General features: G+C 32.9%; 4 protein-coding genes across 9 annotated transcripts in view; 3 read left to right on the top strand and 1 right to left on the bottom strand.

Annotated features, from left to right (window-relative positions):
* LOC146908319 (CBL-interacting protein kinase 2-like) overlaps nucleotides 1-1376 on the top strand; it is a 3378-nt gene extending 2002 nt beyond the window's left edge. For both annotated transcript variants that reach the window (XM_085730923.1, XM_085730922.1), the window contains exon 2: nucleotides 1-1376. This exon is cut by the window's left edge. In XM_085730923.1, the coding sequence (XP_085587049.1) occupies nucleotides 1-1181 (1181 nt within the window). In that variant the 3' untranslated portion in view covers nucleotides 1182-1376.
* A 3427-nt stretch (nucleotides 1377-4803) lies between these two features.
* On the top strand, nucleotides 4804-20854 carry LOC146908320 (TATA-box-binding protein). Of its 5 annotated transcripts, none has more exons than XM_085730928.1 (10): nucleotides 4804-5051; nucleotides 5310-5421; nucleotides 6256-6343; nucleotides 6682-6753; nucleotides 7444-7494; nucleotides 7737-7781; nucleotides 7911-8003; nucleotides 8560-8661; nucleotides 20091-20164; nucleotides 20589-20854. In XM_085730928.1, coding segments are annotated over exons 2-10 (603 nt in total). In that variant the 5' UTR covers nucleotides 4804-5051; nucleotides 5310-5344; the 3' UTR covers nucleotides 20590-20854. The 5 variants fall into 5 exon arrangements, with proteins under 5 accessions (XP_085587054.1, XP_085587055.1, XP_085587053.1 ...); XM_085730929.1 differs by having other exon boundaries at nucleotides 5315-5421; XM_085730927.1 differs by lacking the exons at nucleotides 20091-20164; nucleotides 20589-20854 and adding exons at nucleotides 8750-8823; nucleotides 9244-9555 and having other exon boundaries at nucleotides 4804-5119; nucleotides 5315-5421.
* Nucleotides 20855-30186: 9332 nt separating this feature from the next.
* Nucleotides 30187-36803, bottom strand: LOC146908321 (uncharacterized). The gene is made up of 4 exons (XM_085730924.1): nucleotides 36643-36803; nucleotides 34777-36419; nucleotides 33460-34463; nucleotides 30187-30696 (listed from the first exon to the last, which is right to left on the bottom strand). The coding sequence occupies exons 2-4, from the start codon at nucleotides 36259-36261 to the stop codon at nucleotides 30576-30578; spliced, it is 2610 nt and encodes an 869-aa protein (XP_085587050.1). The 5' UTR covers nucleotides 36262-36419; nucleotides 36643-36803; the 3' UTR covers nucleotides 30187-30575.
* Nucleotides 36804-45008: 8205 nt separating this feature from the next.
* On the top strand, nucleotides 45009-47817 carry LOC146908322 (adenine/guanine permease AZG1-like). The gene is made up of 2 exons (XM_085730932.1): nucleotides 45009-46056; nucleotides 46457-47817. The coding sequence occupies exons 1-2, from the start codon at nucleotides 45282-45284 to the stop codon at nucleotides 47374-47376; spliced, it is 1695 nt and encodes a 564-aa protein (XP_085587058.1). The 5' UTR covers nucleotides 45009-45281; the 3' UTR covers nucleotides 47377-47817.
* The last annotated feature ends 10421 nt before the right edge of the window (nucleotides 47818-58238 follow it).

Genomic DNA, 58238 nt, shown 5'->3' on the forward strand with positions numbered 1-58238 from the left:
CGAATGTGGTTGCACTTTACGAGGTGATGGCTAGTAAAACCAAAATTTTCATTGTGATGGAGTATGCAAGAGGTGGCGAGCTTTTCCACAAGATAGCAAAAGGGAAGCTCAAGACGGATGTTGCTAGGAGATATTTCCAGCAGCTGGTTAGCGCAGTTGACTACTGCCACAGCAGGGGTGTGTATCATCGAGATTTGAAACCCGAAAATCTACTATTGGATGAAAATGAAAATTTGAAGGTTTCGGATTTTGGTTTGAGTACACTTTCTGAATCTAAGAGCCAAGATGGATTACTCCACACTACATGTGGTACGCCTGCGTATGTTGCTCCGGAAGTGATAAACCGAAAGGGTTACGATGGAAGCAAAGCTGATATATGGTCTTGCGGAGTAATCTTGTACGTTCTATTGGCCGGTTATCTACCATTCCATGATCAAAATCTGATGGAGATGTACAAGAAAATCGGTAAAGGGGAATTCAAATTTCCTAAATGGTTTGCACCAGAGGTTCGTCGGTTGTTGTCCAAAATATTGGATCCAAGTTTAAAGACTCGGATATCAATGGCCAAGATCATGGAAAATTCTTGGTTTAAAAAAGGATTAGAGAAGCCTGTTGTCATCGAGACCGAAAACAACGAACTAACTTCTCTGAATGGTGATGGAGTGTTTGAAGTATCCGAGAACGGTGGTGATTCTAATACGGAGACAAAACAACAACAGGCGAAGCCTTGCAACAACTTAAACGCCTTTGATATCATCTCCTTCTCATCTGGTTTTGATCTATCCGGTTTGTTCGAAGACACAATTCAAAAGAAAGAGATGCGGTTTACGTCTAACAAGCCTGCATCAACTATAATCTCTAAGCTGGAAGAGATTTGCAAGTGTCTTCAATTGAAAGTAAAGAAAAAAGACGGAGGTTTGTTAAAGTTGGAAGGATCAAAGGAAGGAAGGAAAGGGATTCTGAACATTGATGCCGAGATTTTCGAGATTACTCCTCTCTTCCATCTTGTGGAACTTAAGAAGTCTGATGGTGATACAGTGGAGTATGAGAAGCTTTTGCAACAGGAGATTAGACCAGCACTTAAGGACATTGTGTGGAACTGGCAAGGAGAACAACCTCAGCAACTCCAACATGAAGTAGTGCAGGAGGAGCAACAAACATCTATTACAGCTCAAATTTGAGGCTAATTTTCAGAATCAATGTTGCATCACTAGGTTGTTTTATGTTCTGTGTTTCTTTTGTGTGATCTTGATCAAGTGTTTAATTTAACAATACTTATAGAATAAGGTTCATAGTTTAAACTTTATGTTTGTGTGGATACTTCAAAAATACTTGTATGGCTAAAGTGAAAATTGGACCATTTGGGCCTTTTGTTCCTTCCCTCATGATTATTCTTTACAAAGGTGAAAGTGAATCAATCTAGTTAAAATTCTGCTTATTGGATTAACTGAAAAATGCAAGTCAATTTTTTCAACTAGCCTTATTTGATTGGGTTGGCTCACGTGTCACACTTCTTTGCAGCAATGTGGTAGCATAGCTAATTTAATCATTCATCACAATTCACAGGAAGATAGAAACCCTAGTTTTGAAACTGTTCTGGTTTATATTATGGTTACCATTTTGTCTGACAGGAGAGATTAGAGATGAAATTGGGTCAATTTTGTTTCTTTATGTTAACATGTGAAGTACACATAATCACTTGTATTGATGTTGCATTTTCATTTAAGTAATTTTACTAATTCAAATTATGCAATTAACTTATGATAAAAGTTGATTTTCGTTTACTTAACTAAGAATCAAATTGGTTGATTCTACTTTTAGGTTGGTAATACCAACAGTGATGTGATCCGAGGCCATGGTTTGATGATTAAATAATGAAACTGGAAGCACCCACTCGGATTGAGATTCCATGCTGTAAAAAAGCACGCTGTTTTGCCGTTGTTTTGCATCTCAGCCGTTGATTATAGATCATGCAGTTTAAATTAACTGAGTTGTCAAATCATTTCAAATCATTTTAACCGCACGATCTAAATCGGACGGTCCTGTGCTGTTACAGCGTCCTGCTGTAACAGCAGGAAATCCCAATCCCACTCGTGTTATAATGGAATTTCAACCTTTATTTTCTTTTGAGAATTGAAATGGATGTTTCTGCAAGTTATGGCGCGATTTTAAAATGTAATTCTTTACTGGTAAAACAATGTAGAATTCTTAGATTGTGTTTTAGTGGGCTTCATACCATGTCATGACTCATGTCATATCACTTATAACTAACTTTAACAACTTTTACTTCAAATCTTCGATGATAACTACTAATGAAACATACCCCGCACAACAAAACTGAGACAAGTTGTTGATATATTTGCAATTGCAACTTCATATACAAAACTGAGACAAGTTGTTGATATATTTGCAATTGCAACTTCATATACAGGGAGAAATGCTAACAACACTCTTTTAAACACTCACTCAAACACTCATTCTTTAATTGAATGAAACATATGTGTGTCTCACCACTTTATGTGGATTCCATTTCTAAAGTGTGAGATCCACATTGATTTCACTCAGTAAAGAGAAAGTGTTTGAATGACGATTGAAAAGAAGGTGTTGCTAACATGCTTCAACGGACAGATATTTGTGTTTAGCTCACTTTTTACTTTTTTTTCTCTCTCTACGAAATAAAACAAATATATTGAAGAAAACTACTCGAGGCTGAAGATGTGTCAATGATACAAAAAACAAATACTAAAGGAATGAAGCCTATCAAAACAAACAAACTATCAAAAGGAATGAAGCATATGAAACACATAATATATATGATGTGACTACTATTGATGAAGCTCGACTTAATATCTTTTAAGATTTATTTTGATCCATCGCTATGACAACAATTTAATAGATTTTAAATTATTTAAACCAAACAATTGAGTTCAAGTGGTTAATGATCTTTACTAAGGATATATTATTCAAGAGAACCTAAGTTTGATTCATAATGAAAAGATTCCTGACTAGACTTTACTTATCTCCCTCATAAACTCCGGATTACCAAGGTCTTTTTTACACTGAGAACCGAAATGTTAACACAAAAAAAAAAAAAAACCTAATACCAGCTCTTCTTGTATAAAGATATTGGCATTTCGAGCTTTTCAAATAACTCACACTCAAGTCCTCCAAATATAAAGGAGGAAAACCCACTATCAAATAATATTGACATCTAATTGAATAGTAAAGTGTATAACGATAGTGCATGTAGTGTGAATAACGATGGTGCATGTAGTGTGAATAACTCGGATACAATTCATCCAAATAATGTTGGCATTTCAAGATGCACTTTACTATTCAAACATGGGATTGTATGTACTCTGCATTTCATGATGCACTCTACTATTCAAATATAAGCCAATCGAATTAAGTGTGCGCCAATACAATACTTGGTATGATACTACTAATGCACAACCAATACAAAACTAAAATCTAAATATTACCAAAAGAGGGCACATCCACTAGGACAATGCAATTCCATAGAAGTTTTTCCCCAACCGTCAATATTATTCTTTGTAGGAAGTCTATTTTGTAATAACATCCACACAAATAGAGTCCTTCACTAGAGTAATTTTATTTCACATAAGATCGCTCATAAGAGACTTTTAAATGCTTGTGCCCGACATCAACATCTCGTAAGCTCCTTTGACTATAAACTTGCCACCAAGTATATTTCTGCAAGTCCGTTGTTCTCTTGGAAAATAAGATTATCAACATACAAAAAAACACCCTTGACTAACTCTTCTTCGCATTGAAACAACATACACATAAACCCGCCCCTTCCTCACCATTCAACACCAAATTAGCAACATTGACCCCTTTTTTATGAATAGTCAAACCGTATAATCTACTATATTAATCCCTTAACACCTCGTCTCCACCCAAGGATCATGTAAGACACTGAGTTCCTCCCATAACCAATCACATTTTCCAATTTTGTTAAAACCAATTAACTTGGTCATTGTGAAACTCATACCTTACTATTTAAAATATCTCTCCACCACACTAAATCTCTACTCGAACTCGTAATCACACCACCATTTAACAACCCATATTTTTGTTTTGTTAAAACTTTAAACCACATATCATTCTCGTCTCCTTACTTATCACAATGACCACATGAACTGCAGTCCTAAAAGGGTCATGATTTCTCTACTCTAAAGAAACCCCACTGTTTCACATAATTTTCAATTGCAACTCTTGGATCATTATTTGATGATATATATTAAAACTTTATCAAATCATCCAATGGTTGTGATCAAAACAGATCTAGGTTCCTTGCTGTAAAGTTATCACGCGGTTTTATGCAATAACCGTTCCTAGCCGTTGTTTTGAGATCAGATGGTTCATATATCAAATTCAATTTAATACAGTTAAACAATCTTGAATATTGATTTTGATCCGACGGCTAAAAGTTGTAATTGCGTCACAAAGTTAGAACAAGGAATCCAAATCCGATCAAAACCTTGTTCTTTTTTACACCTCCAAAACCTTGAGTTTATTTAACAAGATCGTTGTTTTTATTTTTGGACGGACAAGATCACTCGATTGAAAACATTACATACTCCAAATAAATCGCATTTTGAAACGACACACAACATTGCCGTTTAATCTTCACACATACATATATACCATTCCCATCATACCCCTATAAAACGTACTCTATTTCTGACCAATACAAGGGGCAAAACAGTCATATTCAAAAAAGTAGGTGGCAAATCAACCCCAACCTGTTTTTACCTTCATTCTCTCTCCTCTATCTTCATAATCCAACAGATCCATCATTTCTTCTCTTCCAATCGCATTCACAATCTCTCTTACATATATAAACTCTCTCCCTTTTTATACCCCTTATTACAAATTCTCACTTCAATCTCTTCCCGCTCTCTCCAAACACACTCTTCTTCATTCAATTCCCTTCATTTCAACTCCAATTTCTCTCAGATCCCTCAAAAAATTCATACAAAAAACATCCAAAACAAAAAAAAAAAATCTTAATTTTCACTTTTAAGGTCTGATTTCCGTAATACTTCTTTAAAATCACTAGATCTAAATACCCTTTTGAAATTTACATCTAATTGTGAGAAAAAAATTGTTTTTTTTTAAGATTTTTTTCTTAAAGATTATGTTTTTATAACCTAATTGGTTTTTTTCCTTTGTTTTTGATGATTATTGGATAATTAGAGATCTGGGCTATTTTGATTTTTTAATTAAGTTAAGGTTTTGGTACTGATTAATGTGGAATATGGTGGTTTTTGTTGATTTTGAAGAATAGGATATACAAATTAAGAGTGAATAGGAGCTTATGGCTGACCAAGGATTGGAAGGGAGCCAACCTGTGGATCTATCAAAGCATCCTTCTGGAATTGTGCCTACTCTTCAGTGAGTTTCTTTCAATTAAGTGTTTCATTGTGATTGCAAGCATGAGAAGATAAGTTGAGAAATGAGTAATATGAGAGTTTGTGTTATGGTTTTCTATAAAGCACTGACACGGACACTGACACCTACATGTCGTCAACATCGGTCATAATTTTAGAAAAAGAATTAATTAAATGTAATCAAATGTGTTCGTGTCGGACACTAGACATGCCTTCGATAAGAGGTGTCTGTGCTACATAGTAAATTAGTGGCCTTATTTAGTTATCCAAACCAACACTTAGTGATGCCCCATGTATGATATTTGAGAGTACTGCGTGCAAAAATTAATGATAAAATTAACGCTTTTCTGATGGGGTTTACTGCTACCAACATTTACCTTGTGTCTTTAGCTTGGTTCATATGAGTTATTGATAATTTGGCTGAACAAACAATCTTGCATGTGACTTTCCTATACATGGTCAGCCCTGTTTTCCGTATTTGTCAATTGTTGGAGCATACAGTTTGATTGGTTTTACTGATAACTGCTCTTTTTAAGGGGCTTAGCCCAATAAAATTTTATGCCAACGAAGCTTTAGTGAATGAGATATAGTAAAATTAAAATGTTCATAATGGAGAGTAATTATATTCCAGTTGGAATGACTTGTGTTGTGGTGTATTCTTTTCCAGGTTTATGTTCTTGTGTGTGTGTGCGTGTCTGTTTCTTCTATGATAAACTCAAAACATATGCTCAATATGCTTGACGCTGAAATATTGAGATTGTTTATTGATTGCATATGTGTGCATATTATAATATCTAAAAATTATAATATCTAAAAATGTGCTATTTATATTTGCCAGAAATATTGTATCAACTGTCAATTTGGACTGTAAGTTGGAGCTGAAATCAATTGCGCTTCAAGCTCGTAATGCAGAGTACAATCCCAAGGCAAGTTTTGTTTTTCAATTGAGTTTCAGCTACATATACTGATATACATCGCATATTTTGTTGTTTTGCACCCCAATTCCAATGAAGGTTGACTTGGTTTTTGTTTACTTGTGGAGTTTGGTTTCCTTGGCAGTCTTTCTATCTGGTCCTTAAGAGTCTTGGTTGATCTATAAGACATTCTACCAGTATTACTATTGATGCAAACCACTTATGCACTACACTTTTATTATCTGAATCAATGATGAATAGTTAAACAACAAACTTCTGTGCTTGATATGTTGTCATGCTAGTTAGTCTTTTTTCAGCAGTGCTGATTTCTGTGATTTGAACCTTTGCAGCGTTTTGCTGCTGTGATTATGAGGATCCGGGAACCAAAAACAACAGCACTTATTTTTGCATCTGGCAAGATGGTATGTTATTTTTGTTGTATGTAGTACTTTTGTCTAACTTAGTTGCAATAGCTTGATACAATTTCACAACCGACTTGTACTTGGTTGTTTGTTTTGGTGGCCCAATCAAGGCCTGTATCACAAGAGTTGTCCTAGAATTTTGGAGTCATTTAACCACTGTGGGGTGACTAGCTGAGAAGGTGATGTGATGGCTGGGGTGGTTGGAATTTAATTTTGTTGAGAGGACTGTAATGATTGTGGTCAGAGATGGGTTCAAATGAGCTGCCACGTGCTTCCCGAATGGAGATTTAGTCGACGCATGTGGTTGCGTTGCTCTAGTGAGGCGAGCCTCATAGTGCTAGACGGTCAATGAGGGTGGTGTGGTTGGTAGGAGGTGAAATGAACCTCAGATCTGTAGTCTGTAGATATGTGATGCACAAATGCAAAGGGGAGAGAAACAGAATGGACGGAAAAAAAAAAAAAAGGTTTCTCTTGCCAGGCATAGATACTATGTTAAGAGGGTATAATGGAAAAACCCCAATATATTCTGTGCATAAAAATAAAAATGAGGAAGATATTCTATTTATATTTGAACCAAATTGTTTACTGCTTTTTCTGAGGGCCTCTATCACTACTTGTGCAATGACAAATTATTTAAGCATGTTGCTTGTTATGGGTTTCTTTTAATGCTTTTTTAATTGCCATTGGTAGGTCTGCACTGGAGCTAAGAGTGAGGTGCAATCAAAATTGGCAGCAAGGAAGGTAAATTAATGTTTTTTTCTTCTCTAAGCTCATTCTTCCTTTGTACTATTGAAGTTTCTCAAGTCGAGGTTCAGTAGACTGGAGAACCTTGCCATTAATCTTAGCTTGTTTTTGTGTAGATTATTTTTTTTAAAACCAAGCTTCTTAAACCAACAATGATATTTGGCTAAACATGATAAACACATTTTCGAAAATTTATATAGTATACAATATTTTCTAATTTTTGTTTTCTCCTTGTTCAGTATGCTAGAATTATCCAGAAACTGGGTTTCCCCGCTAAGTTTAAGGTACTGCTTCTACTCTTTCTCATTATCTCTACAAAAGTTGCTTTATGCAAAATTGTTTATCATTTTCCCACCCAACGCTACATGAGTGGTGCTTGATAATTGATTTATTCCTTTTGTATTGTGCTTTAGGATTTTAAGATTCAGAACATTGTCGGCTCTTGTGATGTCAAGTTCCCCATACGGCTGGAGGGTCTTGCATATTCCCACGGTGCTTTCTCAAGTGTAAGTATGATACAAAGCTGTTGCTTTCTATTTCCCCTGGCGAATTTGAGGAAATAATGTATCACTATTATCAATCTCACATGACTCTTAACGCTGTTCCCTTGGATTATATACCTGAAGTCTAGTATTTTACAGAAGACTGGAACTTCATTAGACACTAGTATCTAAAGTGTGCACTATGGAAAACAAAACAGATGCAAAGCCAATCCTGATTTCCATGACAGCCAAACAATCACAAATCCAGATTTATTTTATATTTATCAAGTAGAAGTTGCTTTGTCCTTAAAAATAGCCACTACAAAATGTTTTTTTTTTTTTTTTTTCTGTTATTACTTATATCTTTTTAAGGGTTGAGTTTTTAAAATTCAAACTGGAGAGCACTTAGTGGGGAGTATTTTCAGTCACAATGCTTGTGTACGGTACAAGTATAGATATTAATGGAGAGGGCCATTTTAAGTTGTGTTTGAGCATGTGTATTTGATTTCCTAATTTCTTTATATAGTAGAAATTTAATGTATGATAAACATATGTTGAACTTGCTTGTTCCTGGTGATAGTATGAACCAGAGTTGTTTCCAGGACTAATCTATCGAATGAAGCAACCCAAGATAGTATTGCTTATATTCGTATCTGGGAAAATTGTTCTGACAGGAGCCAAGGTATTGGTTTTGAGATACTCCCATGTAGTTTTATGTTTTTACCATTTTTCTGCCTCATTGGACTCATGTTCTAATTTCAATTGTTTAGGTGAGAGATGAGACTTACACAGCCTTTGAGAACATATATCCAGTGCTTACTGAGTTCAGGAAAAATCAACAATGGTACGCACATGGCTCTATCCACTACCTTTTCAATTGGCATTGGATATTCATATCCGAATCACTGGACTAGGGTTATAATCAAATATTCCATTTTGTCTTTTGTTTTGCTTTCTTCCATCAACATCAACTGTCAGCTTATAATTGCATATCAGATGAAATTTTTAAATTTTGCATAATCACTGAACTAGTCAGCATTTTCTTGGTTTTGTATTATGGAGTCATCCTTGCAGCTCAGTCCAATCAAATGTTGGCTGTTGGATTAGCGGTTTTGAGAGAATAACACCCTCAGTCGTAGATTAATCCAGCAGTTAGCATTTGGCTAGACCGATCTGTTAAGCCTCAAAGGATCCATTTTGGTGTGACTATGGGTATTTCCCCAAGATATTTGCTAATGTAATGGGATACTCCTATTATTGGCAGATTATCGTCATGAGCAAGAGCAAGGTTTTCTGGCAGAGAAGAACGTGGATTGTAGGCTTGATTGAGCTGTAAATATTGAGACAGAAGATATTTGGAATGAGATAAACTAAGCTGATTTTGTTCTGCTTGTGATGGATCTTGATCTAGTATAGTGAAAAAAAATTGTGTATTGAGTTCGAAATTTTCAGAAAATATATTTTAAAGAGGCTGAAAAGGAAGGAAAAAAAAAATGTAGAAGAACTTAATGATAAATAGTTGAGTCCTTTTACTGTTGTTGGCTACCTTAATTTTAAGTAGGGTTCTTAAATTTCATTTATGGCATCAATAAATTTGCTGATATAACTGCTACTAATATTTGCTTATAAACATTAACCATAAGTTTCTAAAATTTGGAGAGTTGTTAGATTTGGTAAACATTAACCTAACTTTATTAGACTTGTTGGATTAAGAGAATTATTCTTAGTTTGCAATGACTAACCATTAAAAGGTGTACAAACCCTTAGCTTTAGTCAAGATGCAAAGCTAGGCCAATGCTTGCTCCATGTAAAAGTTGTTTTCACCATTAGATTTTTAAGTTCCACCATTTGTAATGGTACACATACAATACCAAATTTACTCCCTCTTCTTCCCCTTCTCCTACCGGAAAATGTTTGGATGACATTGCGGTTGGTGATATTGGCGAACCACAACGTCATGTGGATTGTGTTCAGGAATCCAACCTGATGAGTTTTTCTTTTTTGTTTGTTTGAGTAAAGCTCTCAAAAAATCCTTTGAAATTTCACCTAGAATATTTTAAAATCGTAAAGAAGCATATAATTTAAGAAATTAATTTCAATGGTCAAGTGGGTGGGGTGGCAAAATCTCTCATGATCGGATGAGATTTGCACTTGAGAAGTTAAATTCCCTGAATAAATCCCATTTCTTTTTTTTTTTTGATGAAAAGAGATTTATTATAATAATACCAAAAATTGGACAAGGGGTTGTTGTTGGACCACCGATGTTCAACACTTACGAGATGTTAAAACACTTACAAATGTATCACATCAATGCAAAATTAAATATTTTTTTCGTAGTTTTGTTACACCCTAATTTTGTCCGCTTTTTTCTTATAATAATATATATTATTTTCTTTTTCTTAGAAAAATATATATTATTTTCTTAAAAAATTGATAAATAATAATATTAATTAGACTAATTTTATTTTACTTAGTTTCTTATTTTGATTCAACATAAGTCTAACAAAAATACAGGATTTGGGATTACAATCCCAATGTTACAAAATTAAAATCCAAAAAATACTTATTTTCTTGTATTAATAATGTTTAATAATACTTCTTCAAAAAGGATCTTTAATAATAATATAGAATTATAATCTAAAAATAAAAATGACAAAAATAGGAAAAATACAAAAGGCCTCTCAAAAAATTCATAAAGACAAGAAAACAGAACCCCAAAAAAGTAAAACAAACAATGGCAATACATGCACCAAAAATTGGAGTAGGAGTTAATTATTGGACCGTCAATGTGTGATGTAAAAACACTTACGAATGAATGAATTCACTAAACTCTTTCTGTTATAATATATATTATGGTTAAATATTTTTTTGTCTCTATAAATATATTAAAAGAAAAATACTCTTTTTCTTGTATTAATAAACTTTAATAATACTTCTTAAAAAATTCTAATAATAAAATAGAATTATAATCTAAAAATAAAAATGACGAAAATAAGAAAAATACAAAAAGCCTCTCAAAAAATTCATAAAAACAAGAAAACAGAACCAAAAAAAAAAATAAAAAATCATGGCAATACATGCAACATATCATTTCTCTTGAGGTTCATTCAACTTCATCTTTATCATTTCCTTTTTGCCTTTTTCCATTTATCATAGTCTTTGCTGCAAATCACCAACCTTGCATTTATGTAACAATTGCATCAAAGCAATTTGTGTAATGTATCTAATCTGAATTGTACTACAATGATTGAATGACTAATCTTTTTTTACAGGAATTGAATAACTAATTACTGCTCTCTGGAAGTGTCGCTTTTCCTCTTTCCTCTTGATTAGTCCTCACTTAACCTTTTCTATTCCGACTACAAATAAACATATACAACTTCTTCCTTACACTCATGCTTCCTCGTTTCATTTCCCACTCAAAGTTCTTCCACTCTTCTTTTCTCTCCCATTTTTTCCCTCTACATTAGGAAAGATAAAATTTCTCTCAAATCAGGGTTTCTTTGTTCTGCAATTTTTTTTTTCTCTTCTGCATATTCTTGTTTTCATATTCTGCATTTTTTTCTCTCTCTTTAGCCTTGTATTTATTGACGGTGAGACGTTTGTCACTTTCTCTCTAATTACTTCAATCAATATTTTTTTTTGTTGATTTTCCCCTAAAATGTCCTTTTTCAAAAATAAAGTAGGCTATAATAATAACAGCAACAATAATATATTTACCTAGAAAAAGGTGACAAAGTAAAAAAAAAAATTGTCAAGTAGTTTAATAATTAATAGGTGGAATATCCGAAATTCGAACCACAACCCCTACATATATTATGCAATTCCCTACTAACCGAGCTAAATTCAAAAGGAATTTACAAGTAAATTCAAATAAGACGGTATAATTGAATTGAAATTGTTGTCCCTTTTAACTATACATTCTTGTTTCCTATTCATATTTTTTCGTTTTTATCTACTGTGTTCTTGATTTATTAAAAAAAATAATAATTTGTTATTAGATTTTAATTGCCAATTGAAGGGAATATGTTTGATTAGGCTGTGATTCTGCTAACAACCTTGATTGAATACGTTTAGGGAATATTGTATATTATTATTTTATTTTTTTTAGAAAATATTATTATTTCTTGATGCATGTTGATTTTCATTTAATTTTTTTTCCTTAATTAATGTTGTTGTTTTTGGACAGTTATTTTCTTGTCAATTTCTGTTTGTTAAGCTTTTCATTGCTTTTTTTAAAGATGTAATTTGGTATTCAATTTATTGATATTCTTTTTTATTTTAATATTTAGTAATGGATCCAACTAATGTTTACTTGTCTATGGCCGGTTTAATGTACTTCACCAACTATCTCCGTCTAATTTTTCATCTTGTATTGCTCGATGTGATGTACCCTCTAAGATTATAATGACGGTACATATACTTTATCATGTTGCTTTTAGAACTCTGATTTGTATAAGAGCACCATTGAGCTCAGTTAGTGGCCATTTGAATCAGGCATTTGAAATGATGTTTAGAGACACTAATTATAATCAATTAACATGTCATTAATATATGCATGGCCAGTTTGTACGTGTTCGTTTCACCCTGACCCTGTGTATACTAATGACATAGCAATTAATTATAGCTGAGTCTTCATACAAAATTTCAAGGTTCTAGTTTCTACAGCGACTAACTCCGCTCGAACATTGTTCTTATATAATTCGAGAGTCAGCATCAAGATAAAATATTTGCACCATCTCTAGATTCTTTGTGAGTACAATAGGTTGAGGAAAATTAGAGGGAGGAATATTGGTTGAAACACATTTGATGGACGAACGTTTATTAATTTTTAGATATTAAAAAAAAAAAAAAATATATATATATATATATATATATATATATATATAAATTTGCTAGGTTTTATATTTGTGTTCTTATTTATCTTTGCTATATAAGAAAAAATAATGATATTTTCGCTATGAAAATAAATTATTGAACAATTTAAATTTAATTTTTTGGAAAGAAATATCCAGTATTAGGTTTCTTATTTGTGTTTTGATTTATCCAACATGATTCAAGTTAAATAGTTTTGGGTTAAATATGTTTTTGGTTACTATAAAATTTGAAACTTTTAAGTTTAATCCTTACTTAATTTTAATAGCTTTTTAAGTCCCTGTAAAAATAATTTACATGTGGTTTTAGTCCCTACTAAAACAAATTTTCTCTAATTATCCTTTTACTCGTAAATTTTTGAACGATTTTTTTAAGACAACTTTAGAACATTACAAAAGGTTCATTTACTCAAATTTTAAATTTAAATTTTTTAACATGAAATGAATTAAATATGAATTTTTCTAAAAGCCAAAAGTTTAAGATAAAAGTAACAAAAATCTGGACGTAGAAATAAAATTTTTGTTTTTTAAAAAAGTCTTTGGCCCCACTTAATTTTAAAAAACAAAATTTTTTGCAGGAATGAATTTTAATTTTTTTTTTTATCAGGGACCAAAACCCAAACTCGCTATATTTGCAGGGACCAAAAACATATTTTAGCCTAAAATAAAAACATTGATTCATTGTGTTATTTCAATTTCTAAACTACCACATTGCACTTAATTTTACTCTATTCATCATTCAAAGTTCAAAGGTGCAAGAAAAAACTAAGAATTTCATAAACCATAAAAACTAACCTATTTCAACTTTAAACAAAAAAAAATCTAACATTTAAAAACAAATGAAACTAAATGCAAAGGGATCATAATCACTTACTTGGAGTTAAAGTAGAAGTTGAAGTTGATTTGCTTGAAGTTGAAGAATTTGGCTTGTGTGAACCAAAAAAATCGTGTTTCTTTGGGTTTTCAAACAATGCCAGAACTGCTATTGATGTTTCGGTATATGCAAGCATAATTTTAAAACTCGGACTGATAATCGACTCGGTAAAGATATTGGGTCACTGAGTCAATGATCGTACCACTGAGTCACCGGTCGAATCGCATGAAAGAATCATATTAAATCGGTTGACTCGATTGTGTAACTCGGTCTTTATAAGGAAAATCTCGGATTACATTGGATGATTATGTTCTCTAAACAATTTATTACACTTAAGAAAAGCCAAAAAATTAACATAATTTCACAAGTTCATTTTTCAAAAGCCAAAAAATTAACATAATTTCACAAGTTCATTTTTCAAATTTAATCCATTGACTATGATACAATGGCCAATTAAATACAAAAATTAATTTTAAGCAAAAAACTAATTTTCATAAAATTAAATTACACTATTTTTATTTTTGACGAAAGAACTATGTTATCAATCACAACAATATTTACATGCAAGCGAAAATTTATTACACTTACGAAAAGCCAAAAAATTAACATAATTTCACAAGTTCATTTTTCAAATTTAATCCATTGACTATGATACAATGGCCAATTAAATACAAAAATTAATTTTAACCAAAAAACTAATTTTCATAAAAATAAATTACACTATTTTTATTTTTGACGAAAGAACTATGTTATCAATCACAACAATATTTACATGCAAGTGAAAAAAATTGTGTTAAAAATATTTGAATATAATTTTGCAATATATCATTAAGCTAAAATTCTTAAAAAGATAATTAAAACATTAAATTATAAATTGAAATTTTAATTTCAATGTTTTATAAAAAAAATCTGAATTGTCGTGACCTTGTTAGAAATGAATTTAATATGTCATCGTGAACTTAACTCAGTTGGTAAGGACAATGCATAAAATATGCAAGGTCCGAGATTCGAACCCCGACCACCACCAAAAAAAGAAATGAATTTAATATAAGAAATAAAAAGTAACACTGTCACACAATTGATAGTATGGCGAGTTGGTAGTACCTTAAGCATATCAACCTGTTGTTGCAGGTTCGATTCCCTCACCAGGCAAAACGGAATTCGCCGGTTTAATTCGGTTCTGGCTGGCTGAGTCTTATCAATTCAATAACATAACCGATCCAATAAGTGGATCGGACGGCTAACCCACTGGTTTTCGGTCTGATCGGTTCGACCGATTGATCCGGTCTGAGTTTTAAAACTATGTATGCAGGAGCTCATCGGTTCTGGCTGGCTGAGTCTTATCGATTCAATAACATAACCGATCCAATAAGTGGATCAGACGGCTAACCCACTGGTTTTCGGTCTGATCGGTTCGACCGGTTGATCCGGTCTGAGTTTTAAAACTATGTATGCAGGAGCTCAACGACAGTTAATTATTGCTGGGGTGTCAATAATAAGCAAAAACTAATGTGAAATGAGCAAATTTCTAACCTACCGGAAATTGATGTATGCAGGAGCTCAACGACAGTTAATTGTTGATGGGGTGTCAATAATAAGCAAAAACTAATGTGAAATGAGCAAATTTCTAACCTACCGGAAATTGATGGAGAGGTTACAGTTTCATTGAAACGTGAATATGAGAGGAACGTGAAAGTATACATATGGAGTGAGTACCAAAATGTACTTAAAACCAAATCAAAAGAGGTAGGAGGTAGGAGGTAGGAGAATGTTTGTAACAAGGTTAGTTTAGATAGTAACAAAGGAAGCAAGACCATAATGTAAATCACCGACATTGTAAAATTTATCGCAAAATTTATTGATTTTGGAAAATGTAAAATTTACTCCCTCCGTTTCAAAATTCATGTCCAAGTCAACCACTTCACATATGCCAATACACAATTTTGACCGTTAATATCTTTAATTATTTAAAGTAAAAAATTATAAAAATTTAATATTTTGAAAATATTTGTCGAGACAAATCAAACAACATCCTACATGTTAATATTTGTATTTATGCATTAGTTAAAAAGTATGGTCAAAGTAAGTCAAATGAATAGTGCACATTGCAAAAATTGGACATGTATTTTGAAATGGAGGGAGTATCAACTTAACGGCCCTTATGACATTTTAACCGTAAAAGTGAGTTTATATTGAAACTATCCTTTTTCATTTAGTGTATTCAATCATGTTTATGTCAAACCATGATTTTTTGTCAAAAAAAATGTCAAACCATGATTTTGACCTATTGGAACATGTTATACATTTTCTCTTATCTTTTGTACTTAACTTAGTGAATTACGTACTACTTGTTAAAGTAGTTTATTTCATCATTGATTAACCTCAATTCAAGCAAAGTACGTTCATGCGGTGTCTAAAAATGAAATCAAACATGTAATGTAATTATTCAAACAAATTTTAATTACTAATCTTCATCCTACCATATCATCTTATGCTAATAACAAACTATCTTTTCCTATTGATTAGAATTCATATGAATCTAAAAAAATCCAATTATTTAGTTGAGATCATTTAGTAGGATCCATTCTAATTCCAAACAATAAGAGAGAGCTACTAGCAGTGGCGGATCTTGAGTTTATTACTCGGGGGTGCCAAATAATTTTAGAATACATACTAAAACGTTTCAAAAAATAAATAATATTGCAAATTGGTGTGATGGTACGGTACAATTTCATAAACGTAAGGGATGCCGGTTCAAATTCAAATCCCACTAGGACAATTTTTTTGTGTAAAATATGAAGAATTTGCTGAAAAAAGATAAGAGGGTGCCATAGGGTTCAAACACGCGACCTTTGCTTGCTTAACAGACCACATGGCCACTGGAGCACCAACATGTTTGCTGTAATGTTATGGATAATATGATATTTATATAAATGTTGGAGGGTGCAGTGGTACCTGGGGGTCTCTGAAGAGAACCGCCCCTGGCTACTAGCATTTCTATGCTTTCCGCTGAGCCATGTATAGGAGGCCATTCCTTTCTGCAAAGTAAAAAAAAATCAAAGCCTGTTAAAATTTACCATTTAAAATACGCTAGCTTTTTTTAAAAAGAACAAACACATCATAAGCAAAAGAATGAGGTCAAAACAACGGTTTTAATGAATAAAATAGCATAGCATACAGATAAGTTCAAGTAATCATTTAGCTTTTAACTTGCCAGTTGCAAGTAATGAAACAGCATAAATCCAACAATTCATTTGGTTATATGTGCATCCAAAGGAATCCAATAGATTGCTTTTCAATCATACAGTTAGCTTTCATATGCATGAATATGTGGCCAATGAACAACAGAAAAAGCAAAAACTAGGGAAAATAATATAATGCTTGTGACATCCTTTTGACACACTCGTCAGCACATTATTGTAGTTGAATCATTTATCTAAAAACAATGTATTATTTTTAAAAACTATCCATTTTCAATGTGTTGACATTTTTTAAAATGAGCCAATAAAAAGAAATAAATTAAAAAGAGTGTGTACAAATCACATTAATTGTTAGGAAATCAAATTACTACACCTTAAACCAAGTGCCTGAGTTGCGACATATGAAGAAGTTTGAGAAAGAGGTTTAGAGTTCAAACAATTAGCTATTAATAAAGGGAAATGCTAATCGGTGCTCCCAGACCATCGGTTAAGGAAGCATATACTCAACGTATTGGTAATAATACTATATTGGAAGTTATGCAGTAAACTCCTCATTAATCTAAAAAGTTTTATTTTTAAATTAAAATTTTCTTACGTCGACTTCCTTAAACGGGGCTTCGGGGGCATTGGTAAAAATTACCGTAAGATCTCAACATTTCTAAAATTTGGAGAATTGTGTTGCACTATACCAACTTATTACAATTGAAGTTAGTGAAGGAAAATGTGTGATAAACCAATTAGTGAACTCGAGCAGTCTTCTTCAATGTGGTTTAGGCTATGTTTGTTTTAGCGGTACGATTGCGGTAGACCCACGTTTGGACAAAAGCCACAATTCTTGGCTTCTCTTTTTTCACGGTGGCATGAAATTCATGTCAAACGCCAATCCAGATACTTACTAGATAATTCTTGGTTATGAGTTTAGTTTAAAAGGAATTTGATAGTCTTGGACCTAAGCATCAAATCTAAGTAGGAATTGCTCTTTAAGCTTAAAAAATTGATCTATGCACCTAAAATTACATTAATACCCCAACACAGTTAACTGTCGTCGTCGTTGTTCTCTCTTAGGCTAATTTTTTTTTGACATGTTATTTTGATTCAACATAAGTCTAACAAAAATACAAGATTTGAGCTTACAAGCCCAAGGTTACAAAATTAAAATTAAAAAAAAAAAACTTTTTGTAGTATTAATAATCTTTAATGATTATTGTCAAAAAATAATCTTTAATGGTAAAATAGAATTATAATCTAAATATAAAAATGACAAAAATAGAAAAAATACAAAAGACTTCTCATGAAATTCATAAAGACAAGAAAACAGAAACTAAAAAAAAAAACAATTGCAAGGCTAAGACATTCAACATATCATTCCTCTTGAGGTTCATTTCGCTTCATCTTTAACATTTACTTTTTTCCTTTTTCTATTTTAAGCTTTGGTCTACTAACCACCACTAACCTTGACACTCTGAAATACTGAGTCTGCCTTACATTTTTGGTCTGTTCATCCTACTTTAACCTAATCTTTTGGTATAAATATGAGAGAAAATCACAACAAAATGGACTAAGTTTTGGCTAATGAAATTGAAATTGAAATTGTTTGTGAATATTACCTTAGTTCAATAGTATTGTGAGCACAAACATCATAAGACAGAAAGGAACTTTCATACACTTTGTTCTATGTTCCTTTTCTCTGACTGTTTGTTTTGATCTAGGATAAGTGGCTTACGTTATTGTCAATTTTCTTAGCATAAACAATCATTTCAAAATGTAGAGAGGATGACTGCAGAGTTTTTTTTTTTGTTTATTTATGTTTGTTATGCTTTTCATGTTTTTCTAAAGATATAATTTAGTATTCAATTTACTGATATTCTTTTTGTTTTTAATATTTACAAATAAATTCAACTTATGTTTGCCCGCCTATGATTCGTTGGTCTAATGTTCTTCATCTAGATAATTCTCCCTCTAATGTTCCACCTCCTATTGTCTTGCTTAACCTTTCTAGTCGGTAACATAGTGACTATATATGTACCTTATCCCTTATCTTGATGTTTTGTTCTCTTCAGCTCTATGAGAGCAATACGAGGTAGAGTTATTGGCTACAGAAATGGATGTTTGAGTTGTTGTATGGAGACGCACTTATGATGAATTACTATCTCATTATTATATCTAGTGTTAGGGTGAAGGTGTATCTTTCTCCCCGACCCTTTGTATATTAATGGCATAGATAATCATTATAAGTGCATATTAATATAACATTTTAAGTATCTCGTTATCTTTGGTCAATCATTTCTCTCTCCAAATTGTTTTAATAGAACTCAGGTTTCAAAACGATCGAGATAGAATATTTTTCACTTAGAGTTTAAAAAAACAATGCAAGGAATGGACCAAATCATTCCTTTTGAGGTTTATTATAATGTTCTTTTCTTCTCTAAGCTTATTCTTCCTTTGTATTTTTTAAGTAACTCAAGTCGAGGTTCAGTAGACCCGAGAACCTTGTCATTGACCTTTAGCTTGATTTTAAGTGGATGATTTAAAATAAAATAAAAACTAAGCTTCTTAAGCCTACAAAGACATTTTTGAAATACGATGAACATGATAAACCTTGCCATTAATCTTAGCTTGTTCCTAAACACGATGAACACATTTTTGAAAATTTATATACAATATTTTCTAATTTTTGTTTTCTCCTTGTTAAATATGCTAGAATTATCCTGAAATAATGTATCACTATTATCACCTCGCATGATTCTTACGCTGTTTCCTTGGATTATATACCTGAAGTCGAGTATTTTACAGAAGCCTAGAACTTCATTAGGGACCCTAGTATCTAAAGTGTGCACTATGGAAAAGAAAACAGATGCAAAGTAGAAGTTGCTTAGTCCTTAAAATAGCCACTACAAAATGCATTTTTTATTCCTGTAGTTATAGTTTTTAAAATTCGAACCGTAGAGCACTTAGTGGGGAGTATTTTCAATCAGAATGCTTGTGTACGGTACAAGTATAGATATTGATGGACGGCCATTTTAAGTTGTGTTTGAGCATGTGTATATGATTTCCTAATTTCTTTATATAGTAGAAATTTAGTGTATGATACTCCCATGTAGTTTTATATTTTTACCATTTTTCTGCCTCATTGTACTAATGTTTTAATTTCAATTTTGTTTAGGTGAGAGATGAGACTTACACAGCCTTTGAGAACATATATCCAGTGCTTACTGAGTTCAGGAAAAACCAACAATGGTATGCACATGGCTCTATATCCACTACCTTTACAATTGGCATTGGATATACATGTTGTAATCACTGGACTAGGGTTATAATCAAATATACCATTTTGTCTTTTGTTTTGCTTTCTTCCAAGTTTCATCAACATCAACTGTCAGCTTATAATTGCATATCAGATTAAATTTTTACATTTTGCATAATCCGTGGACTAGTGATTATTTTCTTGGTTTTGTATTGTGGAGGCATCCTTGCAGCTAGTCCAATCAAATGTTGGCTGTTGGATTAACGGTTGTGAGATAATAATCTCAGCCCTAGATTGATCTACCAGCTGGCATTTGGCTAGATCTATCTGTTAGGCCTCAAAATATCCATTTTGGTATGACACGAGTGTTTCTCGAAGATATTTGCTAATGTCATGGGATACTCCTGTTATTGGCAGATTATCGTCACGAGCAAGAGCAAGGTTTTCTGGCAGAGAAGAACATGGATTGTGTAGGCTTGATTGAGCTGTAAATATTGAGACAGAAGATATTTGGAATGAGATAAACTAAGCTGATTTTGTTCTGCTTGTGATGGATCTTGATTTAGTATAGTGAAAAAAAATTGTGTGATGAGTTTGAAATTTTCAGAAAATATATTTTAAAGAGGCTGAAAAGGAAGAAAAAAATGTAGAAGAACTTAATGATAAATTGTTGAGTCCTTTTACTCTTGTTGGCTACCTTAATTTTAAGTAGGGCTCTTAAATTTCATCTATAGCATCAATAAATTTGTTGATATAACTGTTGAATATGATCAACACCTTAAATCAATTAAGGTTTATAGTTCAAACATCTATAGTATCAATAAATTTGTTGATATAACTGTTGAATATGATCAACGCCTTAAATCAATTAAGGTTTATAGTTCAAACAACTATACAACAACAACCAAGCCTTATCCCACTAAGTGGGGTCGGCTACATGGATCAAATGACGTCATAGTGTTCTATCAAAAACCATATTTGGATCTCATGAACTAGCTTCTTTACCCGCACCCGTTCACGAAGATGTGGGAACCCTTGCTTATTTTTCACTACATCCAGGCGGCGATGCAGCGGCCCTTGCTCATTTGACACTGTACTCGAGCTATACAACACGTTGCTTCCGGGCAACAACCTAGCATTCACACTATTTCGTATTTGGTCCATGTCATAGAGATTCGACAAAGTTTTACGTTGGCTGTCGAGGCCTAATACAACCTTCTCCTTTTACCCGGGCTTGGCAGGATTTAGTTCAAACAACTATAGCATCAATAAATTTGTTGATATAACTGTTGAATATGATCAACACCTTAAATCAACTAAGGTTTATAGTTCAAACAACCAGCCACTAATATTTGCTTATAAACATTAACCATAATTTTCTAATATTTGATTAAGGTGTACAAGCCCTTAGCTTTAGTCATATGCAAAGCTAGGCCAATGCTTGCTCCATGTAAAAGCTGTTTTCACCATTAGATTTTAAAGTCCAACCATATGTAATAGTACACATACAATACCAAATTTACTCCCTCTTTCCCTTCTCCCATCATCTCTGTCTATTTCATTTATACATCTGTTTTCCCTTCTTCCATAATGATAAATTTTTCTTTTTTGTTTGTTCGAGTAAAGCTCTCAAAAAAATCCATTGAAATTTCACCTAGAATATTGTAAAATAGTAAAGGAGCAAGTAATTTAAGAAATTAATTTCAATGGTCAACAGGGTGACAAAATCACTCATGATCTCACATATGAGGTTAGCACTTGAGAAGTGAAATTTCCTAAATAAATTACTTTTCTTTTTTTTATAAAAAATAGATATTTTTTAATAATACCGAAAATTGGAGTAGGAGTTAATTATTGGACCGTCAATGTGTGATGTAAAAACACTTACGAATGAATGAATTCACTAAACTCTTTCTGTTATAATATATATTATGGTTAAATATTTTTTTGTCTCTATAAATATATTAAAAGAAAAATACTGTTTTTCTTGTATTAATAAACTTTAATAATACTTCTTAAAAAATTCTAATAATAAAATAGAATTATAATCTAAAAATAAAAATGACGAAAATAAGAAAAATACAAAAAGCCTCTCAAAAAATTCATAAAAACAAGAAAACAGAACCAAAAAAAAAAATAAAAAAATCATGGCAATACATGCAACATATCATTTCTCTTGAGGTTCATTCAACTTCATCTTTATCATTTCCTTTTTCCCTTTTTCCGTTTTAAGCTTTCATAGTCTTTGCTGGAAATCACCAACCTTGCATTTATGTAACAAACATATAAAAGCAATTTGTGTAATGTACATATCTAATTTTAATGGTACTACAATGATTGAATGACTATTTTTTTTTTTTTACGGGAATTGAATAACTAATTATATTACCGGATAGGTTTTGAAACCTAAAGAAGTGTCACAACTCTCTTACTTGACTTTTCCTCTTTTCTCTTGATATCGATGATTCTTTTCTATTTAGTGGTGCAAACTAAATGCACCCCTATGACTATAAATAAAACATACACAACTTCTTCCTTACACTCATGCTTCCTCGTTTCATTTCCCACTCAAAGTTCTCTCACTCTCTTCCTTTCTCTCCCATTTTTCCCTCTACATTAGGAAAGATAAAATTTCTCTCAAACTTTTAGGCTTTGTTTGCGAGTTTGGAGGGGAAGGTGGGCAAGGCTTGGGAAAAAAGGAATGCGCAAGTGGATGAAATAGAGGAAAATGGGAGGGGAGGGTTTTGGGGGGTTAACTTTTCTTCATAATACTAAACCCTCCTCATTTGGGGGAACTAAAAAATTGTATTGGAGGAGGGTTTTGAGGGGTTTTGGAGGGTTTACATGAATTCTTCAAATTTAATCTATGTTGTTATATTATTTTTAAAATTAAGAATATAGTGATCATATGCATTAATTTATCATTATCTAAAAACCTACTCTTTTAATTTTTTTGAAAGATTTCTCCATTTTTCGTCATATTTTCCACCCCTAGAAGCCTTCCCTTCCCCTCCCCTCCAAACTCGCAAACAAAGCCTTAGGGTTTCTATGTTCTGCAATATATTTCTTCTCTTCTGCATATTCTTGTTTTCATATTCTGCAATTATTTTTTTTACGTATGCAATTTTCTCTCTCTTTAGCCTTGAATTTATTGACTGTGAGACGTTTGTCACTTTCTATCTAATTACTTCAATCAATACATTTTTTGTTGATTTTCACCTAAAATTTCATTTTTCAAAAATATAGTAGGCTATAATAATAATAACAACAATAATATATTCACCTAAAAAAAGTTCACAAAATAATTTTTCAATGTCTGAAATTCGAACCGCAACCCTTGGATATATTTTGTAATTCCCTATAACTGAGCTAAATTCACAAGGAATTCACAAGTAAATTCAACTAGGATCGTATAATTGAATTGAATTCGTTGTCCCTTTTAACTATACGTTCTTGTTTTCTATTTATAGTTTTTCATTTTTATCTACTGTGTTCTTGATCTATCAAATTTTTTTGTTAATAGATTTTAAATCGATTTTGTTAATAGATTTTTGTTAATATCTAATGTATCTATTTTGTTGTTGATTTTGGACAATTATTTTATTGTCAATTTCTGTTTGTTATGCTTTTCATTCTTTTTTAAAGATGTAATTTGGTATTCAATTTATTGATGTTTTTTTATTTTAATATTTAGATATGGATCCAACTAATGTGCATTTGTCTATGATTGGCCGGCTTAATGTACTTCATCAAATATCTCCGTCTAATTTTCATCTTGTATTGTTCGGTATAATGTACCCTCTAAGATTATAATGATTGTACATATACTTTATCCCGATACTTTTGGACTCTAATTTCTATAAGAACAACAATGAGCACGATTAGTGGCCATTTGAATCAGGACGTTTGAAATGATGTTTTGAGAAAGAGAAATGATATATGTACATCCACTTTTTGACAACTTTTTGACAACTTTCTCTCTCATACTCACATTATATTCTTAATCTCTCTCTTCCTTTTTCTCTCTCTATTGTTTTGGACCAATAGAAAGAGAGTAAATAAAAGTTGTCATCAAAGTTGTTAGATATGGTTGTACAAATATCACAACTCTTTGAAAAACTAACTATAATGAATTAACATGTCATTAATATATGCATGGTCAGTCTGTAGGTGTGCATTTCACCCTGGCCCTATATATACTAATGACATAGCAATTAATTCTAGTTGAGTCTTCATACAACATTTCAAGCATCCTGATTTTCACGTGGATAAACTCTGCTCGAACATTGTTCTCGTGTACTCGAGAGCCCTAAAAGCATCAAGATAAGGTATTTGCACTATATCTAGGTTCTTTGTGAGCACAATAGGTTGACCAATAGAGGAGGAAAATTAGGGGTGAGGAATACCGATTGAAACACATTAGATGGACGACCTATAGGCGGACAAACCTTTATTCATTTTTAGATATTAAAAAGATATATAAATTTGCTAGGTTTTATATTTGAGTTTTTATAATATACCTTTGCTAGATAAGAAAAAAAAAATGATATTTTCAAATTTTCGCTGTGAAAATAAATCATTGAACAATTTAAATCTAATTTTTTTGGAAAGAAATATATTTTGATTTGATGTACTATTTACTAGGTTTCTTGTGTGTTTTGATTTATCCAAGACATGATTCAAGTTAAATAGTTTTGGGTTAAATATATTTTTGATCCCTATAAATATACCAACTTTTCGTTTTAGTCCCTCTAAAATTTTCCTTCAACTTTTAGTTTATACAAAATTTTCAATCACTACTTTTGGTCCCTATTTTTAAGTAATTTTTTGTATTTTTTAATGAAATTGTGCATAAATGTGTAGAATATTGTAAAAATCTCTCCCAAAAAAATTAGAATTTTTGAACAAAACATAAATTAAATATGAATTTTTAACCGCCAAAAATATAAAAATTCATATTTAATTCATGTTTTGTTAAAAAATTCTAATTTTTTTTTGGATAAATTCTTATAATATTATAAATTTTCTGCAAAATTTTATTAAAAAAAAATGAATTCTACATATGTGTTTACTTTAAAGAAAGGACCAAAAGTGTAGATAAAAAACTTTTGACGGACTAAAAGTTGAAGAAATTTTTTAGAGGGACTAAAACGAAAAGTTGACATATTTATAGGGACCAAAAACATATTTAACCCAATAGTTTTTCCTGACACAATTGGCATCAAGAAATTTCCTTTAGCTGAGATCGATTATCACTAGTGAATCACAATTGACGCAAGCCGTTTTGTGTCATCGGAGCCTTGCCGCCAGCGGGCCTCATGTTCTCTTGGATTTAAGATTTGGTTGTTTGGTTGTTGTTGCTCGAAAGAGCTAGATGTGCAGATGCTTCGTATTGACGGAGTAGTCGTTTGTCGTACCTTAAGCCTTCATGACCGCTGTAACGTCCTGAATTTTTTTTTTCTTCAAGACATTACGTCTAATTCATTTTCATTTTTGTTTAAAAAAAAAAAACGCTACTATTTTATTTTATCATCAATAATAAATTCTTAGCAAAATCTATATCAAATTCTTACATAATTTAATTAAAAATTCTTAAACTACAATCCTTCAAAATTACTTCTAAAATTACAATTCAATAAAAACCCAATTTGTTTCCCCGCGTACACGCTTCAAGCAAAACATCAATCATAGATCGTATCTCCTTTGGTACCTAAAATGTTGGTTGTAAGGGTTAGTCTTCAACACCCATGAAATAAAATCAATAATAGATTAAGACATCAAATAAGAATATACAACCATCATCTAGGAATCGTATTAAGATATTTCTTTTTAGTTTAAAATATTCATCAATCTAAAATATATTAAAGGAACAAACACAAGACTCAAGACTCAATGTAATGTTAATGCAAATGCATGAAATGCAACTAGACCATTATCCGGATATTGCCCCAATTGGCATAACAATATTAATCGTCCCATTTGGCAAAATCATTTCTAATCGCCCCATTTGGCAAAATGATTTTAATCGCCCCATTTGGCAAAATAATTTTTAATCGCCCCATTTGGCACATGAATATGAATCGCCCTATTTGGCAATCGCCCCATTTGGCACCTATGACACTATTATACGCTATGCAATTCAATCTTTCTTTACATCCTTGTAGTTTTATAATCTCAAGCCACATAGCATATCAATTCCCCAAATCATCACCCCTCGAAATTAATAAAATATTTCAAAACCTCTAAAGACAAAATCAGCAGAGAGGCACATTTCAATTTCACACACCAACAATCATATATAGAAATAAACAAATCATCAATTATACATATAATTACCAAAATTCACTTATTCTTCAAAAACAAAAGCAAGGTTTACTAAACAACAGTAATTCTTATATTTATTAATAGCAATTTATCTCTCCACTCATCCATGGAATTAAGAAGCATATCAAATTCAATATCATAACCTATTATTTTCATTCAAATCATGGTCAAGACTAGAGCCCTTACCTCAAACGCTTTTCTTCCTAACAGGTTAACTATAAATCAACGCACACTTGTTCTTGCTCCGTTAAGTCTAGCCAAGCAAGGCTGCGAGAGGATGATCCGAAGTCTTCACAAATATAATATGAAGAGAACTTCAGATTATAATTCAGATTTTTGGTTCCAAATGAAGATGTCGTGATCTTCAAAATTTGGGCATGGAAGAAAAAGGGTAACCTAGTAATTAAGTAATATTGAATTGAGGTGATAATTGTGTATCTTGAGAATGAATATGGTTGGGAAACTGTGTGGTGTCGTGAAACCAAAGAGAGAGTTTGTCTAACCGAAAGGAAATGGATGCAAGGAATTAGTGAGGATTGCAGTGGCTCGTGTAATTGAATGAGTGGAAGCTAATCTGATTGTGGAAGAATTTGACTATTAAATATTTCATTGACTCCACAATTCTAATGGCGTTTTGAGAGAGGAACTATACACGTAAATTGTACAAGCTAAATCTCTAGTAACTACTATTATTATGCCACAATAAAAGAACATGGGTTGTTATCTGTTTTTTGTTTTCTCCCAGCGATGCCACTAACCCAAAAATTAGGAGGTAGTTGCAATGTGTATGGCTTGGCAATTAGGCCACAAAAAGAACGTGGATGACCATGTCAAAATAAAGAACCAAAAATAAAATAGTTAATATAATATAAATTATTAACTCTAAAATAGATTATAATTAAAAATACAGCATTAAATTATTTGAATATAAATAAATTATGTAAGGAATGATTATCCTATTTTTGTCACACCAAATTGATTAATAAAAATGAACTATATGAAAGAAAACCTAATTAATAAACCAAAGTAAGGAATGCCAGGATTTTGTGAAATTTCTCACACATAAAATAACTTATTGAACAACTAAGTGACAAGTCAAGAAAATCATTTAAAAATACATACATAAAATATTGGGATGTTACAACCGCTCTGTTGTCGGCGGCTGCAGGTCCTTCACAATTAATCCTCCTTCTTCGCAACTCCGGGATCGTTCGTCGTCGTAAGGATCGTGGTGGTTTGTGGTTGTCTAGCCGAGGGTTGGGGTGTGTGCCGGTCTATTCAAGTTCAGGTGCTCGTTTCGATTGTAGTCTCCCTCCGGTGTTGGTGGTTTGTTTTTGCTGGGTTGCTGGTGGGTGGCGCTATAACGGTGCTCGTGTGTGTTGTTCAAGTGGTGGTGATGCAGGTTGATTTTGTGGCTTGTTTTGATTTGTTTGTGTTCGAGCTGGTTCGCTTTGCGCTATTGCTCCACCTTTTCTCTGTCTTAGGAATTTGGCATTTGGATTATGGTGGGCTGAGTTTTTGGACAGATTAAGGTGTCTGCTCTGGTGGTTCGTGTGTTGAGGGGTGCCTAAATGATTTGTGTCGGGAGTCTAGTGGGCCGATCACTTTTGATTCGAGATCAAGAGCTAGTTTTTTTGACTTAGGTCCTTTTAGGCTTTTGTGATGTCTCCTCCGACAAACTGGAAGTTGATCGGTGGTCGAAGTTGAACGTTTGAAGCAAAAATCATTATCGGGTGCTTAATCGAACTCTGTTGGTGGCGATGGTTCATTGAGGAGATATTGCTAGGGGTTTCGGCATGTTTGAGGGTTGGCCGGTGGTTTTTCATTGGGGAGTTTTTGGTGTTTTTATTTTTTCTTTTTGGTGTAATACTTGGGATCTAATCCCTTTATGTTTATCTATTTTGCCATTAAAAACAAAAACCATTGACGCAAGCCTGATTCAATCTTAAAGAATGTAGCAACACCCTCTAGACTCCTTAGTCCTGAGCACTTGGATGTAGAGGCACAAGAATAATTTTTATCTCTACATTTATGGTTGTATGTCCATATGGTTTTTTGCTTTTGCCAACATCATAGGTATTGAAAGATTACTTTAAATATTGACATACATTTGGATCTCTTTTATGGTTCTTCTTGTAGATGGGTTTTGAATTGTATGGTATGCATTCTAGAATTGTTTGTCCTACGACGGGAGAGAATATCAAGCCAACTTATGGAGGTGAAGAGGAGACTTTCCCAAGGAAAGTTGTAACCCCATATATAATGTGATTGCAAAGGCACTTTATGCCTTTGATTATTTTCTTCTTTTCTTTCTACTAAGTTTATGACTAAACCATATTTCATTCATGACATTAATAATGTCTCTAAAAAAATGTTGATTGATTTGTTCATTAGGAAGTTGAAAAGAGTAGAAAGGGGAGATCAAAGCATTCACAGTGAAGGAACTATGATGAATTAACTAGTTCTTCCTTTATTATTTTGTCTATAATGGCTTACGGTTTATTATAATTTATACCTATCTGAATGTTAAATGTCTATAAAAAATTGTAGGCCGGCTGATTGTAGTTTGGGATACTGATGCTGGTTTCTTTTGTTTCCCAGTCGAACATAAGTTTTGATTATCATAATCATATCTCTTTTATATATTTGTGGATCATTAGCACATAGTTTTTTTTCTTCCTTGTATGCATGCCCGAGAGCATGGTAAGACGATGCTTCACCATATAGATATAGTGGAAAATGTGTTTCACTTCTATTATTAGCTCCTAAAGAGGTACCCAAATTGAACTTTGCTTCTTAATGTTAGAGTTAGTTCAGATTTAGTGTTAATAATTAGTTTGTGTGTGTTAGTTTGTTATTTGGTTGAAGTTATGAGTTGTTAGAGAAGTTACTTAGATGTATAGTTACTAGTGTGCAGTTTCTGCTATATATATATGTGTAGTGTGTATGATAGACGTCAATCATTTTAGAAAATATAATTTCACCAATTTCAATATTTTTTATTTTAGAGACCAATATTTCTCTTTGTTTATTCACTTATTCTCACTATTATGAGTGTGTGCATTCTGGCCACTAAGGAACAGAAACGAAACCAAAAAAAATTTGGACGACGAAATTTGGTTGTTCTTATAATGTAATTATTTAAACAAGTTTTAATTACCAACTGTCATCCGATTATATCATCTTATAAAAATAACACACTATCTAACACATTCTTCAAAGTTGGTTGTTCAATAGGCCCTCTCAATTGCAGAACTGAACAGTCGTAACTCTCGATCAACTTTTTCGTGTAAATTTCAACCGAGACGTAGCTGTCAATCAGCTTATTTCAAAGATGTGAGCAATTTTAAGGGACTTATTGAGCAATCATCTTCAAATATACTTACTCTTTCCTATTGATTAGAATTCATATGAATCTCAAAAATCCAATTATTTAGTTGAGATCATTTAGTAGGATCCATTGTAATTCCAAACAATATCAGAGAATGGTGAGAAGAATGTGCTACAGGATGAGTTACTACTAGCATTTCTCCTAAAGAAATATCTATATTGTGTGCTATAATTGGATAACTTGTAAAACACTTTTAAACTGTTAGTGCATGTCATTAAATTCTTAATCAAAAAGGAAGAATAAATTCTATGGCTGAGTTTTAAAATAGGGTAGAGGATCACATCCAACTTTTGCACAATGTGATCAAAGATGCAGCTCGATTTCTAAAATTACGAGACATACAGAAACATGACAATTTTTATAGGCAACTGAGGTCATGTTAGTTAGTTTTCCATACAAAGGCTTCAATTGCTGCATATTTGAAGATCATATCATGACAAGAGGGAATGTGAAGGCACCATTCTCCAAAGGACAATAAATTTACGTCAAAATGGGGTACCTCTCTTTGTTGACATGCATCCAACATGTATTCCTATCATCAATGCTAATATCATGTAAACATCAATCTTCCCTCATAAAAGAAGGAAGGAAGATACAAATTGTAAACTCTTCCCCCAAAAGAAGCTATACTATAGCCTCAACAACATTTGTGTTTATCAAGTCCCTCTTACCCTGTCACTATCATCTACTTAATCAAAAGACCAAAATGACTGTACATCTGAGGTTGGTTGTGAACCCCCATTATGTGGACGCGAAACCGATGACTTACCTATGCTTTCCGCTGAGCCGTGTATAGGAGGCCATTCCTTTCTGCAAAGTAAACAAAAATCACAGCCTGTTAAAATTTACCAGTTAAAATAAGCTAGCTTTTTTAAAAAGAACAAACACATTCTAAGCAAAAGAACAAGGTCGAAATAACGGTTTTATTTATAACAGGGGAGGACCACATATCATAAGATTCAGAAGAACACACCCAAGACTATATCAGTACAAACATCAAAAGGGTCACACAAAATGCCTAGCAAATTACAGACTCAGGGAAAAGAGCATATCCAAGACAAAGTCAGCACAAGAAGTCAAAAGGGTCACTCTGTGCCGAAAATACTTTACAAGACATGTAGACTGTGCCAAGATTTCAGATGTAATCAGAGATTCCTTTTTTCACTTTTGATAAGGACAAAGACTTATCAATGAACATGCTTGTATAGTAAACAGCAGCACAGATGCAAAAAAAAAAAAAAAAAAAAATGCAGTCCAACACCACCAACTAAACCATTTTTTGTCCCATGCCAATACAAATTTCGTGAGTAAAAAGCCTGCAGGTATCCTTTGACTTGTGACTAATTCCGTATTTACTTAACGAAACAGCATAAATCCATCGATGCATTTGGTTATATATGCATCCAAAGGAATCCACAAGATTGCTTTTCAATCATACAGTTAGCTTTCATATGCATAAAAATATGTGGCCAATGGACAACAGAAAAAGCCAAAATTAGGGAAAATGGAATGCTTGCAACATCCTTTTGACACACTCGTCAGCACATTGTGGCTGAATCATTTAAAAAATAAAAAATCAACGTATTATTTTAAAAAAAATTATCCATTTAAAATGTGTTGACATTTTTTAAAATGAGTGTTAAAAAAAGTGGCCAAATAACATTATGTTAGTAATAGGACTCTTAAGGGCAGAAGTTATATAATATTAGTAAATTGTTTATTTAATACACTATAAATTAGTAATTGTTACGTGTACAGTAACTGCTATCTGCAGAACTTCTATGAAACTGTTATTGGGAGTTAGTATTATAAATAGAGATCCAAAGGAAAAGAGGGGCAAACGAGGGGCAGTCGGTGCTCTCGAATTCATGAAGAGGAGTGAACCAAGACTCGAATTTCTTGGGATTCTATTGTAATATTACTATCAAGTAATATTTTGATATAGTAATATTTTGATATCAGTTTCTGTCACATTATTTATTAGGAAACACTGCCTTCATTCCTTTTCAATTGCCGTTTTAAGGTCATTTACACATACTAATAGAATCAACAAATTTTGTTACTTTTGATGAAACTATGTCTTTTTTCTATAATACCCTTAATTATTTATTATCCAATTTCATCTATTACTCTCTTAGCAATAAATAGTTAAGTGTATTATTGACAAATCAATAATTAATGTTGCATTGAACTTTGAAAAACGACTAGCAACAACAACATCAACCAAGTCCTATCCCACTAAGTGGGGTCGGCAACATGGATCAAATTGCGCCATAATGTTCTATCATAAACCATATTTTGATTCAACTCAACTCATTAATCTCTAGATTTTTCTTAATAGCTTCTCTTATAGTTTTTCTAGGTCTTCCTCTACCTCTCACTATCCCCCATCGGATCTACTCTCCTTACTATAGAATCATCATTTCTTCTCTCTACATGCCCATACCACCTAAGCCTAGTTTTCACCAGCTTATCTACTATAGGTGCTACCCCAACTCTCTCTCTCTCTCTCTCTCTCTCTCTCTCTCTCTCTCTCTCTCTCTCTCTCCCTCTCTCTCTCTCCCTCTCTCTCTCTCTCTCTCTCTCTCTCTCTCTCTCTCTCTCTCTCTCTCTCTCTCTCTCTCTCTAATATTGTCATTTTTAATCCTATCCCGTCTAGTCTTATCTCACATCCAACGCAACAATCTCATCGCCGCTACGCTTATTATATTCTCGTGTTGGCTCTTCACCTCCCAACACTCTGTTCCATACAACATCGCCAGTCTTACAGTTGTCCAATAAATTATTCCCATCAACTTGAAAACAACAAATAATAGAAACAAAATTCTTACAACATGTCAAAAGGAGTAGAGGGGGTATTTAGAAAGCTACAATTCTATAAGACCACATTGAGGCCATGTATTCCAATTTACTTTATCTCTTATCCCTATCAATTGACAATTCTTTATTCTTCTCTGAAGAAATACAGGCTGGACATGACAACATTACAGTTTAGATGCATGTACTTCTGTTTTAGTGAGTACTGCTAGCCTAACAGTCAAGCTATTACCAACAAGCATCAAGAAAAGGTTATTATCATTTAAGACATGAAGCTAATTCTAATTTAGAAGCCTGTTTTCTATTAGGAAGATTAGAAATTTGATGCAATCAATCTGTTCCAAAACACCCTAAGCAATATGGAGAGTTGATTGACTTGAAATAAACACAGCACATAAATACTTAAAGATATGCATTCACATTGAAATATTATTGGGTGTGTTATATACGGAGAAATAATGTAAGTCGTTGCATATAGATAGAAACGAATTGTACTTGTATTGTAGCTCTATCACTTGTCAACAAAGCATGATAAATCTCACTAGAAATAGAACGATTCAAAATATCCCCATCAATCAATCTTTAGAGCTCTAGAATTCATTTGGGAAAACAAAATAAGTGAATTATTTTTCTCATTTATTTACCAAAACAAGTTTCATAGATTTAAAATGGTCAACGATACAGATTCATGTACAGCAGGAATTCTACGTTACGTAAATGATAAAAAGAAAAAGAAGTCAAATAGTTATTACTCACTTGGACCAGCCATTAGCCGGAGAACCCTCAAGTACATGGCTACTAGCAGATCCATTGGGACTTCCATAAATAAATTCATTCTGTGTCTGTGTAGCTCCCTCATGGCCATTAAAGCCACTTGAAAATGGTGGGAATAAAGTACTTTGTGACCATGGATCATAACTACTTGAACTTGTAACAGGACTGATGTTCCCGCCGCCACTCCGACCATTCGGAATAAAAACATTTTGAGGGGAATGGGTATTGGAAATCATGTTGTTGTCTTTGTTGAAAAGGGAAGCCATAGTCTTTTGAGCTGATGGAAGCATAAAATCATCCTTGTTTGGCACATTCCTTTGTGAAGATAAAAGCCAACTTCCTGGGCCACCTACCAAGCCTAAACTTTCCTGACCAAGCGGTGAAGTACTCCACATCTGCCATGTTCCCTTATCATTTGCAGCTGCATCATCTCCAGAAGAAGCATGCTTTTCCCGGGACAATGGGGACTCAATCGGAGATGGCTTATTGAAATCGGAACCAGCAGATATGTTTTTTAAAGAGTGAGGTTTTGCTATATTCATGTCTGTCCCAAAGCCAGTTCCCAAGTCCAACTGAAAATTCTCAAGGGACTCTGAAACAGGCCCAAGCAAGGAAGCTGGAATCGGATCATAACATGGGTCTTCAAAAAGCTCTTGATCATCATGTCTAAAATCATGTGATGTATTTCTAACGGGAGAGAATAATTGTTCAATTGCAGGGGAAAAACCTATACTACTGGTTGATCCACCATTTGGATGGGTGGAAACATTAAATGGTGATGGAAGACCAAAGTGAATTGGATTGTTAAAAGATTGAGTAACTGGTGACTGGCCAGATGACTGAGGGCTTTTGGCTTCTGCTTGAGTTTTGGAATTTGGTCTACATATTACATTTGAATTTGACGATTGTGGAACAGATGAAGATCGAGTAAATAATTGCTGCCATGACATTTTAGGCGCCGTCCATGGCTTTGGTTGTGGGAGTACCTGCAGAAAACAATCATGGCAATATTGTTTATCTTTTAGATTTTTCTAAATACAACTATGATGATTATATATACAAGCAATTATTATTAAATAAAGCATCGCATAATTTTGTTCATAAATAACGGAGGCCAAAAGTTTAGAATGTCAACAAATACATTGAAATTAAGTAAAAAAGAGAGACATTGGGATAATTTGCAAAATCCGCATGACATTTAATAAAATAAGTTCTTAATGTTCCAACACCAATTGACCTTCATCAATAACAGTATTATGAAATAGCGAAGAAAATAAAACAGGTCGAAGGGCCACTTACAGAGTGATTGATATTTCTATCATCTCCATTCAAATTGGTTTTTGCAGTTGGACGTTCAGGAGGGAAAATATCTCTCTTGCTGGCAGCAGTATGAACATGATCTACAGAAGTGTTAAACTTGGTTTCTTTCACCACAGTAGCAGAGCTATTAGTTCCCCTTCCAAAACCTAATGCTTTTGAAGATGACAAAAATGTACCCCGCATGCGATCAAGGTACCTGGTTCCGGTATTTCCTCGGTTATAATTGTTTGTAGTCGCATTTTTACTATGTGCATTGTCTGTACTCTGCCCCTTGCCACTCTCTAACCCAGATTTATGATTCTCTCTACGATCTGTTTCACTTTTTTTCTCGACATCACGCTTCCGTTCACTTTCCTTTCCAGCTCTTCTTTCCAATTCTTCTACATCAGAGTTGCTCTTACTAGACCCTTTATCTTTATCTTTTCTTTTTTCCTGACGCTTCTTTCCAGTTTCCTTCCTGCTATTTGTCTCCTTGCTGGGATTTAATGATCTCGTGCGATCTTTTTCAGCTTCGGCTTTCTCATCCCTCAATCTCCTACGCTCCTCCACTAACCTAGCAACCTCCTCCCTCTGTTTTCTCTCTTCCTCCTCCAAGAGTTCTCTCTCTAGCCTTGCCTGCCTCTTTTCCTCGGCTTTCCTGCGTGCTTTTTCCCCTCTACTTTCATTAAGACTTTCTCCATTCTCACCCCGTTTTGCTAAGAGTGCCCTATGTTCAGCATCCGATGAACATTCTTCCCTTGAACTAACTCTAAAAATCTTTCTCCAGAGCCATCTAATGCTCAAGAAAAAATATGTCAAAATTTTACAAATAAAAAACAAAATACCGGAATACGAGCTGTCTGTTACACAATGCTCATCTCCTCCAAAAAGACCAGCATTCTCATTGCCCTTCCAGTTTCCGGGATTACCTGGAACAGGCCCACCTATCCAATTTCCATTCTCCAACCAGTCCTGACCGCACATCCATCCATTTTCAGACCAAACCTTGCCATTTAATATCTTTCCACTTTTACCAACTAACTCCTTAACAATGCCAGAATTTGAAATCCCCAACCCCGGCGGCAAGTCTAACGCCGGTCTCTTTGAAACATGCCCACAATACGAACACATAAACCGACCCCCACCAGGGTTTTGATCCCTATACGGATTATAACAATTCCGACACCTCCTTGTAGCGGTCTTCCTTAGTTTCTGCATCTCTAATGCCTCAAACCTCTTCCTCTCCCTAAGCCTAGCATTCCTCCTTACCCGCCAAGCCGACAGCTGAGGCATCAAAATCTCATACCAAAAGAGAGTAACCAACAACACAAAAACACAAGCCAGTCTCGGCGAAGTAATCTCAAACCGAAAAGCCGGCGGCAGAAGCTGAGAAAGTGCCCATAAACCAATCAATGGTATAACCAACCATGGTAGCACAGTAGCAACCCGGCGAGATAACTTCTGAATCACACACAGTATACACATTATCCTCTAACCCTAACCTTCTTCCTTTTTCTTAACTATATCCAATAAAAATCAATGCTTTCAAGAAAACCCTAATAACCCTCTTTACCTTTCTTCCTCAAAATCAATACCCAACAGAATTTTATCACCAAAAACTTCAGAACCCTAAAATCCCAAACCTAAAAAACCATAAAGAAAAAAAATAGAAATAAACAAAATTAGAATCTTTCACCAGAAATTCAAAAAATAGAAATGAAATTAACCTATTGTACAAGCTAATGCACATTAAAAAATCGAAATTTACGAACTTTGCAAATAAAAAATTAAGAACGATTTTGAGCTTCAACAATGGTGATTGTACCATCAATCGAAAGGAAAATGGAATGAGAATCGAATGCTTACAGATTCGGTGGTAATGGAGAGAACGAGAAGAAGAAAATGGGAGCGAAATGCGAATGAAGGAGAAGCAGATGAAGGTGTTCGGAGCTGATTCTCGGGTCGGAGGCTCCGTCGTGGTGTTTGGGTTCCGTAAAAGAAGAGAGAGAAAGAGAGAAAGAAACTATGCGTTATAGAAGAGAGAGAAAGAAGATAAGAAGAGAGAGAAATGGGAGAAAAAAATTAATGGATAAATATATTTTTTCTTGCTAAAAAAATACTTTAAGGATTTTGATTTTGATGATCTCTATTAAAAAAAAAATCTTTAGTTTTTCTCATATAAAAAATAAATTACATCTTTTGTTTATGAACCTAAAAAATAATATACATTCTTCAGTCTTAAATACAAAACAAGATTTTTTTTATTCAATGAACCGAAAATAAAAATAATTTTTTATGTTTAAGATGAGATAGAGTATGTTAGAAGGTTCAAAGAAATTTTTTTAGGTATATTTAAAGTTAGCTTATCACAATCACAAAAACATATTTAAATTCGACAAAAGACTCTTCGATGGAGAAAGCCAGCAAGAGGTCGCTACAAATGCAACATAGATGCTTCCTTTTCTTCTTCACTTAATCATGTGGGGCTTGGTATGTGTATCTGAGATGATGCCAGAAAGTATGTTCTTGCAGGAACCGATTGGTTTTTCTCCACTTTGTGATGTTGCTATAGGTGAGACAATTGGATTACATACGACACTTCAATGGGTATATGATCCACAATTTGATAATGTTGATTTTGTATTACACTCACAATAGGTTGTAGATTCTTTTCATGTAGACATAGATGATCATAGTGAGCTTGGTTGTATTATTAATACTTGTAGATAGTTGTTCCCAGGGGCGGTTCTATGGCCCGGCGACCCAGGGCACCTGCCCGGGCTCCAGGCCAAATTTTTTGCAATTTTTTATGTAAATCCCGATGAATTTCTTATATAATCCCCTATAAATTGGGCAATTTCTTTAGATTTTTTTATTATTTACTTGCAATTTCTTATGTAAATCCCTATAATTGTTTGCAATTTTTTTTTGCCCGGGCTTTACAATAATCCTGGCTCCGCCACTGGTTGTTCCATGATAGCTTTCAAAACTCTCATGTCGAGTTTAATAGAAGGCAAGCAAATGAGATCGCACATGAATTAGCTAAGGTAGCCCCATTCGAGTCTAGCCCCTGTATTTATGATGATGTACCGTCATGTCTTTGACACATTTTATCTATTGAAATGAATTGATTTGTTTCCCTAAAAAAAGGGTAGGCTGGAGACACTCTAATGAGTCGAGTTTTAATGTAGTTTTATAAAGCTTCAAATATTGTCTATTAAATAAGTGTGCCACGTATAATTTTAAAAATTTAGCAAATTTTTAACATGACTTGAGTTGCTTTAATGAATGAAATTTTCCTTTTAAAAAAAATACCTATGGAGAATGAGAAAAGTCTTATTTTGTTTGAGATGGCCTTATTATTTCTTTTAATATTCCTTATAAAAGAGTTGGCCTGATTAATATAATTAAAAAATGAGAAAGGAAGAGGTAAATTGATAGTTAGAGATTTCATAGCTATTAGGCTTAGCTATGAACAAAAATGTTAATTTTAGTCAAAAAGTCATATTTTCTTTTTTTATAGTAGTCAAAAAGACATAGTAACTCACTGTTGATGGTGATTTTACTTGTATATAAGTAAATAAATAAATTGAATTTTGTTGTGACCCATAATATATCCACCAATCATAGTGCAACTCCTATTCACCAATCATCACCTTCATCCAAACTGTCATATCCTCATTTCCATATCAGTGCATTTGAATTTGGAGAGATTTATGTTGCTTGTGAGTTGTGACGTGCTCTATAATAAGGGATGTTTAAAAATAAATGGGGTAATAGTCACTTTGATCCCTGAAATTATAATAAGTAGTCAAAATAGTCCTTATCAAAACTTTAAAGTAATCCCTGATTGTGCATTTTGTTGGTCAAAATAGCCATTAATGTTAAAATATTTCATTAATATTGTCAGGTTAGTCCTCTAATATACTTACTTATTGTCATATTAATCCTTATAAGTACATGTTTATTGTCATTTTAGTCCCTATATGAAAAAAGTTATTGTGAACATTGAGAGGTTATTTTAGTGTCAAGGACTATTTTGACTAGCAGAATGCACAATCAGAGACTATTTTGAAATTTTGATACAATGAATGACTAAAATGACTAATCATTACATATTCAGGGACTAAAGTGACTATTACCCCTTTCTCAGGTTCCTTTAAAACATAAAAAAAAAAAAAATAAACCAGGTTAATTAGGTACTTTAGGTCCGCTTGTTTATGATTTTTTTTTTTGAGTTTATTTATTTTTTTAAAAAATATTTTTGTTATTTTTAAGTGTTTGTTTATGATTCTTAAAAAACTTATTTTATAAAAAAAAATTAAATCTAAAATGAAAAGTTATTAAGTTTAATTTTTTTTTTCAAAATCTAAATTTTTTATAAAAATAAATAAATAAATTAGGAGTTAACATATGAACAAGTTAAAACTCGTTTAAAAAAATAATGATTTTTACGGTTAATAGTAAACAAACAGAAATAGTTTCACAACTAGGTCTTGTGAAATTGAATAACGATGGAAGTTGCAACTCTCGTGGAGGGATTGATGTTGGTCTTATTCGAGACGATAAAGGCAATTGCCTTGTTGGGTTCTCCAATGATGGGCAAGGTGGTGTATTATTTGATGAGCTTTATGTAATTTATCATGGTATCAATACTCTTCTGCTTCAACATGGGCATTCAAGAGCAATCGTAGAATCAGATAGCCTAGAGGCTATTCAGTTGTTGACTCGAAGAAATGAGTTAGAGTTTCATGAATACAGTTTGTTTGTTGCTGCTAAGGATTACCAATTTGATCGACCATGCCCCTGATTTGGTCTTGCATCATATATTTCGAGAAGCTAATCTTAGTGCTGTTTGGTTGGTAAAATACGGAAATTCTTCCGCTATGGGTGTCACTACATGGTCCTCTCCGCCTTCTGGGCTCTTAGATCCGCCGTCTAGGGATACCATGCGCACTTAGTGTGTCTTTTCTATTCTTTTTAATTTATTTATTTTAATTCACAAAAAAAAAAAAAAACTGAAATGGTTTCAGATTTATTTTAGAGCGTTGATATTTTAACATCTAAAATTTGACAACTTATAAAAATATACGGTACAAAATACATAAAATATGAATGTAAAAGTGGTTAGAGGATAGAGAGAATATCATATAAAAATTTAAATTATGTTCATACGTTGTTGGACAACTTTTATGTTGTCAAAATAACTTTTTCATTTATTAGATTCTTTTAACATAAAATCAATTTTTTTAAAAGCTGAAACAAACATACCATTTAACCGATCCAATAATCAAATTGTTTCAGTTTTAAAAGCCGTCTCAATTTTTTTAAACTAAATTGGACCCATTAAGTAAAAAAACTAAAAAATTAAGGTATAATTTTACGATTTGATTTTGGTAACTAGTTTCATATTCAATTATGGTGGTCATGCTATTCTTCATATTTTCTTCTACGTCAACGAGCTTGATATCCACTTTGTTCACACGGGTGTACCAATCAACATCGAAAGGCATTTTCAATTATGGTAGTAGTTGTTGTGCAATGCATGTTTCAACTTCAATTTCTTAAAATTATATTAACTCCATTCTTAGAGGTAAAAACATGTCCCAAAATTTAAAGTCTAAGAATATTCAGTTGCCTCCAAGTTTATGTAACATGAAAGACAAAGCTTTGAATCATGAGCTAAATTGACATGAAAATGCATGAATATGAAACGGTATCGATAATAAGCTTAAGGGAGTAATTATTTTATGGAACATGCAAAGACACACGTCATTTTTTCCTTTTTTTTTTTTGTGTGTGTTGATGATGGATATTTTATGGAAAGATGTTACTATTTTTATCTGAAATTGACAAAAATTAAAATAAACAACCACTTACCTTAATAGTGGCTTGTAAGTTTGTTACGTAGGGAATATTCAATACGAGTATATCTTCTATTTCTTTAAAGGGTCTTGTTAACGAGTGCCCACGTGACACTCTTTAAGCATTCCAAAATAAAAAATTATTCTTTTAAAAAGTCAAATATTTCTATTTCCAAGGCAATGATTACATGTATTTTTAAAAATACTTACTACTTAGGGTCTTAAAGAGTGCCCCGGGGGCACTCGTTAACATTTCCCTTCTTTAAATAAAGTTCATCTAGTTTAGTCTAGGCAATAATAATAATAAGAAGTTCATCTAACAATTGATGCTCCGATGATATGTTTAATGCAATCATATGTATTAAGTGTGCATGATACAATTTATAACTAGACTAGATAAAGTTGATAAATATTTTTATCAATCTAGTGGAGCATAACAAGAAGTAAAAGACAAAGTACAATTAGGTCATTCGTTTGGATATGAAACTGAAATTTAATGTGGATGCATGATTAAGATGAAGACTGAGGAAAAATTAATGAAGAACAAGAACAGATAACACAAGATGTTGATGAAAATCAACGAACAAATCAATGAAAATCGATGAGAAATAAGAACATATTGATAAAGATCAATAACAAATCAACAAAAAACTAATGAAGATTGCAGAAAATCAACGAAAAATATGATGAATAATGATGAGTGCAATGGAAGCATAACCAAAAACACATAGGATGTAACTAAACTTTCCAACTCTCTAAGAAAGAGGGAAACCGATATTGCATTATGATTGTCACATAGGGTATCATAGACGGAAACTGATATCCCTATAAGATAATATTGAATGTACTTGTACTTTACATATTTATAGAGAGAGGAAGCCCCACATAATAACTTATGGTGTGGTAGCATCCATCGAATACAAGAATCTAGCTAACTAATGTGATGACTTGCTACACAAGTAATTGCTAGAAACTAGCTAAGTAGTAGAATCTTTGTCTTTCTCCTCATGGTGCAATAGAGTTCCTTTTAATTTATCATATTGAGCAATGTTAGACTTGTTCTCAGATGTTTCAATCAACTCGAACAATTTTCACCTTGATTGAAATTGGTCTTCCACATTATCTCCACTTGAGAGCTGCACGCCGCCGTCACATTTCTAGACTCTAGTAGCACGCTCGTCGCTTGAGATCCGCACGAAATCCACTCGAAACATATACAAATTTCAAAGTATGTCAAATACGGAGAACCCACAAATCATATCAAACACAATGATGAGTGATAAAACTATAGATCTCTTAGGAGATCAAAACGTTGTTTTATTGTGTCGCAAATACAACAATTTGTCGGCCATATGCTTCCTACCTAAGTTACATTTCTTTGGTTTTCTTGCATTTTTTCATTATAGGTTGCACTTAGCATTCATACATCCATGATCCAACCCACGATACCCCACCTCCTCTTCCCCCTCCCATTCCCAACTCAAAGAGTTTAATGGTAGCAATTACAAATAACTTAGATGATACCGTCCTTTTGTAGTTTGGTCAAGCAATAGACCAACAATATGACATATTCTAAATGTCAAAGTGCTTTCTTCCTACTCACACCATAAGATTAGCAATATGTCAATGGGACCTAAAGTAAACCTTGAAATATTTCATTTTCATTAGATTTTATTTTTGTCAACATATGCGACATTTTTTATTGAAATTAATTTTTTTTTGTAGAGGTTATCGAAATTAATTGTAGATATTATTTATTTTATCACTGAGCTTAAATAAAGACTTTAGTGGTCCAACCCTTTAATAAAAATTATTTATTGCCATTTACTTGTTTGAAATGATGCTCAACTTTTTTCAACATTGTCGAGACAGTGTAAATCCCACCAAAAAGTTGCTTGTCATATTCAGAGCAAGTGAAAACCAACCAAACAAAGCATAATAGATCGAGCTTTGACAAATATTGCTCGGATCTTTTACTTCAAGTCAAAGTTCATGAATCACAAGCAATTTTCATTGGTATATATAGCAGTGATAATTAATTGTCTTGGTCGGTTTAAAACTTCAACTAGATAGCGTATATATGTGTTGTGGTCTTGTGGATCATCAAATTAATTGGCAAACAAATCTTAGTTAAGTTGGATTCACCTGCAATCCACTAACAATGTTGAAAGGAACATTTAACACCCAATTAAACGGCACATTTCAAGCAACGCAAGTTAATTGGACATGGAAAATGTAAAGAAAATTAAACCTACGTGCACTATAAACTAGTATAAGAATTTTGTTTTTCTTTCTTTCGCACCGGTTTCCGACCAACCAATGATGGGCGACTAATCCGGCTCGTGTGTAGAGGCATGCGCACTGGCCAAGCGTTGTTCCCCCTGGGAATCGAACCCGGTATTCCCCAGGTACGTCCTTGGAAGGAGCTCCTTGCCACTGGAGCCCAAGCAACTTGGTTATTAGCACTTTGGTTAAGTCTAAGAATTTTGTCTGATGGTAAAAAGATACGTTTAGATTCAAAGATCCGAGTTTAATACTCTTTGAATCTAAAGATTTTCCCTGTCTTAAACTGCAACATCAACCGATCACTCTAAATTTATTTATAAAATAAAAAAGCTATTAGCACTTTGGTTTGATATTCTGAACTAATTTCCTAATCAATGCATTAAAGTCGCAATATATGTCATATTTTACTTACTTCGTCCGTAATTATAAGTCTTTTTGACCATTTCACACAAATTAATAAATGGATCAATGTTGAATAGAAAATGAAAATTATATTTATAAAATTATCCTTCATTGATGGTTTATGGAAGAAAAATTTAAATAATTGAAAGAAGAGAGAGAATTATATACTAAAGAGTATGGTACTATATTAACGATCAACAATCTTTAGACCATCGCTTTGTAGATATAAACACTTCTCATTTTAAAGTGTGTGTTTGGTTATGTGATGACTAAAATTGATGTCAAAAGTTAGTTGAAGGCATATGACTTAGTTTGAATATAAATTTGTGTAAAAGTGTTGAACAATAATTTGGCTGTAAAATAAATTCTAGTATCAAAATATTTAATTTCTAACTTGAAGTTATAATCAATTTAAAAAGCAAAGTAAATTACACACGTGAACAATTAAACATGTCAAAATATATTTTACAACTTTAAAATCAAATTTTATCTCTTTTAAGAATGGAACTAAATATACACTAAATTAAATATTGCAAACTCAAGTCATATATAAATACATAAGCGATAAAACAAAATATAATTTCTCAAAATGAGAAAAGGAAAGGGAAAGAGAGGGAGGAGGGTGGTAGTGGAAATTTTGTGTCACTTAATGGGAATCTTGAAAGCAACATATGAACAACTCCATCACTTGTTTAGAAGCCCCTAATGAGAGGTGAGAGACAAATGGTCCCCGTATTTTTTGGTCTAAAAAAAAAAATGGTCCCCATATTTCATAAAGACTTTTATTTCACCTTTATGTTCTCAAATCAATTCTTATTCCTAGATAACATGGTTTGAAAAAATTTATGTGGTTATCAATGTTGAGGAAGGTACTCTAGCTGGTTACTGGAAACTACATTGCTTGTTTTTTTTTTTTTTTTTGGGTCAAACATTGCTTGTGTTTATGCATATATATTACGGAGATGATTTTCTTACACAAATTCTGATCATCTGATATGAAACACAGTATAAACTTATTAACACTATGATATATTTAAAGAAACGATATATATCTATTTTGCAACAACTATTTTAAACATAGAGGCATTTTTGCAAAATTATTTGTTTTGAAACTTTTCTTTCTTTTGCTTTTATGAAAATACCCTTATATACATTTTTTTAAGGAATACCCTTGTATACATAAAATTGTCAAAATAATTGTTGCAAAATATATATTTATATATCATTTCTCTTTTAAGATGCGATGCTAAAAGATAAACCGAGATACTCCCTCCGTTTCAAAATGAGTGTCGCTTTAGCCAAAAAAATTTGTTTCAAAATGAGTGTCGCTTTCAGTTTCCAATGCAATAATAACTTTTTCTTTTCAATTGTACCCTCCAATTAATACTTTGCACACTACTTCCAAAGTATTACTTTTAAAACTAACCAATAGTCAATAAAGATAATTTGGTAAAATAACCATTCTCTTTCTCTTAATCATTGCATTTTTTAATATGTGTGTAAACACCTAAAACGACACTCATTTTGAAACGGAGGGAGTAAAACAAATGTAAAATATTCAAATTCCAATGTTGTAAGGAAGATTCATCAACATTTAAAGGGACCCATATGTTGGCTTAGTAAGGTCCAATAGGATCAACAAAAGGAATATAAATAAGAGCTCCACAATAGCATGAAATTAATCACCCCACGTAACACCAATCTCCAATCTCCAATCCTTCAACATTCATCGATTCTCAATGGACCATAATTCCTTTTACTATCCATAAAAACACCCATTATCCTCTCTTCTCTTTCACTAATCACCATTTCATATCATACGTACCAATACCATACACATAACAATTAAACTACCTCACTTACTAATACTATCTTATAACATACAACACGTTAAAATAAAAATTCTTACACATTATTACACATTACTATACACACCCCTCCAACAGCATCACCATGCCAACCCTAGCTCAACTCAACTCCTTCATGGCTCAAAGCCAAGCCGGAAAATACTTCAAACTCACCCAACGTAACACAACTTTCACAACCGAAATCCGCGCTGGCACCGCCACATTCCTCACCATGGCCTACATCCTCGCCGTCAACGCCACCATACTCTCCAACTCCGGTGGAACCTGCACCATCTCTGACTGCACGCCCCTCTGCTCTAACCCCACAGTCCCCCTCACCAACTGCCCATCCGACCTTCTCATCCAACCCAACCCCTCATGCAAATACCCACCCGTCAACCCGGGTTACACCGCCTGCGTCGAACAAACACGCCGCGACCTCATCGTCGCCACCGTCGGATCTTCCATCATTGGTTGCACCATAATGGGAATCTTTGCAAACCTTCCTTTGGCTTTAGCTCCTGGAATGGGTGCAAATGCTTACTTTGCTTATTCTGTTGTCGGGTTTCATGGGTCGGGTTCGGTTTCTTATGGAACAGGTTTAACCGTTATTTTCTTTGAAGGGTTAATCTTTCTTTTCATCTCAGCCGTTGGATTTCGTGCTAAGCTTGCTAAACTTGTTCCTAAGCCTGTTAGAGATTCTTCTTCTGCTGGAATTGGGCTTTTCTTAGCTTTTATTGGGCTTCAAAGCAGTGAAGGTATTGGGCTTATTGGGTATAGCCCATCAACATTGCTAACACTTGGAGGTTGCCCAAGATCAGATTTAACGGCGTTAGCTCCTGTCCTGACGGCAGTTAACGGAACAGTTAGCTTGCTTCCAGGTAGTATATAATTTTCTCTTTCTTTTATGATGCCATAAATAATAAAATTCAAACTATATATAGTAGAATGTATAGTAGTAACCAACATGATCTGTGATACCGGCACAAGTGGAGGATGTTTGGGTCTTTTATCATTGGATCTATGATTCGATTCTTGGTTGTCGGCGAATATAGAATAATATATGTTCGGAGAAGTCATCTTTTGAGACACCTCGAATAGTTAGTCTATTTATGTCGAGGTGCCTTGGTTTATAAAGAAAATGTATGATATTAATTTTTTTGATTAATATACTAGTATTAGTATATTAATCAAAAAAATTAATATACTAGTATTACTACAACATTATCTGGAATTATGGGTTAAATAATTGGACTAATTATTACTAATTACATTATATAGGTGGCACGGCTTCAGACAAAATATTGTGTTTGAAGAATAGGATGGAGAGTCCAACGTTGTGGCTTGGTTTGGTTGGATTTGTGATCATAGCATATTGTTTGATGAAAAATATCAAGGGAGCTATGATATACGGCATTGTTTTTGTCACTGTGATTTCATGGTTTAGGAACACAGCTGTTACGGTTTTCCCCAATACTGAATTAGGTAACTCAGGGTACAATTATTTTAAGAAGGTAATGGATGTGCATTTTATTAAGAATACAGCTGGAGCATTGAGTTTTAAGGGTATGAGCAAAGGTTCATTTTGGGAGGCTTTGTTCACATTTTTGTATGTTGATATTTTGGACACAACTGGTACTTTATATTCAATGGCTAGATTTGCAGGGTTTTTAGATATCAACGGTGATTTTGAGGGTCAATATTTTGCTTTCATGGCTGATGCATCATCGATTGTTGTGGGGTCACTTTTGGGCACGTCACCTGTGACTACGTTTATTGAATCGTCAACGGGGATACGTGAAGGCGGACGGACGGGGTTGACGGCGATAACAGTTGCAGGGTATTTTTTCCTAGCTTTCTTTTTTACGCCGTTGTTGGCGTCTATTCCACCGTGGGCTGTCGGTCCACCATTGATTTTGGTTGGAGTGATGATGATGAGATGTGTGGTTGAGATTAATTGGGATGATATGAGGGAAGCTGTGCCAGCATTTGTGACAATTTTGTTGATGCCATTAACATATTCTATAGCTTATGGATTAATTGGGGGAATTGGGACATATGTTGTGTTGCATGTTTGGGATTGGGGAGAGGAATTTGTGAGCAATTGTGTGATTAAAAGGGACTTGAAGGAATTATCCAATGGAAATGGAACTAATCATATTGACCATAATCAAGGAGATGATAAACAACTAGAGGTCTAGATTGATGTCTAACTCATCCTATTAGGAAAAAGGTTAAGAAAGAAAAATAATTTAATTATCTAAATAGTGTGCGCTATAGATATTCAGATTTCTTAAATATAAATATTTAGTCTGGCGATTAGTCTTCACAGTTATACAAAGAGACTCATTGACCAACAAAAATCGATATAACTAAACGGTATGCTTTTGCAATATATTAAAGAAGCATTGCATTGTGTATTAGTATTTTTTATAGTTGGAAAAAACTTGAAGAAAAAACTCATGAACTAGAGTTTTTTGACAAATGAATTAGGGAATTTATCAGATGTGTAAACGGTATATTGATCAGAATTAAAGTCAGAGTGTTATAACAAGTGATTGTATCCGTTCAAAAAGAAATGCAAGTGACTGTATATTATTTTGTTGAATGAAATACATGTTCTTTTGGTGTGGTGTGTTGACCCATTGTTACCACTGTCATGCTTTGGAATGTTAAGGAAAGATAAGGTGAGCCATAATCAAATTATCATTCAAATTGGAGACATGTATCTGCAGGCTCAAGTACATATCGTGGTTTAAGGAAAATTATAATTAAAAGTAAGGACTAAAAGCCATGATGAAAAACTCAAAAAGAAAATGTGAATTAGAAGCATGACTAAAATATGAATTTTTATGTTTTTCAGGCACACAAATTTATATTTAATTCATGTTTTTGTAAAAAAAATTATAAGAATCTCTTCTAAAAAAGATCATAATTTTTAACAAAAACATGAATTAAATATGAATTTGTGAATCAAAAAATAAAGATTCATATTTAATTCATGTTTTGTTAATTAATTTTTTTTTATACTCTTATAATATTTTAATTATTCCTACAAAAACTCTCTTAAATATTTAAAGGGCACACATAAATTATACGTATACTTTTGTGCATCACTTTAGAATTATATATATACTTCGTAAGATTTATTCATAGATGAATTATACGTATACGTATAACATACATATAATTCTGAAGATTAGAATTTTTTTTAGGGGTCTAAAGATTAGAAATATATAACATATACGTATAACATATAACATACATATAATGCTAAAGGTTAACATTATACTAATGTTTAGAATTATACATATACGTCTACTAATCTTTAAATTTATTCAAAAGTATACATATAACATGAATTATATTTATACGTATACTTAGTAGAACATAAATCAATGACATGAACTAACAGTAGAACTTTCTAAGATTTTGACATCCTTTTGGTGCTCACTACTCAGGTTGATGTCTGATTGAGTAAAAGTAAGACATTTGGCTTTGTTGGTTTGATTGATTTGAGTTTATGGCCAAACTGCCTAATGTTTGATGCTATTATCTTTTTTGTTGGCATTGGAGGAGATGTTGGAATATTTTATTATTTAATAATACTCCAATATCATTATGTAGGCAAATATCGTAATAATAATTATATTAGCTATTTATCAATTGTGAGCCTTAATTGATTAGTGATCAAATTAAGTAATAAGGCTATTAGATTTCTAATTAGATAATTAAATATTTAATTAGTTGATATGGACTCAATGAGTGGATGTCCGGATGGCCCATTAACGGAATAATGGGAAACCCTAATGGCCATCCAATATAAAAGAGGCTATGGTCCCCAATATACCGTACACGGCAAACTCTCTCTTCTCCCCATCTGAAGAGAACTTGAGGCATAAAGGTACCGGTTGAGGAAGAACCAAATCAGCCGCCGCTAACCGTGTTGATGTTTGTTTCAAATCATCTCCTCTCTGTTGATCGTTGTTGTTGAGAGGACTGCCATCAAAGCTTCATCCAGGTATTCCCGATACCTGATTCTTAATATTCTTGATAAATCAAACATGTCGTAGATTCAATCATAGTCATGTTCAATGTTTTGTTTGCTTCCGCTATTGATTCATAATTGTTGAACATGTTTTATGAAATCTGTTTTTATTTAGACCTAAATTTCCAACAAGTGGTATCAGAGCAGGTCTGCATGTTTGATTTATTGGAATGGATTACCATCATCTATTTGTTGTCAATCGTTATTTTTTTTTATGAACCTTATTTGTGCAAATCGTACATCGTATCTGTGCTTCATTCAGTTTTGTTGCATAAAATCGTATATTACGGTTTGCTTAAGATCATTATGTCTTTCGGTTCACATTCTCCTGTTTTTTGATGAATCCTATTTATAAAATTATTTTCTCTGCGATTCAGTCAATGTGATGATTGTTGGATCCAATTATTTGTGAAAAATCACGGTGAATTGTTTAGTTTTTTTAAATTTTCTATTTTCATGATTTTAAACTATCATGATATTTGAAACATCTAGCTTCAGTGTTTGTTTAAGGCGTATAGCTCAGCAATTAAAAAAGTGCACTCTGAAATTGATTTGCCGTAATGATACTAATTGAAACAAATTCAGAAAAACCTTCTCGGCATTTTTGTTTTGTTTTGTTTGTTTTATGGGTATATATGATTTCATATCCTTTTAGAATCAAATATGTGAATATGAAACATGCTCGTATAAACAGATCAACTTTATAAGTTTTTTTGAGTCCTCTTTTGGAATTCGGGACTGGCATATGTTTTCGGTGAAAATCGATTAATTTGGAAATAGATTGATTATGGTGTCATCAAAATTTATTTGCTGTTATTTTTCTTTCATTATCCCATTAATGGCTTTGTCTTGTTTCAAGTTTAATAATGAAGAAAACTCGTGTTCAATTGTTTCTTTTGTGCCATACATATGCCATTGACACTATGTGAATTGTTTTCTCTGGCTTCTTCTGTTTGATATGTATATCCCGCTTGGCATGATATCTGCACATGATTATTTCTATCGTTTTCCATGATCCAAGTATTTTAAGATAAAGCCTCTGTTTGCATCAGATTGTGAACATATCACGTATGGTTTTTTGACATCGAGCCGGTCTATATTTGATTGTTTGTGAGCATTGTGATTTCATCGATTTAGTATATATGATGAATAATTGTTGTAAATTCTCTGAAATTTTGTTACAATGATTCATTAAAAAAAGTCAATCCAGTGTATGACGTTTGGAAAATTAAGATAAAATTTTGAATTTTGATTTGGTTATTTGATTTTGAATCAAATAGTTTAGTTAATATAATTTTCAAATATCATCATCATATCTTGCAGCTTAATTCCTATTTGAAATTAGTTTTGATTCACATTCATTTTGTACTTTAAAGTTTATTTTGAGAAATAGGCAAATAAAGATTAAAATATATTTGTGATATATTTATTGCCTTTAATAATGAATCTCAAATATTATGATCAATTTTTTTTTTGTTGTACATAAGGTAATAATTTAGTTTTTTAAAGTTTAAGAAATTTGAACTCTAGAAGTGTTTATTTATTTATAAACATATAAAGTTTGTTTTCTTGTTTAGGAAACAATTGAGTCTAGAGTTATTCATTATTTTATTTAAAGAATTATTTGGTATATGTGAATCAATTGTGGCATGAATATTTTGGTGTATATAAGATTCAATTTTCTTTTGGTTTGAAATTGAATATTTTTCTTATAGCATGATTATGATGTTAGAGTTTATTGTTGTTAAGTTTTCTGCAATAATATTTTGTCTTATCATGCATTTTGGACATATTTCATGCTATGTTTGTTGTGGCTTTTATGCAATATATGTAAATGTATTGTCATACACACATTGGTGTGATTTGTGACTTGCATCTTCTTTCAAATTCATGAGTTTGTCTTCACACTTAAGCATTGTCATACACACATTGGTGTGATTTGTGACTTTCATCTTCTTTCAAATTTGTGAATTTGTCTTCACACTTAAGGGTTGCCGAGTGACCTCATGATTACTTAGCAACATAATGAACTAATTTGGCTTACATTATGTCAGTAGTGCCTTGTAAATTTAAGACCATTCTCATTTAATTTACTGTTAAATGTCTAGTAATTGCGGTTGTTTTGGTTGAAACAACATGTTGCCGAAGTAACCTCTGTTGCGTAGATTTGATTCAACTGAACTTACAAAAGGCGTAGTATGAAATTATCCATGTGAGTTGTCGTCGGCCCCAAGGAAAGCACAACTTGACCGGATAGTTACATACGTATGGTAGTAAATGTGTGGTGATTATAAAGTAATTTTCCATGTGAATAATAGTATACCCGAAGGTGACTATTATTTGACAGGATTTATCACCCCGTTTAATATATATTAAAATTGTCTAGTAAAATTAGTTGAGTCAGTTGAAACAATAATCTTACACAAGTAACCTCTGTTGTGTAAATTGATTTCAATTAAGCTTACAAAAGATGTAGTGTGTAATTATTTATGTGAGTTGTTGATGAGTGTCATAAAAGTGTTAAATTCATGTTATATTTTAAGCACTTTTTGTTACTTGTTCTGCAAGTTATTGAAGGAAAAGCCGAGAAATAAGCGTTAAATGCCTTATTACGCTTTACTGATCATTACTCTATCCTTTTGTGCAGAAATTAGCCTCAAGACACTGATCAAAGACCAATTTATCATGAAAAAGTGCGAAATGGTAAAAGCTGTCCAGCAAGCTTGAAGAAATGGCGCTAATAGCGTGTTCTACGCTATTAGCGTGTTCAAAGAAGTGTCAAAGTCCAGAGAGATACGCTATTGGCGTATCTGGAGCTTAAAGAAATTTCGCTATTAGCGATTTTGGCGCTATTAGCGTGAGTTAGGCGGTTTGCTCAATTCAAGTGGCCCACTTGCTTTTGTTAGATATTATTTAGATATTATGTTAGATATTATGTTAGATATTATTTTTAGATATTTTGGGCTTGATATATTATATATATTAGAAGTTCATTAGAGAGATAGATATATATTAGTCTTAGGAATATCTCATAGTTTTTTTTCTCTCTTAGTTTTCTCTAAGCTTTTCACTTGTAAGATCTAAGAGAGAAATAAGGTAGTTAATATAGAGTGAGAGTGATTTTGGAAGTTGGATCTTATTCCTTTGTTGAGACATCACTAGGAGAATGAATCCTTCCTTTTCAAGCCATCCTTGCAAGGCTTCCATGATGATGTGTAGCTAAATACTCTTTGTTGGGATGAGAGGTACTTGATCTTGCTAAACATGTAATCCTTCTGATTTTGCAAAATATGGTTCTAGCAATTTATATTCAATATTGTTGTTATTCTTGTGTTAATGCTTTCAATGAGATTCAAGATGCTTTGGACACAAACTCTTGAATCTAGAGCTAGAGTAGCAATTTATCTTAGGTTAACTTACTTGACATCTTTGTTAATCTTGTGATAATCACCATAATCAAGAGTTAAATGCTTTCGGATATTTAATCAGGCTGGACACGGTCGATTAGGTTATTCGATCGACTTTGTTATCGTTTAAGGGATTTGGACACGAATGTTTAAACGATACCTTAGAGTTAATTATATCACTTTGGACACGAAGGATAGTTTAGAATTGATTGTGATAATATTGGTTATAAAGCTAGAATTCGTATGGATCATTAGGCTACGTGTGATGCTTGGTTAAGGAACGCTACTCCTAACAAATTTCAATCCTTATTAATCTCATCTATTACTTTTTGCATTTAGTTAACATAGTTGTAAATTAAACAAACAATCACCCCCTTTTAACTTAGAATGATATTTGATGTTAATCTATCCGTGATGTCGCACTAATCCCTGTGGAGACGATACAAATACTTATCTTGTTTTTGATGCAAAACTAAAAACATCAAAATGGCGCCGTTGCCGGGGATTGGTGTTTAGATATCATAGATAGTACGATTGATTTATCGTTTTAAGTATTCGTACATAATCCGTAAATATTTGTCTTTACTTTATAGTTATTTGTACTAACCCCTCTTTGATAAACAAAGAAAAGTTTCTTGTTAGTTATTTCCGTTTCAGGATCATCACCTAGACAAAATCATGGCTGATCATGGTTATAGCAACTTCTATACTCCATCCGAGTATGAACCATATCCACAGTATCAACAATATCCTTATGAAGAGGAACGAATGACCAATGTGGAAAATACTTTGAACATCTTCATGCAACAATCCATGATAAACATGCAAAATACCAACCAAAGATTGAGGAATTTATCAATTCAGTTGGAGATGATTCAAGCTCAAATCATGGATAACAAAGCCAACATTCAATCCACTCATGACGGAGAGATTGTTGGAGAAGGTGTTGTTGAACTTGAGGAAGATATAATGAAAGAAATAGAGACACCACTTGAAAAAGAACTTCCTCAAGAACGGTCCGATTTTGAAAAGGATAAAACTGTTGATAATGGAGAAGTGATAGAGGTGGTAGAGAAAAAGGAACGGTTACTTGGCAAGGAAGACTTAATGGAAGAAAAGGGGAAGAAAGTGAGCAAGGTAGAAATAGACCGGGTCATTGATGAAATTTGCGCTTTGTTCAAATTAAAGTTAAGGAGGACATGGACTCCACATCATCTGTATCTAAAGTTCATGGAATTCCTCCCGAAAAGAAGGAATACAAAGGATGATGTATTGTCCGTCTCATTTTGGCCACCCTAACGAAAAAGGCGTCGAGCTAACGACGTTAAACAAGCGCTTGTTGGGAGGCAACCCAACTTGATAAGTTCTCTTACTGTTAAAATAATGTGTTAGGAATTTTTAAGTACTTCATTTTGTTTTAATTTGAACATTGTGGAAGTTTCCTCTATATCGCTCTTGCTTAAATCTCAAATCTCAGATGATTGATAATGATTCATAGTTGTGATTAAAGTGCAAAGCCAAGGTACAAGTTTCCAGTTTTTCTAGGTTTTTACTCGAATATGGAACGAGTACTTTGTGTAAATTTCATTTCATTTAGTTCTTCGCAATAATGTGTTTGTTGTGAACCACTTAGTTCTAGCCTAAAAGTGAGGAAACCTCAAGTGTTTGTACATATGCAAGGAGATTGGTATTCATTGTTTAACTCGGTTGTTTTATGTTAAATCCAATAATTGTTTTAAATTGTGTGAAGGCATGGATATGATCAAGGCACATTTTTGTTATTGAGTAAAACATACTTGACCACAAATAGCCTACCTTGTGAGAAGAGCGAGTATTTGCTAAACCACTTGAGCCAAATGAATCGGAGTCCTCAATTATGAACTGTCAATTCATAAGTACAATGCTTGATGAATTTGCCTTTAAACTTTTCAATATCCAGTTCATTTTTGACGCATTTTAAGACTCTGATATGTTTTTAATTGTTGAACCCTAAATTTTCATTGTTATTTGTCCTTTTGCCTTAGAGTAAGGGCACATTCAAATAGGGTGTATTTTGATTTAAGTTGGGGAGAGAAGGTAGATGTAAATCTTTTGTCAAGTATAATGGTGTAATTTTATCTTTGATCAAGGCAACATGGTGTTGTAAATACAAAAAGAAAAAGAAAATGTGTACATGAAAAGAAAAAGAAAAAGAGAAAAAGAAAGTAAGAAAAAAAATAATAGAATAAGTTGTCAAGATCAAAGTGCTTCATGTGTAAACACCAAGGGTTTGTAATGATTGGTAGGGAAGATTGTGGAATTTAATAGTTGATTCAAGGAATGTTCCTCTTTGTTAGGCTTTTTGATTTCAATTGCCCCACATATGACATTTCTTTTGTAGCCAAGCCAAGTTATAACCCTCAAAGACCTTTTGATCCATGTTTTTATGCCTTTTGAAATGATATTTGGATGGACACATAACTTGATTGGAATGTTAACTTGATTGCCGGATGTGTGTTCATAATCCTCATTCATTTGATTTCAATTGTTTATCTACTTTCATAGAAGTGTGTTAGGTGTGGTTCGTAAGTAAATATATTATTGTTTTGAAATATTTGACATGAACTTTGTACTTAGGACTCAACTCATGTTGGTAGTAGAATTTTAGATTAGTTGGAAACTTAGACTTGCCCGCACATTCACTTTTAAATCATTCATCTGAAAATATTTTCAAAACCTTTTGTACTTGTGTCTTGTTATTAACTTGTTTGATTTTCAATCTTTTGTTTGAGGACAAACAAAGAGTTAAGTTGGGGAGAGTGATGAGTGTCATAAAAGTGTTAAATTCATGTTATATTTTAAGCACTTTTTGTTACTTGTTCTGCAAGTTATTGAAGGAAAAGCCGAGAAATAAGCGTTAAATGCCTTATTACGCTTTACTGATCATTACTCTATCCTTTTGTGCAGAAATTAGCCTCAAGACACTGATCAAAGACCAATTTATCATGAAAAAGTGCGAAATGGTAAAAGCTGTCCAGCAAGCTTGAAGAAATGGCGCTAATAGCGTGTTCTACGCTATTAGCGTGTTCAAAGAAGTGTCAAAGTCCAGAGAGATACGCTATTGGCGTATCTGGAGCTTAAAGAAATTTCGCTATTAGCGATTTTGGCGCTATTAGCGTGAGTTAGGCGGTTTGCTCAATTCAAGTGGCCCACTTGCTTTTGTTAGATATTATTTAGATATTATGTTAGATATTATGTTAGATATTATTTTTAGATATTTTGGGCTTGATATATTATATATATTAGAAGTTCATTAGAGAGATAGATATATATTAGTCTTAGGAATATCTCATAGTTTTTTTTCTCTCTTAGTTTTCTCTAAGCTTTTCACTTGTAAGATCTAAGAGAGAAATAAGGTAGTTAATATAGAGTGAGAGTGATTTTGGAAGTTGGATCTTATTCCTTTGTTGAGACATCACTAGGAGAATGAATCCTTCCTTTTCAAGCCATCCTTGCAAGGCTTCCATGATGATGTGTAGCTAAATACTCTTTGTTGGGATGAGAGGTACTTGATCTTGCTAAACATGTAATCCTTCTGATTTTGCAAAATATGGTTCTAGCAATTTATATTCAATATTGTTGTTATTCTTGTGTTAATGCTTTCAATGAGATTCAAGATGCTTTGGACACAAACTCTTGAATCTAGAGCTAGAGTAGCAATTTATCTTAGGTTAACTTACTTGACATCTTTGTTAATCTTGTGATAATCACCATAATCAAGAGTTAAATGCTTTCGGATATTTAATCAGGCTGGACACGGTCGATTAGGTTATTCGATCGACTTTGTTATCGTTTAAGGGATTTGGACACGAATGTTTAAACGATACCTTAGAGTTAATTATATCACTTTGGACACGAAGGATAGTTTAGAATTGATTGTGATAATATTGGTTATAAAGCTAGAATTCGTATGGATCATTAGGCTACGTGTGATGCTTGGTTAAGGAACGCTACTCCTAACAAATTTCAATCCTTATTAATCTCATCTATTACTTTTTGCATTTAGTTAACATAGTTGTAAATTAAACAAACAATCACCCCCTTTTAACTTAGAATGATATTTGATGTTAATCTATCCGTGATGTCGCACTAATCCCTGTGGAGACGATACAAATACTTATCTTGTTTTTGATGCAAAACTAAAAACATCAAAATGGCGCCGTTGCCGGGGATTGGTGTTTAGATATCATAGATAGTACGATTGATTTATCGTTTTAAGTATTCGTACATAATCCGTAAATATTTGTCTTTACTTTATAGTTATTTGTACTAACCCCTCTTTGATAAACAAAGAAAAGTTTCTTGTTAGTTATTTCCGTTTCAGGATCATCACCTAGACAAAATCATGGCTGATCATGGTTATAGCAACTTCTATACTCCATCCGAGTATGAACCATATCCACAGTATCAACAATATCCTTATGAAGAGGAACGAATGACCAATGTGGAAAATACTTTGAACATCTTCATGCAACAATCCATGATAAACATGCAAAATACCAACCAAAGATTGAGGAATTTATCAATTCAGTTGGAGATGATTCAAGCTCAAATCATGGATAACAAAGCCAACATTCAATCCACTCATGACGGAGAGATTGTTGGAGAAGGTGTTGTTGAACTTGAGGAAGATATAATGAAAGAAATAGAGACACCACTTGAAAAAGAACTTCCTCAAGAACGGTCCGATTTTGAAAAGGATAAAACTGTTGATAATGGAGAAGTGATAGAGGTGGTAGAGAAAAAGGAACGGTTACTTGGCAAGGAAGACTTAATGGAAGAAAAGGGGAAGAAAGTGAGCAAGGTAGAAATAGACCGGGTCATTGATGAAATTTGCGCTTTGTTCAAATTAAAGTTAAGGAGGACATGGACTCCACATCATCTGTATCTAAAGTTCATGGAATTCCTCCCGAAAAGAAGGAATACAAAGGATGATGTATTGTCCGTCTCATTTTGGCCACCCTAACGAAAAAGGCGTCGAGCTAACGACGTTAAACAAGCGCTTGTTGGGAGGCAACCCAACTTGATAAGTTCTCTTACTGTTAAAATAATGTGTTAGGAATTTTTAAGTACTTCATTTTGTTTTAATTTGAACATTGTGGAAGTTTCCTCTATATCGCTCTTGCTTAAATCTCAAATCTCAGATGATTGATAATGATTCATAGTTGTGATTAAAGTGCAAAGCCAAGGTACAAGTTTCCAGTTTTTCTAGGTTTTTACTCGAATATGGAACGAGTACTTTGTGTAAATTTCATTTCATTTAGTTCTTCGCAATAATGTGTTTGTTGTGAACCACTTAGTTCTAGCCTAAAAGTGAGGAAACCTCAAGTGTTTGTACATATGCAAGGAGATTGGTATTCATTGTTTAACTCGGTTGTTTTATGTTAAATCCAATAATTGTTTTAAATTGTGTGAAGGCATGGATATGATCAAGGCACATTTTTGTTATTGAGTAAAACATACTTGACCACAAATAGCCTACCTTGTGAGAAGAGCGAGTATTTGCTAAACCACTTGAGCCAAATGAATCGGAGTCCTCAATTATGAACTGTCAATTCATAAGTACAAT

The sequence above is a fragment of the Medicago sativa genome, chromosome 7 (assembly GCF_051527215.1).
Source record: "Medicago sativa cultivar Bolivia chromosome 7, Bolivia_mono, whole genome shotgun sequence".
Classification (NCBI taxonomy): Eukaryota; Viridiplantae; Streptophyta; class Magnoliopsida; order Fabales; family Fabaceae; genus Medicago; species Medicago sativa.

Excerpts from the sequence above, each read along its gene's own strand:
- LOC146908321 (XM_085730924.1), bottom strand. The coding sequence starts at position 36,261 with ATGTGTATACTGTGTGTGATTCAGAAGTTATCTCGCCGGGTTGCTACT. Across the intron at positions 34,464-34,776 it reads ATAGAAATATCAATCACTCT|GTACTCCCACAACCAAAGCC; the intron begins GTAAGTGGCCCT and ends TGTTTTCTGCAG. Across the intron at positions 30,697-33,459 it reads CCGGCTAATGGCTGGTCCAA|AAAGGAATGGCCTCCTATAC; the intron begins GTGAGTAATAAC and ends TTTACTTTGCAG.
- LOC146908320 (XM_085730928.1), top strand. The coding sequence starts at position 5,345 with ATGGCTGACCAAGGATTGGAAGGGAGCCAACCTGTGGATCTATCAAAG. Across the intron at positions 7,782-7,910 it reads GTTTCCCCGCTAAGTTTAAG|GATTTTAAGATTCAGAACAT; the intron begins GTACTGCTTCTA and ends ATTGTGCTTTAG. Across the intron at positions 8,662-20,090 it reads TTGTTCTGACAGGAGCCAAG|GTGAGAGATGAGACTTACAC; the intron begins GTATTGGTTTTG and ends AATTTTGTTTAG.
- LOC146908322 (XM_085730932.1), top strand. The coding sequence starts at position 45,282 with ATGCCAACCCTAGCTCAACTCAACTCCTTCATGGCTCAAAGCCAAGCC. Across the intron at positions 46,057-46,456 it reads AACAGTTAGCTTGCTTCCAG|GTGGCACGGCTTCAGACAAA; the intron begins GTAGTATATAAT and ends TACATTATATAG.